Consider the following 72,089-nt stretch of genomic DNA (forward strand, 5'->3'; position numbering starts at 1 on the left):
TCCCTCTGAAAACCTATATCTTTGACAGTGTCTCAAGCCAAATTCCCACCCAAGACACAATTACAGCCATCTCAGTCTCTGTTCTGTCCCAGACTGTTTTGGAGGAATACAATAGGGCCTATCATTGTTCTGATCCACAGCATAATGTACTTCTCTCATGAGTATGTACAGACATGCCACAGTGATGCATGATGCCCATAGACATACAGCAGCAGAGCCTAGTCCTTTCCATTCTGCCAGGAAGTCCTACATCTCTAGGATTGGTGTTCCTGTCTTCAGATCACATTGGTAGCCTCTACTTCTTCCTGGCATGCAGAATGCCATGGTAGACCAGTTCAGCAGAGAGTACTGAAATCATTCTTTCATGGCATCATTCACAGATGTGTTTCCACAAGTGAGCCTGTTCATGAGATGTCACTGCAGCCGCCAGAGCTTTTGTTCCAATGAAAACATAAACCCAAGTTTTAAAAGATGCCTTTTTCATTCTTGTGCACTCCAGCTCTTTCCTCTGATACGTGTGGAACCATGCTGAGGAAACGGAAGCAACACCTTGACAACATCATCTTTAGGACAGACATTAGCTACAAAGCTTTTGACCAGACTCGCATACAAGGCCAAATGAAAAGAAGATTGTGTCTGGCCAGTCCAACAACTATTCTCATCATTCACAGCTCCAATTTTTGCCATATTGGACAATTATACTTTTTCCTGAAGCAATCAGGATTGTCCCTAAGATCAATGAGCTTCTGGCAGTAATCTGTTAGTCATTCTTCCACCCAAGACCAGTCTGCTCATGTCTCAGGGTACAGGATAGAGTTGTCATAAGACCTCAAACAAAGTTTCTGCCTGAGGGTATTGCCAGCGTTCACAATCACACCACAGTCCTGGTTTTCCTTCCTAATCCCCATTTTATCTTGACCGGAATAAAATTTCACATTCAACAAATCAAGAGAGCATTATCTCTCTTAATTAACTAGCCATTCTGTGCAACCTAGCTCTATTATGGTGTTTGCTGAAAGAATTAAGGGACAACTCATATTAGTCCTGGAGGTTATGCAAGTGGGTATCAGGCAGTACTGAGACTTGCTGAAGTTTGACTAAGATCCTTCTAGACACATTAGGGTTGATTTAATTAGGGTTCAAGTGGTCTGTTCAGTCTGAGTAGCTTTTCCACATCAGAGAGTTGCAGAGCAGCAACAGGAAGCTCAATCCTACTTGTACTGTTCTTCATAGCTACACAACTTCTTCAACCCATCCTTCGCCCCTGCTAGTTGGATCCCCATTTTACAGGATGCTTGTGGGTGAAAGAATGTCTTTCCTGTCGATACCTAGTGTGCCATGGAAATGCACCAGTGTGGATTGCAACTACTCAGTCTCCATGGCCTCATCTATGGGGAAGTGATAGGATAGCCAGGGGGCAGTATCACCACAGCTCACTCTGCAACTCAAAAGAATCCAGTCTGACACATGATAAGGTGCATGCACTGCAGGAGAGGAATCTGTGTGGACAACACATCCTGAAGAATCCCATTGACTGTAGGGATAGTAACCATTGTTTCTTAGCTCTGCAACTGGTTTCCTGAGACACCTTGGACAAGACTTTTAATCTCTATAGCCTCCATTCCTCATATGTAATATGACACTACTACTACTTTTCTCTCATCCTTTGTCACTCTTCTCTATGGGAATGCAAGCTATTAAGGGAAGGGTGGGCAAGAAGCAGCCTCCAGGCTGAAGGCAGTTCATAGGTTCACTGGCAGGCCATTGCATGCTTTGTTTACCTGAATGTCCACAGGTATGGCTGCCCTCCACTTCCTTCAGCTACAGTTTGTGGCCTGGGCTCGCCCCTTCCTGCTGCGTCTATTGGCCAGGAACAGCAAACCGCAGGTGCCAGGAGCTGAGAGTGGCTGTAACTGAGGATGCTCAGGTAAATAATGCATCTGGTAGATCACCATGGGCTAACTCTGGTGAACCATGTCTGGCCAGGGCCACTTAACGTCCATCCCTGTGTTAACGGAAGGAAGTGTCACTGTGTATTTACTATATCTCATACAAAGGGACTCAAATCTCTGTTGGGGCATCATGAGCCATATACTCATGAGAATTTCCTAGAAGAAATAATCAACTATCTCTTTCTAATTGCATGCATGAGATTTTAAATGTCTGATTTGCAAAACAGTAAAAAGGAAGATAGTGTTTTTGTAAGGCGCTGGGTTGACAATACTGAAATACTCTACAAACAGCACTGACATGGTACAAATATTGACAGCACAAGCTTCTAAAAATTGGTTCAACCTTGTTGTGGAGGGCTCATGTCAACCACCAAAACAGAAACTCATTCTCCATATCCCATTCAAGCCTGTCCTGACTACTGAGAATGCTAACAGGGGACCAGTTAGTGGAAGTGGTTTTTGTGATGTATTTACTTGCTTTTTAGGAAATGTAAATAGTATATTCTCTATCATTAGTAGCCTTTAAAGTGAAGTTTGATACTTTTGTAAAACATAGGCTGTAGATCAATTGTAAATTGGTCTAAATGCAGGAATTATAGGGTGGAATGATATGGACCATTTTGTAGAAACATAGAAATGTAGGACTGTAAGTGATCTAGAGATGTCATCTAATCCAGTCCTCTGTACTCAAGGCAGGACAATGTAATAACTAGACTATTCTTGACAAGGATGTCTTTAACCTGTTTTTATAAAAACCTCTGTGATGGAGATTCCACAAACCCCATGAGCAACTTTTATTCTAGTGCTTAACTAATCTGAGACGAAGTTTTTCCTAATTTCCAACCTAAATGTCCCATTAAGCCCATTGCTTCGTGTCCTTTCCTGAGAGGTTAATGAGCAATTTTTCTTCCTTTTCCTTGTATGTACTTGAAAACTATTTTGTTGCCCCTTCAGTATTCTCTTCTCTAGACTAACACACTCAATTTTTTCAATCTTCTCTGAGATCATATTTTCACAATCTTTAATTTTTGTTCCTCTCCTCTGGACTTCCTCCAATTTGTCCACATCTTTCCAGTTGAGGCCTTATCAGTGTGGAGTAAAGTGAAAGAATTGATTCTCATATTTTGTTTACAACACTCCTGTATTATATCTCAGAATAATCCCTTTTTGTTATTTCACAACAGTGTCACACTGTTGGCTCATTTGCTTACAATCCACTACGACATCCAGATCCCTTTCCGCAGTACTCCTTCCTAGGAAGTCATTTTCCATTTTGCAGGAGGAAAACTGACTGTTCCTTCTGAAGTGGAGTACTTTGCATTGAATTTCATCTTATTTACCTCAGACCATTTCTCCAGTTGTCCAGATCATTTTAAATTTTGATCCTGTCCTTGCAATGCTTCCCACTTGCAATACTTCCCAGCTTAGTATCATCTTCAACCTTAATAAGTATACTTTCTATGCCATTATCCAAATCATCAATGAAGAAATTGAACAGAACTGGACCTAAAATTGATCCCTGTGGGACCCCACTCAATATGCTGGAGATCAGATTAAATTATCATAATGAATTGGATTAAAACCAACAATGCAATTCATATTAACCTTCAAAATGCCATTAAAAGGTAATGACTTCCAATCAGTGCATAATATCAGTTACTTGCAGGTGAGAGTCTCTGAGCAATCAACTCCCAATGTCTTAATTTCACAAAACTAGAGATATGAGTAAGCCTTCATGTTTAGCTCTAGATTACAATGTGCAATTTGTCTTCTAACCCTTGACTTATATGAGGGTCTGTTAAGGGTAGAAATATAAAGTGACTTCCTTTTAATTCAAATTACTCAAGTATCATCAATGGTTTAATAGCAGAATGCTCATTTTTAATCCTATAAATACTACTGATTCAGATGGCCCAAGTGAGATGGGGGTGGGGGGAGGGTCTCATTCTGCTAGCCCACATAGAATTCATTTTTAAGAGCATGTCCCTGCTCAAAGGAACTTTAAAAATCACTCTAAATCATTCTGTGCATCACTCGTCGCGGCACAGATTGCGAGGGAGATTGCCACACTTGAGCCATTCTTTTAGGTGACAAGTTTGAGCAACTACTCTGAGGTGTCAATAGAGGATGTTTTGGAACAAATTGATAATTTAAACCATAGAATGTCACCAGGAGCAGATGATATTTACTCAAGAGCTATGAAGGAACTCAAAATGGATATTGCAATGTAACATCACTTAAAGTAGCTTCTGTAGCAGATGACTAATGTAACACTTATTAAAAAAATCTGGAGGCAATCTGGCAATTAGAGGCCTATAAACCTATCCTCAGTACCAGACAAATTGGTTGAAACCATAGTAAAGAACAGAATGAACAGATATGTAGATGAACATGATTTGTGGGGAGTCAGCACAGTTTTTATTAGGGAAATCATGCAAAATAGACCCCACAGAGTCACCAAGAGCTCTCAGAAAACTTGGTAAATGAGCAACAAAATGGCAGATTAAATTCATCGTTGATAAATGTGATGTACATTGGAAAACATAATCCTAACTATACATACAAAATGTTGGGTTCTAAATGATCTATTAGTTCTAAATAGAGTGATCTTGAAGTCATAGCTAGTTCTCTGAAAACATCTATTCAGTATGCAACAGCAGTCAAAAAAGCTAGCAAGGTTAGGAATGATTACAAAAGGGATACATAATACAGTAAATATCACTATACCACTATAAAAATTCATGTTACCTCCACAGTTAGAATTCTATGTATAGTTCTGGTTGTGCCATCAAAAGTACATATTTTAGTATCGGGGGGGAGGGGGGAACAGGAGAGAGGCAACAAAAACAGGTATGGAACAGCTTCCATATGAGGAAAGATTAGACGGGGACTGCTCAGACTGGAAGGTTATGATAGATAACAACCTACCAAATTCATGGCCATGAAAAACACATCACAGACTACAAATCTTGTCTCTTCACTTGAAATCTGGTCTGTTGTGTGCCTGTATTATACCCTATACTCACAGGGAAGACCAGTGTTTATCAAATTGGGGTCCTTACCCAAAGGGAATTGCAGAAGGATCCCAAGCCTATTTTAGGGATGTTACAGTATTGCCACTGTTACAGGCAGTCCCCGGGTTACGTACAAGATAGGGTCTGTGGGTTTGTTCTTAAGTTGAATTTGTATGTAAGTCGGAACTGGTACATATTTGGGGGGGGGGGGAGAGCTGGAGTTAGGTGGAAAAGACCCTGATTCTCATACAACTTCCTTATTCTAAGAAAAACACATACTGTTTTGATATGAAGGTTTTTTTGGTTGATATTTTAATTAAAAATTGATCATAAGTTTCAGTGTTTCATGCTATATCCAAATCTTCCTTTTGGGGTACCTGAAAGATCCCAGTTATTCATTTAATAGTCAGAATCTTTTTTTTTATAACTAAAAAAAGTTTATTCAATGCATATTACTGTTCCAAATAGAATTTGCTACAGATAGTTCAGTGAAATGGGTATTAAGTGTAATCAATAGTCATTGGAGCGCACAGTGAAATATTGATACAATCAAAGCTGCTGTTGTATTCTGCTGAGCAGAAAATGGAAATCCCTTCCTGTGAAGTGTGTGTGTGTGAATTTATCCACAGGGTTAATTTTAAAGAAAAATTCTGTGTTGGGAACAGGAGTTTAGCCACAGGTGGGTCCTCATTGTCCACTCACCCACTTTGCAACCAGACCCATCCCCTCGGGGTTTACCCTGCTCCGCTCCAGCCAGGGTGTGGGGTTGGGGTTTATCCCCTTTTCCCTTCTGTCCTGCTCCTCCCCATTCTTGCTCACCCACACCACTGGGTAATTTTTCAGCTTCATCTCTGCCAGGCTGGAAGGGACTGGTTAATTTCACATGCTGCTAACAAGATACTTGCAGCTCTAGTGCTGAAGAGGGAAAGAGCAGTTGCTCCTAAGGTGGGGACTGTAACACAATGGGTCTCACTGCCTGCTGCTCCTCCTGGTGTCTTGTTCCCCCCAGCAGACTCGTGTCCTCCACGGTGAGAAAAGCCGCTCCACGTCTCCCTGCTCGCTGGGGGGGGGGCGCTAGCTCCGTATCTCCCTGGTCTGCTGGGGAGAAGCGCCCCCCGCGCCGTCGGAGGTGGCGACAGTGGGGGAGGCACCCCGCACTAGCTGTACCCCCCCTCCCCATTTGTAACTAGGGATCCGATGTAAGTTGGATTGATGTAACCCGGGGACTGCCTGTACTACTTTGCTGACTTCAGAGCTGGGTGGCAGAAAAGCAGCAGCTGTTGGATGCAATATCAGCTTGCCACTCCAGGGCTTTCACTATTCACTATGTTGCAACAGGCCATAAACACTTAAATATGGGTCCCAAGTCCAAAAAGGTTGAGAACCAGTGCTCTAGAGCAGCGGGGTACCCCACCCAGCGCCTCCCTTCCTGCTGCAGCTGTAGGGAGAGGCATATCCTACCTCACCTCTCAGCCAATCATCACCGGTCGGGGCAGGGTCTCCTCCCAGATGTAGAAGAGTGGTTTGCTGCACAGTGGGAGGGCCACACAGAGCTGGCACAGCAGCTTTAGAGCAGCCACGACCCAGGCAGCAGCGTTGAGCTGGTGGCTGGGAGGCAGTGCAGGGTTAGCTGAGGGGCAGGGCAGGCACTGGGGACTTTGGAGTTGGGGCTAATTCTGGAGGTAGAGCTAATGTTGGGGGCTGGCACTGGGGGAATCTGGGTGGGGGTTGGGTGCAGTTGGGTCTCTAGAAACAGGAGGCTTGCACTGGGTGGTCTGGTGGTAGGTGGCTTTAAGGGACAGGGGACTGGCACTGAGGCGTTTGGGATGGAGGGGCTGGCACTGGGGAGCTGTAAAGGCAGAAGGCTGGGACGGGGGGTTGAGTGCGGGGGACTTGGGTCAGTGGCTGGCACTGGGGGTAGTGGAGGGGTGCAGGGCTCTATGGGTTAGAACTGGTACTGGAGAGATCGGGGGCTGGGTTGTACCATGTAGCTGCCACATGGTCACTACCGGAGCTGAAGCCAGCTGCTTGCACCAGCTCTGGCAGCTGGGGCTTTGGCAGACCAGTAACATTTTATTAGCATATTTATTATTTGTATAATGAATATGCAAATAAATTGTTACTGGTCTGCCAAAAGTTTGTGAATGAGTTTAGTTTGCCAGTCAGTGGTATAAAAAAGGTTGGGAACCACTGCGCTAGAGGACATAAGTACAAAACTGGGAGAAGGATTTCTGGATCACAATCCTGTCTCTGCAAATGGCTGTATGTTTGCAGTGCTACCAGCTTCACCTTATCTGATCAATTATCCCTTGCAAAATTCTTTTAAATGTTGGTAAGTTTCTACAGTCCCTGCTTAAGCACACTGCTGATACAGTCTGCTGCAGGGATGTAAAGAGATGATGGGCATTAGCTGCATGGGTGGGGGGTATAAGAGGCAAAGGAAGGCACTGCCTTCCCTGGGTCTTAATGCCCACCTGCTGGACTCTATCCCTGTTCTGACCCTTCCTGCATGCCAAGGCACCTGGTTGCTGCCTGGTGAGTTTTCAGTCTAGTACTTAAGTGAAAAAGCTTTCCAGTTTGCAAGATCTATTAGCAGAACATTAATACTGTTAAAGAGCCATTCAAGTGGTAAATAAGACATTTAACAAGCATTTGCCAAACCCCACATGTTATATACTGTCAGTTTCTGAATTTGCATTACTGTAAAATTTACTCAGAACATGTTAGTCTACAGGACCTTAATTTAAAATTTGCTTTAAAATATTTCATTTGTGTTTTGTTAAAGATTATGAAAATTACATCTTTAAATTCCCTGAATAGATATTTAGATGCACAATCTGCATATTCACCTTTAGCTTTAAATACTTGGATCATTAGACATACCGTTTTTAAATAAATCCTTCAGAAAACCACCTTATCAAAAATACAGCCTCCATGTTTGTTTTAATTACTGCAGTACACAAGCTTGCTACCAAAGTCTCTTGTCTTTTCTGTCCAACCCTCTGAATGTAATCTTTCTCCCTTCACCTTCTACCCACACACTCACTTTGAGAGCCATTCAAGAGACAACATCCCTTTTATTCCAGATAGGTTTCCCTTCTTCTGACTATTTGATTAATTAGTTTTAAGAGTCTCATCCAACAAAACCAATATGTCAGTAAGATATAAAATCCTTTATTATACCTAAAAATATTGGGAAACATTTTTAAAGTTGGTGAAAGTGTGATAAATACATCTATTTTATGGAGATTACACAAAGTAAATTAGTGTTCCGTTTTTCTAAAAGCCCCAAACATTGTTATGAATACACTAAACTTCTGTGACTGATTATTTTAAATTAAATGTCTTTGTTTCAGTGTGCTAAATATGCAGTAATCTGGAATGATTACTTTATGAAGACTTAAGAGTACATGTAAAATATAAAATCACCTTAGAAATACTGATTAAGAAAAATGTAAAACAGAGAAGACCTGCATCATGTACTCCATAACATTTAATGTAATATTCTGCGGGACAGCTGACTTGCCCCAGTACAAAGTTGTGAATAAATCCCTAACAGATTTCAGTATCTATCAAAAAAATCTGTGATTGACATGTTTTATTCCCAAGTTTAATGCTTTAAATAGGTGCTTTCTGCATGTCCACTCTTCACAATGAAATATGCAGTGGAAAACATGAGCCATTTTCTTCAGAAGGAAAATGCAGAAGACAGCTTATTTCAAATGTAATTTGCTTCATATGGGTTCAGGGATTTGGCTGGGGGAGGGTGAGCAGAGAATGGAAGAAAAGAGGAAGACAGTGGGGAGGGGGTGAGACCTGGGCAAAGTGGGGTGGAGCAGAGGGAGTATGGGCAGAGCTACAAGCAGAAGAAGTTGACTGGAGAGCTTGCCTTCCCAAGCAGCAGCTTCACCCCCTCCCAGGTATTTTCTCTGAGTGTCCTTTTGGGTTAGGGGGCAGCCATTATCCTTGACTCTCACACTTCCTGCTGTTCATGGGGTCTTGGCTCAGTCCTCCAACCGAATCTCATACAGATTTAAATCCCTTCTGGGATACACAGAAGTCCAACTGAAAGTTCATAAAACATCCCAATTCCCATGATCCTTCAGTTCCCCCAGCTTGCATTACTCCTAAGCCTGTTCTTTGGCTCAGTCTCACCATGGGTTGAATATTTCTTACATTGGACTTGCATGCCCCTTCCTCAGGGACGGCAGGGGAACCCAGGCTCACCTCATACCCTGAATTCGAACCCAGGAAATCTGCATTAAGCTGCTCAAGCTGCTCCTTCAGATATGCTGAGGTTTCCCTGGGCCGTTTCCTACTTCTAAGTCCCCTTGTGTTGCTTCCCCACAGCTTGTGCTAAACACAGTCTCCTAGGTTCTCTGAGTTTTCTTTGAGGTCCTCTCAATTTCATCTTTCTCTGAAGGACTCATAACTCCTCTGCCCCTCTTGAGCTCTAAAACAGTGTGTTTACTGACCCTACTTCAAGGCCTACCCCTGAGGAATCTAACTTGCTCTTGCAGATGACTACTTCTATTGCTTTTTGTCTTTGCAGATGTCCCCTCATTCCTTCCTGTAGTAAGTTGAGGGTCAGTAACATGGAGTCAGCAGGCCTGAATAAAAGCCTGTAACATGAAAACAGCAACAGGCCTGGAATCTAGTGAGCAAGACTTTGGTTCAGTAACACAGGAGCCAAGAAAGAGGTCCTATTGATAATTGTGTGATTGTGTAAGTTAGGTCGAGCATGGAAGGACATAGGGAGGCACCGGGTACAGATTGTAAGCCAGAGGGGAGTAGCGGAACATCTCAATAAGAAATGTCTTGGTACCAAAGACTCCCCAAAAACTAATGTACATACTGACCTACGTTCAGGACCAGGTCGAAGATGACAGCATGAAGGATAGTAAGTCCCACTTCTGCAAGATGGGTGGTAACTAGGCAACAGAGGGTGGCAACCTGGTATGTAAAGAAGTGACTGACAACACTCCAGGGACACTGGCAACTTGCTCTAGTGATCTTCCTGAATCATGTTGGCCCTAGATCAGGGCTTCCCCTCCAGAAGTCAGTGCAGTATTCCGTGGTGCCTCCTACTTTACTTCCTGCCAGTGTAAGCCCTATCTCAGGGGTCCCAGGCATAAGAGCATGTGTTTTTCTTTATGCAAGAGATTCCTCCCTTCTCCTGGCTCTTCTCATGGAGAGGGACCATCCCTTCCTCTTTGATTTCGACTCTTAGCTGAGCTCTCTTCACAACTTACGAGTATAACTAATCTGCATCTGGGAGTACATCTCTGGGCCAAGATTGACAGAATGTTGTACTAGTGTGCTACAACTAACTATAGATGTTGCAGCTTGGGCTGGAGATAGGTCTCTCAAAGCTGGGGGTGAGGATGGAGGTGCGTTTTGGGTTTTTTCCCCCTCTCATGCTCAGAATGGAGCCATGTGGAGTAGCGAGCAGCCTGCAGCAGACAATCTGCCTTAGGTTTCTGCTGGTAAGCACCTCCCAACCAGAGCCTGCCTCTGGTCCCTCGGTCTCTCCCTTCCCCAACCCTCTTCCACCCCTCCACATACCCAAACCCTCTGTCCCTCCTTCACCCACACCCACTCCCAGATCTGGCACCCCAATCTTCTGCCCCAGATCACAATCCCCTCCTATCGTTGCTCACATCCCCAAATCCTGCATCCCAGTCCCCTGCCCTAAGTCACAGCTGCCTCCTTCACCCAGACTCCCTCCCAGATCCCATTCTCCCTAATGCACCCCAAGCTCCCTTCTGCACCCAACCTCCTTCCCAGACCCCAGAATTCCCCCATTAATATCCTGGAAGAGTGCAACCCTCAACCACTTTCCAAAATCTTGGAGTGGCCCTTCCAAAATTATTGCCCACCCCTGCTTTAAAATGACATTGTGATACTCAGTAGTCATCAACATCTATGGCTGTAAAATCTATACATGATCAGCTACCAAAAATAAAATGTGCTCTGACAAAAATTTCTAAAGACTGTTTAGCTCCCAAAAGAATTTTTCCAGTTGCGAGTTTTGTCAAACATATAGATTATAAATGTATTTGTAATTTTTGTGTGTGGAATAAATTCCATGTGCTGAAGAATCTTATTAATTTAGCTCCTCAAGAGAAAGATATGATTGTTTGTCAAGCTGTTAAATTAATTGCTGTTTTAAAAAACACAATTCAAGAAGGCAGAAATTGTACAATTAAAGATATTAGAAACAGAAGCACCCGAACCAGCCAATAAATTACAAAATTTACCTGAGTTACCGCCAAAAAGTAGAAGAGTTAAGATTAGATCCCAGCAAGTCCAGATGATGAAAATACTAATTTGACCTCAAATCAAGGTTATATAATGCAGATAAACCAAATATTTTTAATGCCCTGATTTCCCACTTAAATTGGAGATACAGTGATTAAACAAAATCATTGATGATTTTTCATTTTTAAAATTTATCCAAGAAATTGATGTTTTTGAATTGAAAGAAAACCATGCTATTTACTTGGCAATGAAATATGAAAATGATTTTAATAGTGACACACTCTCTATATTGAAAGTGGAAAATTTCAAACAAATCGCACCCTCAATTTCAAACAACCCATCAGCCTCTCCTCTTAATATACTACAATTATTATATGACTACTCACTTATGGAGTCATATCCAAATTTATCAGTTACTCTTAGGATATTCCTCATTTTGCCAGGAACTATAGCTAGCACTGAATGAAGGTTCAGTAAGATAAAGCTCATAAAAAATTACTGCTGCCCAATACTAGAATATATCAGGACCATCCGTTCTCTCCATCGAGCATGAAATATCCCAAATAATACATTTCAATGATATAATTGAGTTTGCTGCACTAACGGCACATAAAGTAACTTTATAATAAGTATTAGAATTATTTTGTCATTTATTATATGTTCCTTTTGTTGATATTATTAAGAATAACATTTTATTGAGTATTTTAAAATTATCTATGTAGAATATGTTCGTAATATTACTGAAGAAATATTTTTGTTATATTACTATGGTAATTAATTTTTGTTGATTTTTCTTTAAGTAAAGATAAAATTAGTAAACTAGAGACTTTTTTAATTTGGAGAAGAGGGGGCACATAAATAATATTTTGCCCCAGGCACAAAAATACCTTGTTATAGCACTGCACAGTGAATGGAAGCTGTAGCTATAGTACACAATAAGGTTATTGGCTTTAGTAAATTTCCTTAAAATTCTGTGAATTTAATGTTCATAAAAAGGGCTGAATTCATAGCCTGAGAGACAGAAGTTGCTTTGTTGTCTGAGCTAACAAGTGTAAGCAGCCTGGAATGCAATCTTCCTTCTTTGCTGATGTTCCTAAGCCGTAACGTCACCTAATCATGTCTCGTGGGAAGGGTACTCTGTCTCATGTTCTGGCACTTCCAGGCCCCTAACCTGTAGCTGTTCTCTTATCTGTCTCTAATTTATTAGTATCTGTCTGACAATGTGAGACCCACTGTGAACTGTGTACATAGCACAGTTTAGAGAGTAATTGCTACGTCACTGTTCTGTGACATGGTATCTTTATCATATGCAGGCAGCTCAAAACGAAGTATTAGCTGTTTTCACTGCCTTACTCCATGGTGAATTCATACCTAATTTGCTGTGCTTCATCTTGCTTGGGTCTCTTTCTTCATTAAACACTGTACATATCTCCCACATTATTTCATATGTTGAGATCTGCTGTTGGGCTAAAACCAGAACCCGGTTAAAGAAATTAAAAGTTGCAAATACCGTGTTTTTAATTAGACGAGACAAAATTATGTGGGCGAGTTCTTGCCTTTATCTCTTCCTCCTACTCTGCCAATGATTCTGGCAAGAATTTAGGTATTTAACACTGGCTAAAATTTATAGTTTGCCCCTTCCAAAGGAAACAGTAAATATATTTACAGTAGGAAACAAGGCAGGTGGCCTGTAGAATTAAATCTGGCTTTAAAAACAAAGCAGCATTAATATGCAATGACATAAAAGAGAGTTGCCTCAGTTCACAAGGTCATTTTTATGGTCTAGCTTTGTTTTACTGGGCTGTTCTGCTATGGATACTGTATCATTCTTTGATATGTCAAGAAAAAAGATTTTGACGTTAAATGCATTTTGTGCCATTAATCAGCTCATTGGCAGTTTGAATGGTGTGAGTAATTCTATGCCAGCAAGTGTCTTTGAATCTTGTGTTATTCCCTTTAGAGCAAATGTTAGATTTCCTAAGGTAGAGTCAGATATATAGAACAATGTAGTTTTTCAAACTAATGGATCAATGTGGCCACATTCAGTTAAACTTGTTTTTCTAGCCTTTGCAATCCTCTAAATATTTTCATGTGTGCTTTTTGTTTTTCATGTGGATTAAGTTATGCTAATTAGATTCAGCATTGCATTGGGACTCTGTATGTATGATGTAATAAAACCAGGCAACAAGTTGAATGACAGGGAAGTCTTAAAAACAAGATAGAGAATCATGAGGCAAATTGTGTTAGTGTGCGTATGAATTAATTTGTGTGTTTCAGTGTTCGTTGTGGGGAAGTATAGATAAAATACCAGCGTCTGCTATAACTCCCTATTTTCACACCCTCATAACTCATTCAAAAATTCTCACGAATGACATTATTTATGGTTGGTCTCATCCAGAGGTAAATATCTGTGAGGTTTGAGCAAAATCTGTTCAGCAATTTTAATATATTGGATGTGGGAAAAAAATATACACTTCTCCACAGCCCAGTGGAATGGTGCATGAAGGTCTCATCCTAATCACTTAGGCCTGGTCTACACTACAGCAGAAGTTTGAAGTAAGATACACAACTCCAGCTATGTTAATTACAAAGCTGGAGTCAGTGTATCTTAAATCATGTTTCCGTGCTATCCACACAGCAGGAGACTAATGGGAACACACCCGGTGGCTTCCCCTTATTCCTTGCAAATTGCAAGGAGTACAGATGCCAGCTGAAGCTGTCCTGAACATTCAATTTACAGGTCTACACTAGATCGGCTAAATAGAATGCTAGAAGATTGACCTCTGCAGCATCGATCCGCCGGTAAGTATAGACATAGCTTTAGAGAGAGAGAGGCTCGAACCCTCAACAATCTTATAACTCTTCCGAAACTTCGTGTTTATATTGTTTTCTCTCTAGATGTTCTTGTAATTAAGATAAATATTCAGTCCACCTTTGACTATTGCTAAGTAGCACTCGAGTGTGTTGGAGCTGTATATGTTGATAAAAACATAAATAAAAGAAAATCACTGAATGAAGATTAGCTGAGTTATCTATATAGTGAGGTCACCATGGTTTCATTTTCAAGTGTGCTGGCACAGAGCATAAATATTGTGACATGCAGCAGGTTTATACTCTGCTTTTATATATTTTTAAACAATGAATGCATCCATAACTGGTACACAGACATCAAAATAATTTACATGGAATTCCTGTTAGCTAACCAAAATTAAATTTAAAAAAACCCCAACTCCTTGAATCCTAACAAATTTTTGTAATCTACTTAATCCTGCGAGATCATCTTTCCTCCACCTTCTGTTTTTCTGTCTAAGGGTACGTCTAGACTACATGCCTCTGTCATCAGAGGCATGTATATTAGGCTACCAGACATAGGAAAATGAAGCGGCAATTTAAATAATCGCCGCTTCATTTAAATTTACATGGCTGCCATGCTGAGCCGACAAACAGCTGATCAGCTGTTTGTCGGCTCAGCGCGATAGTCTGGACGCGCGGGTGGCGACATCAAAGGTATTTGTCGACCACCCAGGTATGCCTCCTGGGATGAGGTATACCTGGGTGGTCAACAAATACCTTTGATGTCGCCACCCGCGCGTCCAGACTATCGCGCTGAGCCGACAAACAGCTGATCAGATTAGGCTATGTCTGGTAGCCTAATCTACATGCCTCTGGCGACAGAGGCATGTAGTCTAGACGTACCCTTAATGACCTTGATTATGCCTCCTCAAATTAGATACATTTTTTTATTCTCTATGAAAAAACAATAAAGAGGGAAGTTTTTGCTGAAAAGTTGTATTTTGAAAGGACATTTTCATTGGAAAGATAAATCTTGAAAAAATTTAGACATGCTCTACGGTTGTTTGTAAAACTTGAACATTTTAAACAAATTCCCAACAACTTTGTCCCCTATTGGAAATCAAATATTTGACAAAGAATTATTGACAAATTTGATGCTTAGAAAATACAACAAGCTCTACAAACACTTGGGTTGCGTCTACACTGGCATGATTTTGCGCAAATACCTTTAACGGAAAAGTTTTTCTGTTAAAAGTATTTGCGCAAGAGAGCGTCTATACTAGCATGTGCCTTTGCGCAAAAGCATCCGTGCCAGTGTAGACGCTCTCTTGCGCAAGAAAGCTTTGATGGCCATTTTAGCCATCGGGCTTTCTTCTGCAAGAAATTAACGTTGCTGTCTATACTGGCCCTCTTGCGTAAGAATACTTGTACAAGAGGGCTTATCCTTGAGTGGAAGCGTCAGAGTATTTGCGCAAGAACCACTGATTTTGTACATTACAAAGTCAGTGTTCTTGCGCAAATACTCACGGCCAGTGTAGACAGGAGGCAAGATTTTGTGCAAAAGCGGCTGATTTTGAGCAAAATCTTGCCCATGTAGACACAGCCTTGCATTTTCAATTTAGTTCCAGTATATCCAGTGGTGCAAGTTATTTGTTTCTTCTTTGTCTACACCAGTGGTTCTCAAAGTGTGGTCCATGGACTACTAGTGTCTCTACCCCCCTGTAATGGGAAGTCTGCACTGGTGATACAACCCCCCAGTTCCTCCCCCTGCCCCAGCATGGTTGGAGTGTTTCCCCCGCTGCAGGAGAGGGTGAGCCCCAAGCCTGAGGGGCCGGATCTGACTCGGGCAGGAAGTGGCTCCATGTGCTGCTGTTCTCCCTTCCCCAACTAGGGGAATGGCATTGAAGGAAACAGCTTTCCTGGAGGCTTTCCCTGCTGCTCGCATTGGCCATAATGGTGGCCAACAGGAGCAGTGGAGGGTTGTGCAGAGCCAGGTAAGCATCCCCCTTATGTCTAGACCCCCAACCCTTACCTCCTCACATGCACCCTCCCATCAAGACTGCACCCCCAGCCCAGTCCTGCGCCCCATCTCCTGCCCAGACCTTCTATCCCCGGACCATTCCTACACCCTACCTCCAGTCTAACCCCCTACCCTTGGCCCGCTCCTATACCTAGCACCCACCCAGACCTCATGCCCTCACCCCCTCCTGCACCCTCATTCCTAGCCTGCTCTGTGGCAGCCTCCTCCTGCACCCTGAACCCCTCATCATTGGCCCCACTAAAGAGCCTAGGGGCCTCACAATATCTATTCCTCCCATCACTCTGTTTGGGGACTCACCAGTGAGAGTTGGGGATTTTTTCCTTACTTTTGTGTGGCCCCTGACTAATTTTTCTGTGGATCAATGGCCCCCAATCCTAAAAAGATACCTTTTGTATTGCACATAAATTAATATTTTACTGTATTTAAAATGAAGTTTGTTAAACTAACATGATAAAGTTAAAGTGCTTAATTTGTTTAATGATTTTGATTAATATTTCCTTTTTTGCTGGTGTTATATGCCCCCTTAGGTTATAGCTGCATATTTACTTTTTTATGCCTAATTATGACTAATGTAGTGTTTAAGATATTTAGAAAAAAACAACAAATGGTCTGGTAGCACTTTATAGATGAATGAAACTTATAGATGGTATCACGAGCTTTCGTGGGCACAGCCCACTTCTTCAGATGACCGGAGTTATGAGTTGGGGATATGAAAACTCAAAATAAATAGGAGAAGGGAAGGGGAGGGGAAGAGAATAAAAAGAGAGAAGGGTGGGAGACGACATCATTAAGTATCTGGAGAATGGATACTTAAACCTAAGCAGATAAAAATCAAAGTCATTAGATAGATTCCTAAAACAGGAAGGATACCACTTGGGGAGCTGTTAGCACCTTCAGTGGTTATTAAGTAGGTAGAGTCCCCACCAATCCATATCACAAATGAATCCATTAGTATGTGAATTGAATTTGTGGATGAACTGAGGTTCCAGGGCTTCTCTGTGTATTTAGCTTGTAGAGCTGGTTTGTGATATTTAGAGGAAAGATATTTAGACGTAAGCAAATGTATTTTGTCATATTGGGTGGTTGGCTGGTGGTCTGCAGAAAGGTTTGCATTGAGGAAGGTGAGCCACTGACCAAAAAGTTGGAGAACCACTGCTCTCCACAGACACAAATTATAACACATAACAGCATAAGAATGGCCATCCTGCGTCAGACCCAAGGTTGACCTAGTCCAGTATTTGGTCCCTGATAATGGCCAATGTCAGATTCCTCAGAGGGAATTAGCACAACAGGTAATCATTGAGTGATCCATCCCCTGTCACCCATTCCTAGTGTCTGACAGAGGCTATGTAACCATCCCTGCCTGTCCTGGCTAATAGCCATCAATGGACCTATCCTCTATGATTTTGTCTAGCTCTTTTTTTGAACGCTTTTAAAGTCTTAGCCTCAATCTGGGAAAATTCCTCAGATTTGATACCTAAAAAGAATGGCCCAGATTTGGGAATCTCCCTCACATCCTCAACCAATGTGAAGAATTCGTTTGGTTTCTCTGCAATGACCTTAGCCCTGAATGCTCTTTAAGCACCTGATTGTCCAGTGGCCCTCACTGATTGTTTAGCAGGCTCATTGAAATCGGACTCCATTTTATGCCAGTCATGATAAGCAGATGTATCTCTTTCTTTTCTATTTTGAAACATGCACTTTTCTGCTTACGGTGGGATTCTTGCTCCTTTGTGAGGGAGCAAGGATTGCAGCCTCAGCAAGTTTGCAGAAGACTCTAAGCTAGGGGGAGAGGTAGATACGGGTGAGTGCAGAGATAGGGTCCAGAGTGACTTAGACAAATTGGAGGATTGGGCCACAAGAAATCTGATGAGGTTCAACAAGGACAAGTGCAGAGTACTAAACTTGGGACGGAAGAATCCCAAGCATTGTTACAGGCTGGGGACCATCATTGTTACAATCCCAAGCATTGTTACAATAGGACCATCATTTACAGAGAGAGAGAGAGAGATTTCTCTTGTATTTTACAGAAATGACTCTACAAGCTGCAGTAGAACGTCCAATTTTAATAAAGAGCACATTCCATGTGTTGTATCTGCAATGCAAACAACAATTCATAATGCAAAATTGATCCTAAAGTGTAGGCCTGAAGGCAAGTTTAATAAATAACAGACCGTTATTATGGTATTAATTAAAGTCTTTAGATAGAATTATTTGCCTTTATTAAGGAATTCTACTTCTTCCTCTACTGCACACTTATTAAGCTGTTTTCTAGCTGGAATGTTGTGACTATAAAGACAGACAAAGTTCTTTCATGTATTAAAATCATTCTAATAATTCTTTCTTCCTACAGGTGGTAGCTCTACTGATCGATGTTCCCTCTAATCATATTTTCCATCCATATGTGGAATAAATATTGTTCTGTGCATTGAGACATGTGCAGCTAGGCATCACCAATAGAAATACTTACTGCTGGCTGAGGGAGTCATATAGAAAATGGTATAGTATCTTCTAATAAAAATGACTGACCCTTTTCATCCTTGTTTGTGCTTATTACAGTTTTTAGAAGATAGAAATGGCTGGTAAAAGGAGTACAGAAAATATGGATCTATCTTAAAATTGCATCAATTTATAGACACATCCCCATACTTCTTTCTTATAAAGATTGTAGCCATGTGAAGAAATGACTGGTAATACATTATTATAGAAGAAAAAGTGGTGGGAGCAAAAGATATTTCTAAGAAGTCCAAGATTGATCATCATTAAACATTCTATAATTTAATGGTTTGAGATTCTCTTGAATTGTGGAAATATCCCTACCATTTATGTGCAGTATTTATGGGATGTAAGCCATCCCAACTTTCCTAAGCCTTTCTGTGCTTTGGTACGCCTCTTGTACGGGGATAATAGCATTCCCCTGACTCACAAGTTTGTTGTGAGGATGAAAAAGTATGGAACTACTAACTGTGGTTTGTAACTTATTATTTAAATTATTTTCTGTACCAAATGACTAAAAGATAGCTAATGTGATGCCAATATTTAAAAAAGTCTCTAGACGTGATTCTGGCAATTACAGACTGGTACGTCTAACTTCATTACCAGGCAAATTGGTTGAAACTATAGTAAAGAAGAGGTCAAAACATAGATGAACATAATTTGTTAGGGGAAACTCAATGTGGTTTGTATAAAGGGAAATCATGCCTCACTAATCTACTAGAATTCTTTGAGGGGATTGACAAGCATGTGGACCATGGGGAATCCAGTGGATATAGTGTACTTAGATTTCCAGAAAGGTTTCGACAAGATTCTTTACCAAAAATTCTAAAGCAAAGTAAGCTGTCATGGGATAAGAGGGAAGGTTCTCTCATGGACTGATAACTGGTTAAAAGATAGGAAACAAAGAGTAGGAATAGATGGTCTGTTTTCAGAATGGAGAGAGTAACTAGTGCTGTCCCTCGGGAGTCTGTCCTGGGACCAATCCTATTCAACATACTCATAAATGATCTAGAGAATGGGATAAAGAGTGAGTGGCAAAATTGAGGATGATACTAAATTGCTCAAGATGATTAAATCCAAAGCAAACTGTGAAGAGCTTCAAACAGATCTCACAAAACTAAATGACTGGGCAACAAAATGTTAGATGAATTTCACTGTGGATAAATGCAACGTAATGCATTTTGAAAAATAGAATCCCAATGATACGTACAAAATGATCAGGACTAAATTAGCTATTGCCACTCGATAGAGATCTTGGAGTCATTGTGGATAGTTCTCTGAAAACATCTACTCAATGTGCAGCAGCAATCAAAAAAGCAAACAGAATATTAGGAATAATTAAAGACGAGACAGAGAATATCTTATTGCCTCTATATAAATCCATGGAATGCCAACATCTTGAATGCTACATGCAGATGTGGTTGCCACATCTCAAAAAAGATACCTTGATATTGGAAAAAGTTCAGAGAAGGGCAACAAAAATTATTAGGGGTTTGGAATGGCTGCCATATGAGGAGAGATTAATAAAACTGGGGCTTTTCAGCTTAGAAAAGAGGAGACTCGGGGACTATATGTTAGAGGTTTATAAAATCATTACTACTATGGAGAAAGTAAAGATGGGGGTTACAAAATGAAATTAATAGGTAGCAGGTTTAAAACAAAAGGAAATATTTCTTCACACAACCCACAGTCAACTTATGGAAGTCCTTGCTAGAGGATGTTGTGAAGACCAGGATTTTAACAGGGTTCAAGAATGAACTAAATAAATTCATGGAGGATAGGTCATCAGTGGCCATTAGCCAGGATGGGTAGGAATGGTGTCCCAAGCCTCTGCTTGTCAGAAGCTGGGAATGGACAACAGGGGATGGATCACTTGATTACCTATTCTGTTCATTCCCTCAGGGGCACCTGGCATTGGCCGCTGTCGGAAGACAGAATACTGGGCTAGATGGATCTTAGGTCTCACCCAGTATGGCTGCTGTTCTGTTCTTATGTGGTGTCCAGTTTCTATGTTAATGTGGAGACATAAAAGTGCCATATATAGACAAATACATTGGAATGGCCTTGTGAGACATGGTACTATCTTCACAAGCATAACTAAATGGAAAACCATAAGAACAGAAGAAAGGCCATACTGAGTAAGACCAAAGGTCCATCCAGCCCAGCATCCTGTCTGCCAAGAGTGGCCAATGCCGGGTGTCCCAGAGGGCGTGAACCGAACAGGTAATGTTCAAGCCAAATCTCTCTTGCCATCCATCTCCACCCTCTATCAAATAGAGGGTAGGGACACCATTCCTTACCCATCCTGGCTATGAATTTATCTAGCTCTTTTTTTAAACCCTGTTATCGTCCTAGCCTTCACAACCTCCTCAGGTAAGGAGTTCCACAGGTTGACTATGCACTGTGTGAAGAACTTCCTTTTATTTGTTTTAGACCTACTTCCTGTTAATTTCATTTGGTGGCCCCTAGTTCTTATATTATGGGCAGTGGCGGCCCATCCATAGACACAAACTAGGCGGTTGCCTAAGGCGCCAAATTAAATGGCCATTGAGGGGTTTGGAGGCGGGAACGCCAATCGCGCATTTCGCCTAGGGCACCAGTTGCTGGCAGCTCGTCTAGGGCCACTCTTGATTATGGCAACAAGTAAATAACTTTTTCTTATTCACTTTCTCCACACCACTCATGATTTTATATAACTATATCATTTCCCCCCCCCCGCTTAGTCTCCTTTTTTCTAAGCTGAAAAGTCCTAGTCTCTTTAATTTCTCTTCATATGGGACCCATTCCAAACCCCTAATCAATTTAGTTGCCCTTTTCTGAACTTTTTCCAATGCCGATTTATCTTTTTGGAGATGAGGAGACCACATCTGTATGCAGTATTCAAGATGTGGGTGTACCATGGATTTATATAGAGGCAATAAGATATTTTCTGTCTTATTCTCTCTCCCTTTTTTAATGATTCCTAACATTCTATTTGCTTTTTTGACTGCCCTTGCACACTGAGTGGACGTCTTCAGAGAACTATCCACAATGACTCCAAGATCTCTTTCCTGATTAGTTGTAGCTAAATTAGCCCCCATCATATTGTATGTATAGTTGGGGTTATTTTTTCCAATGTGCATTACTTTATCAACGTTAAATTTTATTTGCCATTTTGTTGCTCAGTCACTTAGTTTCGTGAGATCTTTTTGAAGTTCTTTACAGTCTGCTTTGGTCTTAATTATCTTGAGCTGTTTAGTATCGTCTGCAGACTTTGCCACCTCACTGTTTACCCCTTTCTCCAGATCATTTATGAATAAGTTGAATAGGATTGGTCCCTTGGGGAATACCACTAGTTACCCCTCTCCATTCTGAAAATTTACCATTTATTCCTACCCTTTGTTTCCTGTCTTTTAACCAGTTCTCAATCCATGAAAGGATCTTCCCTCTTATCCCATGACAACTTAATTTACGTAAGAGCCTTTGGTGAGAGACCTTGTCAAAGGCTTTTTGGAAATCTAAGTACACTACATCTACTGGAAACTCCTTTTCCACATGTTTATTGACCCCTTCAAAGAGCTCTAATAGATTAGAAAGACATGATTTCCCTTTACAGAAACCATGTTGACTTTTCCCCGACAGATTATGTTCTTCTATGTGTCTGACAATTTTATTCTTTACTATTGTTTCAACCAATTTGTCCAGTACTGATGTTAGACTTACTGGTCTGTAATTGCCGGGATCACCTCTAGAGCCCTTTCTAAATATTGGTGTTACATTACCTATCTTCCAGTCACTGGGTACAGAAGCTGATTTAAAGGATAGGTTACAAACCACAGTTAATTGTTCTTTCAGAACTCTTGGGTGAATGTCATCTGGCCCCAGTGACTTGTTACCGCTAAGTTTATGAATTAATTCCAAAACCTCCTCTAATGACACTTCAATCTGTGACAAGTCCTCAGATTTGTCACCTACAAAGTATGGCTCAGGTTTGGGAATCTCCCTAACATCCTCAGCTATGGATGTTACCAAGAAAACCATTTCATAGCAAAAAAGACACCTCCCATGTGCAGATGTAGCTAATATTTCATAGAACATCCACCATGATATCTCTAGATAGACAATAATTGTAACTTGCTTCCATGAACAATTTTTTTAAGTCTGACTTTTAAATACTAAATAATATATAGTAATATATGGTAACTCTTTAAATGGATTTATTTTAGTGTAGTGTAACATTTATCTTCTGTAATAAAAACAAAAATGTTTTTATTTGGAGGCTATGTGAGGAATTTCAAAGAATACACAATGCTGTTAAACTAAAAACAACTGAGCTAATTATTATATGAGTTGAATTATTCATGCTCATTATTTGCTGTATTATTGAATCACAAGTATTAAAGATATCATGTTGATATTTCTTTGTACATTTTTAAAGCAACCCCTAATTAATGCATATTGATATAAATGTTGTGTGTATGTGTAATATATACATGTATGACTGCCTGCTAATATAAAGGAAGCTTTATGTATGACTGATATATTTTAAATGACACATTTGAACATGATAGTTTCTTCTAGATTTATTGTCCGTAAGAGGCATCTTCTCTGCACTGTCAGTTGAGCGGCATCCTTCTAAGGTTTTTGAGTGTTTAAAAAAAAAATAAGAAAAAAAAAAAACAAAGAAGAAATCTGCAGCCTACTCTTACTGGATTAACTTAAGCCATCTTCTGCTGTCTGCACAGGCAATGAAACAGAGCCTTTCACAGCCTGGGATACCAGCAGGACATCCTGTTTCAGTTTAGAAATCACCCCCATTCCCTCCCACCCACCACCAATAAAACAAAGAAACCCAAGAAATAATCTGACACAGAAGAGACTGCTCAGGCGTTGATTGTCACACTGGCAACAGGCCAAGCCCAGTGTGTCACAAAAATGGACCCAGAATGGGAGCTAGAGAAAACAGTCAAAGAGCACCGAAAAAGGAAGTCATTAAACTACCGACAACAACAAAACTCCCATTTGTTCAGTTTTTCTTTCTTTCTTTTTCTTTTTTTTTCTATTTTTAAGGATAAATTAAAGGCCATATGAAGCTGTCCCCCAGGCTGGTAATAAAACTTTAGACCTGTGTGTTTTATAGATCACCAATGCTGCTTGATGCTGTTGTGTTTGTGCTGTATTTTTTATGAAGTTGTGCATCACTGGACTTCCCTGTTTTTATTTTAAATATTATATACAATTCTAGGTGACTTGTTTTCTGAAGGCTGAAAGGAAAGATTTTGCACAGTAGCGTGAAACTTACAAATGCTTTTGGGATGGTATATTTATGCTAGACAATGGTTTATTCTTTCTCATTTAGAAAACCATTTAAGCAATGGGAAGAGTGTTTTAAAGTATTAGGGGTCTCAGTTGGTATTAATTGGCATAACCCACCTAACATCAATAGTACTATACTGATGTTACACCAGCTGAGATTCTGGCTTTTTTTTTTTTTTAAATGCAGAAGAATGTTTTTGCAGGAAACTAATGGTAAGCAATAAATAAGTGAAAAGTTTGTATGCTGGAAAGTCTGAGGGATGTTCTTATCAAAATTTCAGAGTTCAGTCTTCCTAGCCTGTAAGTGAAAAGCTGCCTCTGAAAAAGTACTTTATGCAGTGTAGCTGAAAATATGTAAAACTTACACATGTAAATATATGTCTTATAGTAATTGGTCTAGCTGACAGCAGTGGTTCAACAGTGGGGCCTAATTAGCAAAATTAAGGGAGCAAGTTGTAAGTGTTTTGGCAGATGATAGAGAGCTACATTAGATACTGTTTACTTTTCCTTTTTCTAAATACTGCTTTTAATTAGCACCGGATATATCCTTCTCAGCCATTTGGAATGATGCTCTTGGACAATTCCTTTGATAGAACACAGCACTTCTGGTGGCTGTTCACTTGCTGGGATTTGGCACCGTGGAGCAAAGATGCAGCTTGAGACATTTCCTAACATATGGCCAAGAAGGAGAGCAAGAGAGAAGAGATACTACGTAATTGCAAGATCTGAAAATATCCTAGGAGAGCAGGATTTTTCATAGAGAGCATAATCCCATTTGTTTGTGACAGTCTGGTAAATTTCTGCACAGATGCAGAGTGCTCACTCTGCACTACAACAAACGTTAGGCTTCAGATCACTCTAATTTTTACATATGGAAAATAAATGAAGGTCAGGCACTGTGAAATGGAGAAACACCACAGCCACGAAGTTCAGAACCCACTCCGCATCCCAGGTGCTGAAACTGGGCTATTTCACTATAAATCTATTTTATATAGAGGACCCGGAGCAGTGCAATCTGAATCTGAACTTTTCTTCAAAGAGGAAATCCCTTTAAAATATAGTTTTATTTGCCCAACTTGTTCTCTTTTTTATAGAAGAGATTGATTTTTTTTAAAGGATCTATGGTGATCTAATTCTATAGGCAAATGTGTATTCCATTCGTAGCAGCATAGCAACACTGTAAAATGAGATACTGTATTTATACATAAAACATTCAAATAACTACATTTGAGGGTTTTCTTCTGATTAGGGTGAGCAACAAGTCTGTACAATTTTTGGAGCCAAACCTAGTATGATGGGACAATAGTTATAAGGAGTATTTCTTACTATTTAAAGCCGTTCCCAATCTATAGATTAACTCCCCATGATGTTCATGGTCCTTCGGAATGCTTCTTGCAATGATTTAGGAATAAATGCTCATCTAATTAAACTCACCGTTCAGGTGAAACAAATTCATTAGTTAAATGAATAACAGCTTCCCCAAAACACAAATTATTATGGAAACACAACTGTCATCCTACCTTCATCCCAGTCACATTTTCCCACCTGCTCACATAGTGTATCCCTGTAGATTGTAGGCTGTGAGCATAGTTGTAATGTGAAAGACTTAGATTAGGGCTCTTTACTTTTGTTACATTTATTGGAGCCTTTAAATTATCTTCCTACTTTCCACATTCATTTTATATATCCTAATATTTCTGACCATTATAATGTATCTCTAACCTTTCTAATTGAAGTAAATATTAAGGTCTGAGAATTTTAAAATGGGAACTTGACTGCATGAATGCAAGTACCTGCATTTGTACAAACACATCCAAACTAACCTCTTAACTAGGTTAAATTTGCCCATGCAGCTGTGTTCATAAAGGTTGAAATTCTTCACATAAAGAATTTGTTTGTTGAAATTTGATCATGTTTCTAAAATGGAATTTTTCATACATTTAAATCGTCTAAAAATTTTCCATAAAATATTTTCCTGGGCTTGGTTGTGCTAGGCACAGCATAAATATGCTAACAGCAGCGTAATCTAGCTAGCAAGCAATGAGAGATGAGAGAGCCACGCACACAGGGCGTGGGCATGGAAGATGTGGCTAATAAAACCAAAAAGGATATAAGTGATACAAATGTGCGCATTATTGCACCTAGCTATATCTACAGTATAGTACACAGTTTCTGTGGGTTTTATTAATGGATCTGTACTGCTAGGGAATTCACCCAGCCAAAAAAAAAAAAAAACTCTGGTATTCCCCTAATGCTGGAATGAACATTGGGATCCATTGTAATTAGGTGTAACTTAGATCAGCCTTCCGAGCTGGAGCCCTGGAAAGGTGGGTAGAGATAGAAAAAAGTGAGAAAAATAGATACATGCCCAAAATATTACCAGTGAAAAAGCATTGTTCAGCTGTAATCATGGGTACCAGGTATAAGAGACCGGGGAAGGCTTCTCCAAATAGGATGTATGGGACCATTCTCTGGAGATGTCAGCCTGCCACCTTTGAAGCACTAAGACCAACAAAGCATCCAAGCCATACTCCTGCCTATGTTCCACCACAAGGCCCACCTCCTGTTCGTTTTCTCCCATGGCCTTGCCATGCTGAATTCTTCTCATCCCTGCTCTGCCTCTTTCCCTCACTCCTTTTCAGGATAGCGTCTCCATTCCACTTGGGATGAAGAGGTGCTAGTGGTGGGCAGTGGAACCATACGGGAGGGAGCAAACAGCCACAAGTGGTGGATGGCACCTCAGGGGAGAGGGCCAGGCCTGTGGCTAAATGAGGGTGGGGCTGGCCTTGAGGCACAGCAGGGGCCAGGGACATGGTTCAAATACTCATGGTCCTTCCACTGACCCTCCATTCTAGGGAGTTTGAGGGATTCATGTGCTGCCTCCAATATGAACTCATACCTGAAGTGTTTTATCATTATCAAATAGATATGAGGCTAATAGATTAGTCATCTCCACACAAAAGAAAGGTGGACCCAAACTTGAATATTACATATACATTCCCAAGGGCAGAGACATCCTGTCAAAAGCCAATTGTGAATGCTCATCCTTGAGCTAGCCTCTTTAGCCATAAATGAAGAACATGAGATTGTCACTCACAATACAAAGGGCAATTTATTTTTAAAAAACCTAATTACTATAGTGAGGCCCAAACAACTCCAAAATTTAGATCTGTGTTCCAGTTTGCCCAAACATTTATGCTGCGGTTCATCTGTACCTATATTAATTAAAACAATTTTTATTGGATATATTCCAGATAGTGCTAAATAATAATGCAGTTGTCACATTTTTTCATTAGGTATGAAATAATGTGTTTTATTTATTCACAAGCTATAGCAATTATAAAACTACACACTTAAAACTAGAGTTTTAAGGAAGTTCATTTTCATAAAGACCCAAGTGTAGAACCCGACTGGAAGTAGAGCCTCCTACAATATCAGTCTCTGGGCAATCTAATAAGTGCAGCTGACCTATAGTAGGTTGCCTGAATGGCTACAGTTCCTGGCTAATGAAAGGCATCAGCAGACTGGCTCTTAAGCACAACAGCAGCAGCAGTAGCAGTTCCAGCCGCTGCTCAAAGCACTTGCCCACACTTGTGCCAGTTTATTCCCAGCCTTGCTCCTGGCTTTCTTCACAATAGGTACTTTCATGGGGGGTGGGATAGCTTGGTGTTTTGAGTATTGGCCTGCTAAACCCAGGGGTTATAAATTCAATCCTTGAGGGGGCCATTTAGGAATATGCGGTAAATCTGTCAGGGATGATACTTGGTCCTGTTGTGAGAGTAGGGGACCGGACTAAATGACCTCTCAAAGTCCCTTCCAGCTCTATGAGACAGGTATATCTCTATATTATATGCCCTTAGAGTAATTCTAGAACATTTCTCCATATGAAATTGACTCCTTTATTTCTGCAAAGTCAGTGAGATATTGCTATGAATGGCAGTCATAGCAGTTAGGTAAAAGAATGGAACAATTACTGTATGCTTAACACTATTCCTTGGAACAGTTCCTTCCCTTTTTGTGCTTATATGCAGCTTATTTTCCTTCTGTGCATTCAGTAATCTTGTCTGTGGCTATTTAAGCTCTCACTTCTTAATAAAATGTACTGACATGTTGTTATCCAAAAGGTTCAGTTCTCTTTTAATCAGCAAACCGTGCTTTCTGCTCCATTGCCTTTATTCCATTATCAATCATTTCCCATGTAGCCTTTTTCCTTGTTTGATATGTGGTTGACTTGCTAGCAGTAATTCTGGCTTGAGATCTATATATGGATACTTCATGGTCTACCACGCTGGGAGGGGACCTGCTTTATCAATTCTTTCCTCCAGGCACAGTCTGTCAGGTCTGCTCTAGATTTTTACTTTTTTTGTTTCTCAAAGGAAATAATTGCTTGTGCCTAAACTTCTCTGTTATACTTCTGTCAATCTTGTCCACCCTTACATTTTCACATTTTTCTGAGTTTTCAAAACAATAGAGTAGCTGGAAAATCCTACTCAACACTGCTAAATGGTTGAGAATAATTTGTATCTATACTATTATAAAAGGAGAGGTGACAGTCACGCCGTCTGTCACAGAGAACATTGGAGAATACAGAGGAATACACTAGAAGACTTCCAGAATACACTAGAAGTCTTCCTCCTCCCCCCTCCATGCACCAAAGTGGGATGTGAAAAATAGCGCGTGCACACACACCTGTGCCTGCACCAAAGCGGGACAGGAGGCTTGAAAAGCAGCACAATGGGGCATGCAGGATAAAAATGCAAGTGGCTGCTAGTGAGTTAGAGGGTAAGCCATGTGGTGGCAGGGGAGGGGAGAGGGAAGGATAAGTAGGGTAGGCTGCCATTTCCTCAGCTGCCCCAGTTCCTCCCCAAAACAGGACATGAGGCTTGAAAAGCAGCACAATGGGGCATGCAGGAGGAAAATGCCGGGGGGGGGCTTAGTGCCTCCCCATCAAATGGCCTGTCCAGCAGGTGGGGGCGGTGGGGGCAGCAGAGTGCAGTGGAGGGCAGCACCTTATGGTCCATCAAGCAGCTGCTTCCACGGCATGATGACTTCACTGAGCAGCACTTCAGGCATGGGGACAAAGAGAAGCAGCAGATGCTGCGAGCGCTGGGGCTGGTGGTAAGTCCCTTCCCATTGTGCTCCACCTGTCCCTTCCTCTGCCCCCGAGCTAGTACCCCCTGGGTCTTCCCGCACCTTGCCCTCCCCCATATCCACCCCCCGTGCCACCTGCTTGTTTGCCTCACCTTGCTGCTGCATCCTCTGTCTCTGCCACCCCTCAGCTCAATGCACTGCAGCCGTGAGGCTGGGCTTGGCTAGTAATAATAAATGTTCACTTAGCTCTTAAGGAGACCTTATTAATTGTGATGTAAACAGTTGGGTTCAGGCTGTATCCTAAGCTCTAGGTCCCTCCCACCTTGTAGGCCTTGCCCACAGTCACCAAGCTGGCAACTGGCAGAATTCAGATCCAGACCCGGGTCTCCTTAATCCTAGAATCAATTTCTTTGTCAATTAGGCCTCAAACTTTAATTCAGACTATAATTTTAAAGACCCATCAGAAACATTTCTTCATTGATATTAAGCTGGAGATAAAAGAGTTCTTACCACCCCCTAAAATTCATGAAGGTAAAGGAACATTTATATATGGTATTAAGAAATAGTGATTAGGGCCCAACTTTGTAAAGGTATTTTTATGCATAAATTACAGATATGCATTTAACAGTATTTTCAAAAAATGCCTTGGTGTCTAAAGTTCTTTCATATAATTAGTAAGATTAGCCTTATCACTGACTTACTTATTACCCTTTTAGTTACATTAACTTTGATAATCCAGGTATGTTAATTATATTTTTTTACACCCTAATTGCTCTAAATCCTTATGGTTATATCACTTAGTAGCAACTAAAAGAGGAAGCAGAACTCTATTGTAACTATACTGTCATTTAAATGTGTAATTACAATCATTGCATTATAAGAATGTTCAACATATCTTTCCTGAGTGAGCCATCAAATAAATTATGCAACCAAGTTAAAATAGGGCTATTATTGTTAGTTATTTTATAACTGCTAATATGGAAAGATGAGTGTTTGTTGCACCCTGGGAACTCCAGTCCACTGGCTAGCCGAAGAAGAGGGACAGCATGGAGAATGGCAGCCAGAGCCCTGCCACACCAATCTGCACACACTGTGGAGCTGGAGGAGTGCAGGCCGTTCCATCTGCTGAATGTTGGGCCTTTAAACTGAGGCCACTGAGAGGAGAGCCAATTACTGGATTGTGTGATAGGGTTATTTTGTGAGCGGGTGCATGCACATTAGAATTAATCTCAATCTAGCCGATGCATAATATTTTAATTTCCAATGCACATGTAAATAGAAAGAAAGAAACCCCATTGAACTCATTGGCATAAAAATATGTGCAATCTCCATCTCTGGAGATATTTAAGAGCAGGTTAAACGGACACCTGTCAAGGATGATGTAGATAGTGCTTGGTCCTGACATGAGGGCAAGGGACTGGACTCGATGACCTCTCGATGTCCCTTCCAGTTCTAGTACTCTGATTTCCCAGTGAGAGAGGTTGCTCTCTCAAAGATCATGTTTTCTAGACCTTTAATCATTTTGGTTGCTCTTCTTTGGACCTTCTCCAATTTCTTCACATCTTTCTTGAAATGTGGTGCCCAGAACTGGACACAATACTCCAACTGAGGGGACTAATCAGCACAGAGTAGAGCAGAAGAATGACTTCTCATGTCTTGCTCACAACACTCCAATTAATGCATCCCAGAATCATGTTTGCTTTTTTTGCTACAGTCACACTGTTGACTCATGTTTAACTTTGTCGTTCGCTATTATTCCTAAATCTTTCAGCAGTACTCCATATGTTAGGCATCCTATCACCATCCATCTTCTTGATGATAACCGAAACAAAGTCATTAAGCACCTCTGCCGTTTCCAAGTTTCCTGTTATTGTTTCTCCATCTTCAGTGAGCAATGGGTCTACCCTGTCCTTGGTCTTCCTCTTGCTCCTAATATGCCTGTATAACATCACACCTTGCAATATCATTTGTGCCCACATGGATGAATAGCACAGGCTACTCATGAAGACTGGATAATCCTCGACAGTGCCTCCTTAATGTCTCAGATACAGGCCCCTGGCAGGCAGCATACTTCCCAAGAATTGATTTGCCCCAAGATGCCCTGACATGCGTTACCCACCACTACACAATTTCATAAAAATTGTTTTGTTTATGAAAGGGAAGAAGTGGGGGGGGGGGGGGGGGGAGGAGGCATTTGTTTAATGGCAGTATAGGGTAGTCTGCACTAGGGTAGTCTACCAGCACCATGGTGGGAGGGTTGTGAGTAGGGGTGGCGCTCTCACTTGGAAGAGAGGTTTATCAGCTCAGAACCACTCTCAAGAGTAAAATATACTGAAGAAATTCATTAGGTGATTCTTAAGCCTCTGATTATTATGAGCTACACAGCAAGAGCTGGGTTTGTAGTAGGAACAAGGAAAGCTGGCTCCACTTCTGAGACAGGAAGGTTAAGGTAGGATCTTTGCCCGTGTACCTGAAAGGACACTAGATTGTTCTATTCTACCTGTTATTCAAAGATTCAAATGCTGGGCCAGTGAAGTTGTATAGTGGGGATATGTGCAGGAATGTATTAGCAAAAATGTAGAAGCCTAAAGCTAAATTTTCATCTAGCCTTGACTTTGCCTCTCATGTTGCACGTGCAAATATGCCCACGTCTGTTAATAAGACCTAAAGATTCCTTCCCCCCTCACTGAGCTGCTCAAGACACATACAATTACTGCTCTTGTACACACCAATGGGCATCTGCATGATTAATAGATTGCAAATACAATAATAACTTGTACAAAATTGAGGCTGCCTTTTGAAATTTTGGCTTAGGAAATCCTCGAGGTTCAAACGAACAAGCCAAGGATGAGAAACAAGGCACCATGATCAGTTCTGATGACTGAAAATGAAGTTTCCTGGGAAGCAGCGATCTCTAAGGCTATGTTTATATTGCACTCTGAACTCGCAATAAGATACACAATTTGAGCTACTTACTTCGAGTTTATTTTGAAATAGGCTTTTTCAAAATTTGGTATTGTCTACACAGCACCAAATTTTGAAATAGTGCTATTTCGAGACATCCCTTAACCCTCATGGAATGAGGGTTACCAGGATGCCAAAATAGCGTGCTCGTTATTTCAAAAAAAAATTGAAATAATGGGTGGCTTGTGAAGATGTGGGGTAGCTATTTTGGGATACCTCTGGTATCCCGAAATAGCTTTGATGTGTAAACCTACCCTAACCGAACTAAATAGCTAAGGCCACATCTACACTACAGGATAAGGTCAAATCTATACAACAAGATAAGGTCAAAGGCTTGATAGTATGGAAACATCATTTAGAAAATCAATCTTATGTGGCTAAATTTGACAAAAGGCATGTCAGGTCTTCCTAGCAAGACCTGGTCCCAGATTGTATGCAGTGCTATATACCTTTTGATAGCATATGTAAATAACATGAACCAGCATGCAAAACAGCTAAGTGATACCCACTAATTATTAAAGCTTGTCAATAATGGAAAATGGTCCAGCAATTACTCCTTCAAATGTTTAAAGTAGTTCTTTTCAACTTTGTCCACACCCCTTTTGTGTTTGCTTTCCTCAGGTGTTCTAGTGAATTAGCTGGCTGGCAGATATTGTCATTGCCATTTTAACATGTATATCGCAGTGCAGGGGGGAAGTGATTTTTAAATATGTAATTGAGTTTTCAGATTCTACGCCAATATAATCATGTAGGGGCTGAAGAGAGCACCCTAAAAACGTTGTTGTTGTTGGGGATGGAGTGAGGAGGAGGAGATTAGAATGAAAGATGTGTTTGAAATGTGGGGGAAAAATGAAATGAGATATTTCAGGGAGAATTCAGTCCACATCTTAGATCTTACGAAAGCAAAAACCTGCTGATTTCAGAAAAATAATATAAATTCCCCTCCTCCCATTTCACTAACACTGATTCAGCTCTCCATTGTAGATGGGGTGCTGGCATTTTTAACACCTGGGTAAGTAAGTTAAGTTCACTGAGAGAGGAAATTATACGGTGACTATAGTCATTCCTGGTGTTAAAAATGCCAGTGGAACCAAGTGACCCATCTTCACAAGGGCTTCTAATGCTGCTAATAGTAATGGATCTGGACTGAGGGTCTGAGTGGTGGGAAGGCTTTAGAAGACTTTCCTGGTGAAGGCAAGGCCTGTGATAGAATCCTTAAATGGCACAAATATTCAATAGGGCTTTACAATCCATTAGCATAGCCTGAGCCTTACATTCAAAATTCACATTTTTCTTTCAGTCTGAGCAGGTTCTGGCCCTGGCAGTAAGCAAGTAAGTAAATAAATGCATAAAACTATCTACCTGTTTATTTTCTTTATTTTGTGGATTGTTAATTTATTAAACTTTTGCTCTTGTTCTTCATTTCAAGAGGGAAAAGTATCTTACACCAGATATTTATCTAAAAGGTGTTGATATCTGATTTCCAAGATGTACAGGGCAGTGGTTCTGTTGTTCAGGTCGGCTAATCAAGACCGGAAGAGTGGTTGGGACCCCATGCCCTTTAAGGCTTTCCATTGTGTGACTTGGTCAATTGAATTAATTGCAGCCTAAAGATCAATATATGCCATGAGAAGGGGCTTCTTGAGCTCACAGTGTATCTCTAACAATAAGCAGAGGGCCAAAATGGTGTCTAATTTGGACCTGTTCCTCCTAAGTCTTGACTGTTGGGGGTAATGCTTCCAGTGCCCCAGGAGCTCCGAATGTGATAGCAGGACACACAGAGACATCTCCCATGATACAGACAACAAAGTGATCGGCTTGTAGTTCTTCCATTTGCTGTGCAGACTCTTTCCCTTAAAAACTGAGAGCACAATACCATCCTTGCAGGCAGTTGGAAAGGTCCCCAGGTTCTCCACGTTAAGCAAAATACAGCCAGAAGTGATTCCGCTACAAGCTCAGTAGCACATTTTAGACTCTCTTGAGGGAAGGGAAGCTCTGTTTTCTGCATGTTCCAGCAGAGCTATTGATGGGAGATCATTATCAGGCAGGGTGAGATGTGCTTACAGATAAACTGAGCCAATCTCATACAGGCTACTGGGTTCAGAGCCAATTAGAGCTTGAAAGTCATCAATTAATAACTAGTTCTGGAGTACTGCCATAACTAGTCCTGGAAGTTACTAATGTGTGGATCCAGCATGTACAGGTGCAGTGCTCTTAACACCAGTACATGGTAAAGGGCATTCTTTGTGGCTCTTTGGGTAGCTAAAAACAGTGAATGGCCTCGGTGGACCATTCAGATAGTGAATGGACTATCTGAAGCATCCGAGGGTGGATACCTTCAGTGAAGAGTCATGTTGTTGAGCAGAGGAGTTCTTCACTATGCTCCTCTCTGTTATCAGCATAACCTCAGCCTTTCTATCATACAGCTTTCTGTGATTAATAATGCTCAATGCCCTTTCTTTAAGTATAAATTTGACTGTTTTATGTGAATCTATACTAAACTCCACACAGATTTCTTTAGTATGAATTTCTTTACAACATTTTATACCTTTTTGACAAAACTACATATGGAACTCTTGACAGATTTACATTAACAATTGCCATTATTTCTTCCACTTTCTCCATTATTCTTTCTGTGCTAGTTTTGAATACATATTGGTTATAAAACAAGCCAATGCATCTCTGGGCAAGTCAATGAAATTCCGCTGGTGTTGTGCAAACGTGACGGCTGATGGAATTCCAGCTTATGTTTAATTTTCTTCTCCAAATCCAGTGCTACTGTGTAATCTTACGTGTGTTTTTGGTTTGGTTTGCTTTTGCTATGTTTTATCCAAGTCTCTTGAAAATATAACTAGATATACTTAGCATAAATTCTCCAATATGAAAATTACCAAATGCTTAGCAATAAAAGGGATTTTTAGCTGCTGATTTTATTCCTGAGTTGTTTTCACACTTGTGGTATCCAGTCGTCCAGCAGTTTACTCTCATTAACCATATGCAATTCCCTTTCACTATTGTATGGAATAACCTGGCAAAGCTAGCTACTCAGGAGTTTGAGTTTTTCATTATGCGTTTCTCTGCCCTCTTTCCCCACCCCAGCCCCCACCACACAAGCACATCAAATCCTCCTCTATCCCTACAGCAAATTCATTCTGCCTGCTGGTAAACTCCCATGCAGAGTTCTGGGTGGCAGGCTTTGACCAGGACTGCATACAAATTAGCTTGTGAAAAATGGCATCAAGTTAGGTAAAGAACAAAAGCAAACTGACTTCAAAGAGAACGCACCAAGTGTAATCTACAGTTACTATACACTTGGGTTTTAAGAAAGGCAGTGTGTAATAACACACACACACACACACACACACACACACACACACACACACACACACACACACACAGAAAAAACATCCTGCAGTAGCTCTACAAAACAAGCAGTTTTCTTTTTCTTTCTTTTTCACATAGGAGTAGCTTTTAGAGCAAATCATGATTTAAAAAAAAGTAGTTCTTTGATATTTGTTTGGGCTACAGCTGCTGCTCCCAGCACTTTGTTCTTCCTGATATTTCTCAGCAATTCACTGAGACAACAGTGCTCCCTGCCTACCATGTCTGAACCAGCTTAGACAAATACAGAGAGAGAGAGAGAGAGAGAGAGTCTCAGCCAGTGAATCTGAATTGGTCAGCTACAAACGAATTCTGGCTGGTTTCCCAAAGATTAGAGGCCAGGCCATGTTTCCTCATCCATTTTTTTTTTTACCCTTTCTAGTCAGTCACTGATGTGTGGCTTTCCAGCAATGAAACAGTGAACTTTCAACCTGTTCAGCATATTCTTCATGCTTGTTCTACTTGTCACTTTTTTGGGGGGCAAAAAAGATTGAAAGGAGAGGATGTTAACAAGATTTTTTAAAATAGATTTCTCTTCACTCACTCACTCGCCCATCTGCCCAGCATATTCTAAACATATTAGAATAAGAAAGAGCATATTAAAACCACATCTCCTCTGCTTTAGGAAAAGACCCAATATTAAAATCCCATTGCAGTTGAATTGGGTTTTCTCCTGATCTCTCTTGGGCTAAAGGTTACTTTCTAGGGAAGGATGTTCACTCAGCAGTAGTCTGAATTGTCTTGCTAGTCATGGCTCAGAGGCTGGCTTTAGCTGAACAGACCATCTGCAACAAGCTTTTCACCTATTTACCTCTCCAGCAAACAGGGGAAACATCCCTTCCTTTGTACTGAATTGGACTGGGGACAGCACATAAAGTCAGAACCATGGAGTAGGCTAGGAATAAAAGGAGCATGAGTCTGTAATGATTACATCTGCTTTGAAAACAGAAACCATCCAGCAAGAATGGACTGAACAGCTGAGATGCATCATAGTCACTTCATCTTATTTTACTTAGAGGGCTTCCCAAATGCAGGGTCTGAAGAAAAAGAAAGTGCCGAATTACTAATCTCCTACCAAGATTTTTTTATAGGTTCATTTTAGGGCATTTTCTTTTTCTACTCCATCTTTCCCTTTTCCTCAAGCCATTAAAATAGTGAACTGTCCCTGATTTGTCAGGTGCGAGGAGATTGCCTGGCTCTGTGAGATGAAAGCTGCCTGACTGATGTCAGATTGCATATGTGACACCTTACTGCCTGCATGAAGTGCAAATAGAAAAATAGTGATGCCAAGTCATGTCTAACAGCCACTGTTGTCCTGGGCATTCACTAGCAGCTTTTAGTCTCTTGCTTATAGAATGGCTGGGAAAAAAGAGCACATGTTCTATAAAAGTCCTCTCATGTGTTCAGCCACAAGGATATTAAATAATTCCTTCTTTGTATATAGGTTGCCTTTCTCAGCTGTCAGGATGAGTCTGCTGGACCAGGCTCTGGGATCCTTGTTAAACTGTGTGGAGTAAGCAGGGGAAAAGATTAAAGGAAGAATACAATCTGTGTGAAGTAGTGGCCCTGACTCTAAAGAAGCAGATGATCTGAGGGAAGGAAGAGCTTCCCTTTAAACTAGAGACTCTGTATGCAATGCAAATGATCCCATATGCAGCTGCCACTGGCAGCCAGCCACCCGCCTACAGAAGAATAAAGTCAAAGCAACAATTCCCTGAACCCTGAAGCTTAGTGACTTCAAACAAGAAGAAAGAAAAAGTGATATGATTTTTTCCAGTGAACTCCTTCCATCTCTAAATTGTGCAGATGACCTCATCAACTACAGCTGTCTATTTCAAGCTTAGCCTCCCTCTGTCCAGTGGACTGCATCTGGTAGTGTCTGTGTATTCATACCTGGGATGGGAAACAGCTGGGCCTACCATGTCCAACATACATAATTAGGCCTTTTAAAACTATGTTTAACTCCTTCTATCAGTAAGTGCATGAAAATGTGATGACTTTTTGTGATGTATGGAAAGTGAGAGAGACATCCAGCTGGGAAGAAATAACAGAGCAACTATAGGCTCCTCAGAGGCAATATTTTTCCCTTGAGGACCTTTCTCACACACCAAGTCCAGCCACAGGGCTGAAGAGTTTCCTTACTAATAATGTTTGTGTAGCCAATCTCTGAGTTGTCCAGTGTGTGGTAGATTTAATTAAGGAATTAACCTGGGAATGAACAACATGGAATGGATCAGTTCATTCCTTCTGGGGCTCCTGACATCGGCCACTATCAGAAGACAGGATACTGGGCTAGATGGATCTTTGTTCTGACTCTGTGGCTGTTATGAATGCTGGATGTTTGTGGATAGTGTGTCTGGATATTTTTATAGCAATGCTGTTGCTGAAGACCACAGCATTCCATTCCATTGTTTAAAAATGTGCTGCTTTTGAGGACAGTGGTTTCAAAGATAATATCGCAGCCTATGAGAATCTGAAATCTGCTGGTGGCGTGTCCTTATTCCTAAACCCAAGAGGTGTAACTTAGAGGCCGTGTCTACAGAACATCCCTCTTTCGACAGAGGAATGTAAATTAGGCACTTTGAAATTGCAAATGAAGCAGAGATTTCAATATCCTGCGCTTCATTTGCATAATTGCATAATGGCGCTCATTCGAACAAGCGCCATTTTGAAAGTAAAACCACGGTCTAGATGCAGTTCTATCGAAAACGACAGGCTTCATTTTTTGAGGAGTACAGGATCTTTCAAAAAAGCCTGCTGTTTTCGACAGAACTGCGCCTAGATGTGGTTTTACTTTAGAAATGGCACTTGCTTGAAAGAGCGCCATTACGTGATTATGCACATGAAGCGTGGGACATTTAAATCCCCACTTCATTTGCAATTAAGAAGTGTCTAATTTACATCCCTCTATCGAAAGAGGGATGTAGTCTAGACACAGCCAGGATGAGTACCCTCACCAGCTTGGAACATGAAAGGTTGCAGGCTGGCTTATCTCTAACAATTATTATGTGCAATCCCGGGCCATGTACCATTGACTCTTCCCTTAACTGCACTACTTGCTCCCCAAAGAATTCCTTTCCAAAAGGATCATTCTCTCAAGAGGTTGAAACAATTGACGTTTCGTTCTGTAATACAAGCCTGCCAAGTTTCCTACAATTTCTGCTGGGCACTGTGATTTCAATTCCCATGACCTCTGCTCATACCAATGCCTAACACCATTTGTGTGGTGGCACAGGCTGCTTGCCTGAGGATGTACCCAGAAGTCATGTGGGATTGTACCCAAGTAGCTAGCCTGAGCAGCCACACATGACATCACGGAGACACTGCTTCTAGGCTGTAGCAACTCATGTCAGAACATTCTATTTGAACTGGGAACCACACTTGAAATACAAATGTACCTTATTTTTACCATGCAGATTTGATGAGAAGTAGTGCAAGTATGTCTCCTCAAGCTGGCAATCACCTCAAGTGCCATGTGTAGATATTTGTTGTGTAGCTGTTGTTACTATTTTTTGCTACTTACATTTGAGTAGTACTCTAATCAGGGTCAGAGGCCTGTTGTGCTTGCCACCATGCAAACATGTGGAAAGAGACAGTCATTGCCCAGAAAAGCAGTGTAGGGCCTTGGTCTGTCACTTAGCGCATGGTTAAATAGGAGACAGAATTTACTTCAATAGTACCTTACACATTATTAAAGTGAACCACATGCTTTTGTTTTTTGCTGAATCAGGGCCTGCCCTGAAGAACAAACACTGGGATAGTTGTATTCTACTGTTAGTTCTGAGTCCAAAGGCTTTTTTACTCTCTGCCTTCGCCCTCCCTCACACACACAGAATATAGGCTATAAATGAATGAAGTACAGCACACACACACACAGAATATAGGCTATAAATGAATGAAGTACATAGCTGCTCTGCCACTGCCTGGATCTCTAGCCCATGTCAGCTGCTTTTTTCCCCCTGTTAGGTATTATGGGCTCAATGGATCTTTAGGCACCATTGGAAGGAGGACCAGATAGAGGTGTCACAGACAAGGTTGGGGAGGGCATTTCTTGAAAAAGGAGCTTGGTGATACCAATGGAAGCAGCTGGCAAATACAAAGCCAACACAAAGCAAATGATAGTGCAGAGAATGCAAAAGATGAGAAAATGTAAGAATGGATAAAATAGGCAGGTTCCTTTGGAATGCATCAATTTAAAATATGCAAATTTTTCAGTCTCTGCAACATTCTTCCCTTTGAAGAATTTTTAAATGTAATTATTTACTTGGTATGTTACTTGTGAGCATCTCTTGAATTCCCTGATCTTATTTTTCCCTGTGTGACTAGCTCTCATTTCCCCTCCTTTACCTTTAATGTATTTTCAGATAGACAACAAACCAGGTTTAGGACTGAAAACAAATGGAGGAAACACTACTGTGCTGTGGCAGGAGGCAGATTGAAATCTTTGTGATTTATTAGTCTCCTAGACTCTCAGAAGTTTGATAGAAAAGGGTGGTTTCGATTTGAGAGTAGGAACTTGACAAGAAGCTGCTTTTATTCCAGTTTCTTTTCTCTCAAAAGACTGTTATATCGGTGCATACATGAAATGTTCCAAGGGAATTGCTGAACATGGCAATATTAGTTCAGAGGAGAGTTCCTCTCCATCAACTATATTGTGTTCACTTGTTGGAACAATCACTAGATATTTCTCTGTACAAAACCCCCAAAGCAAAATGTGCCTGAACACTGGGGGAGTTTGGAATCATAATCCTATTCTTCATTTGAATTGTGCTCTATTTCTATAGCACGTAGCCTAAAACTTTGGTAGTGAGCACTTCTTAACTTTGGGAGTTTTAGAAATCAGTCCAATTTTTGCAGCTAAGCCTGACCTCCATAGTTAACAGGTTTCACTGTATATATAGCCAAAATGCTTTTTGTTGTATATTAGACCATTTAAATAGCTACGGGTCAGTTAGGAATCAGTTTGGAGTGGGGACATCTACAGTGGGGTTTGTTGTAATCCAAGTGGACAAGATAATCAACACCATTCTGCTACAGAGGGTAATGATTCTGGGCAACGTGGAGGACATAATGGAGGGCTTTGCTGCACTGCTGTTGCCTAATTGTAGTGGGGCAATAGATGAAACACACACCCCTACCTTGGTACCCAACCACCTTGCCAATGTGTACATAAACCATGAGGGGTACTCCTTGTTGGTGTTGATGAATCACAAGGGCCATTTCACCATCATCAGTGTAGGATGGTCAGGAAAGGTGTATGACGTGCATTTTTAGGAGCTCCTGCCTTTTTGGCAAGCTGAAAGCTGGAACTTTTTTCCCAGACCAGAAAATTAGACATCAGAGATGTTGAAATGCCAATAGTGATGCTTGGTGACCCAGCCTGCTCCTTGCTCTCATGGCTCATGAAGCCATATATGGGCAGTCTGGACTTCAGTAAGAAGCAGTTCAACTGTAGGCTGAGGAACTTTACGTAACCGCTGTTATTTCGAGATGTAATAGAGATGTAGTCATGTTAGTCTTGCTGAAACAAAAGACAGGACTATGTAGCACTTTAAAGACTAACAAGATGGTTTATTAGGTGATGAGCTTTTGTGGGCCTGATCTGAGGAAGTGGGTTTGGACCACGAAACTCATCACCTAATAAAGCATCTTGTTAGTCTTTAAAGTGCTGCATAGTCCTGTCTTTTGAGATGTGATGCTCATGTCCATTCTACAACCTGTCCTCCTTCCCCATTGTTAGAGTTTCTGCAAGAAACAGTGTGTGTGGGGAGAGCATGCAGTGTCCCTTATACCACACCGTGAAGGTGCTACTCCAGGGTTGCTAGAGTCGCTCTCCTATGATTACTGGTGAAGGAAAAACTTCTAGCACCAGTGCATGTGGTGAGCACACACACCTAATGTGGAATGGACATATGCAACACATGTGGAAGAACACCAGTTACCTATCTTGTATCATTCACTATAATGCCTGTGGTGTTTAACTACAAGGCAAATTGAGGATTTCTTAATTTGTAATGCTGGAGAGATATTAATGAATTCCTAGTTAGGTACTGTGCTAAGTAACAAATTGGAAGATGGCATTCTTTAATCATTTTGTCTATGCAATTGGGACAAATCGGTTCCCTAAATCATTTATTCCATAAATGTCTCCATGGATGGTCTCTGAAAGCATCACCAAGAACATTGCTGTTGAATCTAGGGCAACAAGGACGATGTCAGGAAGTTTTTACCTACACTTGTCATATTGATTTATGACTTAAAACTTGCTTCAAATGAGATTAGGGTCGGATTCTGATGCTATCCTGTTGTAAATCAGGAGCAACTGGGGTGAAGTCAGTGGAGTTCAAGCAGTGTCTTCGGTGTAAATGAGACCAGAGCCAGGCTCATAGTGATGACTGATGACACAGTAAGTACATTTCTTTCCCTACATGAGATCTTGTGTTGACTATTTTGTGGTTTCATGCAGCTGAAAATTATCAGAAGATCTCATGGGAAATCATGTAGCTATGAAATGAATTAACCTGTATCACTGTTGCACAGCAGGGTCTATAATTAAGCTGTAATTCCTCCCAGATAGTTTTATAGTTCTCCTTTTATAACCGACTCCACTTCTAAACTGTAGCTCTTCTGACCTTAACTTGCTCAAGACCCATAGAGCCTTTGTTGTTGCAGGGCTGCCCTTTATGATATTATTTTAAAGAACCCAACTTTTTCTATTTGTGCCCCGGCAACTGGACAGGAACAATAGAGGAAAACTTAATTTAGGAGTCCAGAATTCTTCAGTGTGATCTAAAGCTGAATACTACGGAGGATTTCTGTGGGCAGATAAAAAAAAAAAAAGCTTTAGCCTTGGGTACTAAGGAAACTATGCAGCATTCAGACTTTTGAGGAGAGTAGTCAAGCTCATTGTTAGCTCTCCAAAGGAAGTATCATGCTATGCTTAATGTAAAGCCTCTAAAAGCTCTCCTTTTGATGAGATCTTTCAAAATGGATAGCTTAAATGATCCATACGAATCATAATGTCAAATGAATTTCATGGTAGAACTAGATCTAACATTGCTTTTAAGGTGTCCCTATAAACCAACATTAATGAAAAAAAATTTAAGTTCTAATGAGAGGTCACTGATGTATTGCAGTGAGGTTTTTTGTTGGTAGTGTTGTTTGTTTTGGGGTTTTTTTGCCCTGTAGTGCGGTGACTCACTAGCCGTCTGCCAAGATTCTGAAGCCTGTGGCTGCTGATTTACTCTACAACAACAGATGACAATGACATCTTTATTGTTGCTATAGAAGTTGTGGCATTCATAGAATACTCAGGGTCTGAAAAAATAAAGATTCCATTGAAAATTAAGCTTTTGTACCAAACAGTTTGGTGACGGGAAGGAAATAGGCAGCTTTGAAATTCAGAACGAGCATACTCCTGATTTCATTTTTACAGTGTAAAAGCCGAAAAGAGAGTATCAGCTGACCGTTTTTTCCAGTTTTATTCTCCTGCCTTGACTGTTCTTGAAGTTTCAAAGGTAGAAGGATCTATGGTACCATTTTTTTAAACTATATACTTCAATTCTTACCTTTTTTAGGTCTTCACCCTCATTATTTTAGGTGGGTTAGTGCCTACATTTTCAGCTGAGGCAAGGGAAACTAGTATGTGACACAAATGAAAATATTTTGTTTTCTTATTTAATGTATTTTCTCACACTGAAATCATTAACCATTTGAGAATGATGGCTTTACAGTAGAGTTTTCCCCTATAAATCACATGCTTTTCAAATAATTTCCAACTGTCTAAAGTTGTATTAGATAAAGTCTCTGCTCCAATGCTGGTTATTTGGTAGAAATGTTTTAAAAATGGCAAAAAGAAGTGAAAACATCAAAATTCCTATTGGTGAAAATGTAGCTTTCCTAAATGCTGGGTGACAATGCTGTGTCTGTTCATAATTCTGGAAAGAGACATATGTTACTCATATGTTGTCCTCAGTTTCCAGCTGTGGGGTAGAGACTTTTTTATTGCACTTTTTTATTGAAATTGGTTCAGATTTGAGGATCCCTAATTAAGGAAAGTTCTAACTCTCAGCATAATGGCAAGAATCCAATATAATACTAAGAAAGCTTTAGGCTCAGGCTTGGGCATCTGAAATCAATTGAGTATTCAAAGGTTTGTTTTATATTTGATATTGCCTTTCAAAACTATTGAGATGAGAACAATGAAGAGCATGAGGCCGATATGAAACTGTGGTTTCAATAATGTTAGTCTTCATGGTCCTGATTCTGTGCTCTGTGAATGCCAGTCGCTTCATGTACAATTCTGGAGGAAGTGTCCCATGTCATTGATGCAGTCAATGTCTCTTACTTTCAACAGCAAATTTTTGTCTTAGTTCATTATTACCCTTTCTTCACCAGGACGTCAGATGCTTCTATGGACCAGCTCGTTCATTGTTATTCAATGACCAAGTGGGATCCCTCTTGACAGTCCATTTGGTGAGTGCCCACTTTTAAACAGGATTATTTTACACTGTCTTAGTGAACTAAGGCCTAGATTCAGCAAAAAATCTTACATGTGTACTTTCGTTCACATTTTGCTGAACTGGGCCCTGAGAGTGGAGTCAAGTTCCTGTATCTTTTTGTGTCAGATTTTCAATTTGATGTGCAGCCTTGCCTCTGTCACTCCTGTTTTATGGCAGGAATGCCAGAATTGTGACATGTTCTGGTAGCCATGTTATTCCTCACTGAAATAATCCTTATATAAATCTGTGGCACAGCAAAAAAGTGTATTTATTACATAAGTTCCTGAGTCTTATAAGTGTAAATCTGTTGTCAGTGGAGTTGTATCTCACTGATTAAAAGACTTTTAAGTTTGTCTTGAGATAGTGAGTTAAACGTTATGTATGTACAATAGAGGTCAGTATCATAGTAATGGTGAGAGCTCCTCCTCTGGTATCATAAGGCATCCAGTCTTCACTGTGCTGTGGCCAATCCAGCTCTCGCTACAGGCACTGGCCCACAAAAGGAAATACAATGTCACCTTACACAGGTGAGCCACACAGATGTGTGTAAAAGGGGTTCATTATTAAAAGGCTGCTGCTGGCACACAACTAACATTTGTCTCATTAAATCCTGTCACTGCACAGGGAACAGAATGCTCCTTGGAACATATTAGATGTTCGTTGCCTCAGAAAATGCTGACACAAAGAAGATGGTAACAATGGTCTCCTTCAAGTGCTGTGGAAATCAGCTGGTACTAATTGAAATGAAGTACTTCCCAGCTGCCCAGCAGACCCTTGACTTACAATCTATCACCCCAGGATCTGGGGGATGATGGGATCATAATGACGGCTGTCTGTAAAGAATCAGAATTGTATAAACAAGTAATGATCAACTGAGGTAAATTTTTTTTCTTTGGTAAAATATTGCATATGCCTCTCCTCACTGTTGCTCGCTTTTTACCCAGCCGTGCCCTCGGGAGCTAACTGAAATACATGTTGAAATTTTTTTTTCAAAAATGGCTTTTAAACTATATGAACATTTTTCACAGCATTTTTTATTGTATAGATATGGTTTGTACATGTAATCTCCCAACACAGACACTTTTAAAACGGAAAAGGCGTTAAAGAAATACTAGATAAATACTTTCTGACAGAAAGAAGGTGAGACTGGTTGTCTCCTTCACCTTGTGAGCCACATATATCTTTATGATTAAACTGATCATCTGAATACATTTGAAGCAGATTATAGTCTCTGGCTAATCAAACTACTTTGCCACTGCCCATCTCCGAATAGCAGCAGCCAATGAATACTTATAGTTACATAAAACGTTGAATGTCATCTCTAAGGTGACCATATTTTCCTATTTTCCAAACTTACCTGTATTTAAGCAGGTTCAATGGCAATCTATCAAAACTATGCAGTACAAATGTTCAAATTAACATCAAGTTGACTGAGTCCCTGTTAAAATGAAATACTGTATAGCTGGATTCTTTTTATCTACCTTCTTGTCCTTAGGCTTTAAGGTTCACATGGGGAGGACATGCCTCCATGCTCTCATTGGAGAGAGTGACAGCCCCCCCCCCTTTCCCCACACACACAATTCCATACAGCTCCGTCACCCAGGTTGGGGAGGGTGAATAACTGACTCATCCCTTCCCCTTCCTCTCCTCCTTCCATCTCTAGCTGGGCTGCTGGGACAGATGCACATCTCCTGGAACCTGGCTCCCTATATTCCTGAGGCAATATGGGGGATGGAGTGGTGAAAGACACACACAGGATCACACACCCTCCCCAGAGGAGTCAAATTCACACAGAATGTGGCCAGCAGTAACATTCTGCATTGGGGCAGGACACAGGGGATGAGGGTGGGAAGAGATGACCTGGTGTGGTCTGTGTCTTGGCAGAGCTCATCTTTTCTCCCCACCCTCCCCTGTGGCCGGAGAGCCTGACTGCAGGGACTACAGCCAACTTGGCCAGTGAGGTGGTTCAGCAGGAGACCAGGCATAGGGGATACAGAAGCCCCTTGCTCCCTAGGCAGGACCCAGGGTGGGGTGAGTTGTCTGTGGGGCTGCTGTGGAACATGCAGGTTTGGGGTGCAAGCAGGTTGTAAATTGCTTCCTCCACCTACCATTCAGGTGCCAGCACTGTGTGGAGCTTTGGCACTTATGGGATTTGGCTCCTTTTGGCCAGTGCCCCAGACCAGAGGTGCCAGCCCAGCAAGAGGCAGTCGTGGGAGACAGGAACCTGCCAGCCAGGCTGTTGGTGAGCTGTGTGCTCCGGCCAGGCTCTGGTTCTCTGTACTGTGCTGGGAGCAGGTTGCTCCCCCCACCATAGGGATAGGAGCAGCAGGACTGGAGCTGGGTGAAGGGTCATAGCAGGGAGAGGACAGCAAAAAGGGAAAGCATGTAAAAGGCTGATGGGTTGGCAGTAGAGGTGACACATTATCTGCCACTGCCTGGGGCTTGTTCATGCACACTAGATTCCACAGCACTCAGCCAGTGCAGGCCAGAAATGGGCCAGGGGGCAGGACCCTTCTTACCAAGAGCTGGCACAGAGGGCTGCACTGACAGCCCAGCAGGAGGAGGAGCTCGCCACGTGTGCTGTACCTTTGCCCCACCATCAGCCTTAGCATTGACCACTGGACCTCGCACTCTCCGCTGGTGGTCAGTCAGCTGGTGAGCAGAGGGATCCAACTGGCAGCTGATGGGATGGGAGCAGAAAATATGTGACTATGTGACAATTTGTCCGTTTTTAAGAAAAAGTTGGAATACCTTCAGGAGGGCTAAAATACAAGACTGTCCCTTTAAAAATTGGACATTTGGTCACCTTTGTCCTCTCAGACCTGGTACTGTCACAATGTGGAAATTCTCCCCATCCCTCACAAATGTAAATATTGCCACCTCCTTAGTGGTGGTTCTTTGAGTTAAGATAATAGAATATTTCATTTGTAGTTGGTCAGCCGAATACTTCGCTCTGGACACTTTTCCTTTCTTCTCATTCTAAAACATATGTTTTTCCTGAAGGATGAATGCAAACAGTGATTCAGTATTTTCTTCTGGGACAGCACAGTCTCCAATATCAATGCCTCAGCACACGCTCCTCTGTTTAAAAGCCACCTAGTCATTGCTTCTACTATCACTAACTGCTCGGGGAGAATCCAGGTCCCATTGAAGCTGATGGGCATATCCGCCATTGACTTTAGTGGTGTCTAGGATTTTACTCCAAATCTCTGTCTTTGGATGTTACTGAGCTTTAAAAAGAAACAAGCAAAACCAAAACAGCTTTAGCCATACTTGCAGGACAAATGAAAAATAGCTATGTTGTAATTACTTTTATTTTTACATATGTAATTACTTTTACAAACTATATTTCACTAGGAGGGTGGTGGAGCACTGGAATGGGTTACCGAGAGAGGTGGTGGAATCTCCATCCCCAGAGGTTTTTAAATCTCGGCTTGACAAAGCCTTGGCTGGATTGATTTAGTTGGGGTTGGTCCTGCTTTGGGCAGGACGTTGAACTCGATGACCTTTTGAGCTTTCTTCCAACTCAATGATTCTATGATAATTAGGCATTAATCTTCCATAAACCTGACATTTCTAACTTGTATGTGTGGTCTATTTAGGACTGTTTTAAGAATATGCATGGAAAAGGAGGCAGGAGAGGTTTTTTGGTCCTGTTTTCAAGTTAAAGGGCTCTTTAGTGTAAAAAAAAAATGCAAGGGAGAGATGTTGGGAAAGAAGCTTAAAAAAAGATAGGATGGATTGTGTCTCATTGCCTTAGGGAGTCCCATATTTTGTCTGTCAAAAACCTGCTTGTCTACTCTGCTTTGATTCAGATTGTAGGAACATATTTTCATTATACATAACATTTACATATTCTCTATAAATAGACTTCACAACGATATTCAGGACCCATCAGACACTAGCTTTTATTTTATGATCTCACATGATAGTCTTTATGGATAAATACTGTGAAATGCTGTGCTAAGCACAGGGAATTTTTCGGGCCTATTAGGAATAGCAGTTACAGAATGGTGAACCCTTTGCCAGCTGGCACCATTGGACATGTGTCTCACTCTCTAGTAGAAAACTGAGAGCAGACAATGGGCCTAGTGCTCCCATGAACATTCTGTGTGCGAGATTTGTTTATTTAACTTCACAAATATGATGCCATAGAACACAATATTTATGCCCTTTGTCTTGTATAAAATGCTTCACAATGAGCACACTATCTAGGCCAATATACATATGTAACTTAAAGTATATTGTAATTGTTGCATCTCCCATCCCACATAGACATGCCATGTAGCATGCGCTGTGCAAAACAAGTGCAGAGGCAAGCATGCAGGCCCGACCTACCAGCTGTAATACCTGGTGTGTTCCAATAAGCACTCCAGGACACCTGCACTCCAAAAACCAGGGCAGTACGTCTCAAAGCCCATCTCTCCCGCACACATGCTTGCCAGGCCTCAGACCTCAGGCTCCAGCCCAAATGGTGGTCTTCTACACTATTTTTAGCCCTGTAGCATGAGCCCTGTGGTACTGAGGCATCCTGTCCATAGAATGGACCAGGGCCCATGCTTTGGGAAGCCCCACAATTTGGGAGGGATGCAGGGTCCAAGGTGATCAAGGGGAGTATCAGGGGGCCTTGTGTCAACAGCAACAAGTGACCCAGACCCAGCATCTGCCAATTCCTTCTGTCACTTGTGGGAGGGGGTGGAAGCCAGAAGGATGTGTGGCAGGGGTGAGGAGAGCTTTGGGGAAGGACTAGAGTTTGGCGGCAGGGCCTGGGGCAGAGGGGGGCATTTGTCCTGGGCCCCTCACGCTCCAAGGGACACCTCTGCCTGCAAACTCAAGTCAGTTGACCAGCTCTGAGACTCTGCAGCAGGTGTGAGAGTGTGGGGGGCAGGGGGCGCCGGGGTTGTTTTTCTATTTGTTTATTTGCAATGTAGATGCACCTTCTGTCAACTACTTCTCTCTGTCATTCTCCTCCTGGCCCCTTATACAGCTTGCCTCCTTGACCACTTTTCATTAAGTCTCCTCCCAGAGCATTTCTCTCCTGGGTGATTTATTACTAATTCTGGCTGAAATTTTTCAATTGAAAAGATTGATTGTTGAGTAAATGTCCTTTCTTCGAAACACAAAACTTCATGAAGTCCAGTGGTCAAATTTCAGAGCAGGCAGAAAAAGGCACCAAGCAAAGACTTCAGGTAATAGGTCTCTTTCTAAAAGATATATCCTAGCTCAATCTAAAGTTAAAAGCTCGAGGCAGGAATTATTGGGTCAGGTTTTGTCTACTGAATTGTGCAGTAGGTGGTTCCTTTTGGCCTTAAAATCTATGGTTACATAAAGGAAGAAGGGCAAGTTTGTGAAGTTGGATACAAGCATTTTGTCAGATTTTTTTATTGGTTAGAATGCTCAGACCAGAGAGAAGACAAGGTTCTTATTAAGAAGAAATTTTAAGAGACTTAGCTACAGACTGTTTTTCAGATACTGGAGGAGGCCTAGGAGAGAGGCATTCAGATACCACAGTGATGAACAAAGTATGTAAACATGCAGAGACTACTGGCTACAGAAAGGCAAATAGAAAGGGGTTTGTTATTGAGGAAATATGGAAAACAGGTGAGAAAGATGGGATCGGAGATGTGGATAGAAGGTAGTGGAATAGAAATTAAAGCACTTGAATACTGAAGTAGTTAAAGAATTTTAATTAACTTCTGAAACTGATATAAAACTCCATAAATATTTCTGAGGTTAGTTAGTTATTTAGAATGTGCATAGAACTATCTAGCCAAGCCATGACATGTTTAATGGCAAGATGCAGTTTCTCTAGACCCAGGGTCACCAACCCATTGATCGCGATCTACTGGTCGATTGCTAGGCATTCGGGCCTCCCCAGCCCCAAGAAGCCCCGCTATCTACCTCCAGTGACAATGGAGGTAGTGCTGGCTTCCTGCAGGGTGGACAGAAGTCCTGCAGCTGTGCACCACTTCTGGGGGTTCCAGAAGTGCGCTGGCTGCTTCCCTCCCCAGGTCTTTGGCATGCCGGGAACTTCTGTGGGGGGGGAGGGAAGGAGGAGTCCCCAGAGGAGGTGTGTGCTAGGGCTTCCCTGCTCTGGGGGAAGTCATACTTGCAGGAGGCACGCGCCGGAGCTTCCCTGCTCTGGGGGGAGTTGTCCCTGGAGGAGGTGCGCACTGGGGCTTCCCTCCTCTGTGGGGGGGAAGGAGGAGGAGTCCTGGGAGGAGGCAGGTGCAGGGGACTCCTGTCCCCTGCTCCCAGCAACACCCTGTCCCCTGCTGCAGAACCCTGTCCCTCGCCCCCAGTACTCTGCCCCCACCCCAGCAACCTGTCCCCTGCCCCCACTGGCACCCTGATCCCTGCCCCAGCACTCACTAGCACCCTTCCCCAGTACCATGTCTCCTGCTCCCACCAGCACAGTTGGAGCCACATTAGTGAGGCTTGGGGTTTTTTTGGAGGATTTTTTTTTTAATTTCACTTGTGTGGCCCCCAGCTGACTTTTCTGTGGGTTAGTGACCCCTGACTCAAAACAGGTTCCCTGCCCTTCTCATAAATAAACACAATGCAGAAACTTTTTGTGTTTGACATAATATTTTATTTAAAAATGAAGCCTGGCCAGCAAACCCCCAATTGGGTTCAAGCCCCCATCTGGTTGCAGCATCATAACACTCCTGCACTCCCCCCACACACCCTAGATCTGAGCCTATCATACACTGGACCCCCCTGCCCTGAGCCCCTCACATAACCCAACTCAAATTCCTGCATCCTCACATCCACTAGCCTGTGGCTTACTTAGTACCCCAACCCTCCATCTGATCCCAACACTCACCAGCCTGGAGCCCCATCCCTGAGATACGGTCTCCTTCTCCACCTCCTCATGCATCTAAATTTTCTCCCAGAGCTTACACCTCTTACCCCTTCCCACACTCAAATCCCTCATTCCCACCCCAGAGCCCACACATCCTGTTTCAACCAGTGATGGTACGGTTAGACTGCAGGAGTTTTTCCAGGATTCCAGAGATATCCTGGAAAAAACTCTTCTGCATCCGGGGACATGTTCTTCTGCTTTTTTTAGTGGTAGAGCAAACAAGCTCTTTTAATAACCCCAGTATTCCTCATTACACGAGGAATAAGGGGGCTTCCAAAAGAAGGGTTTTTTTCTGACATTTGGTCCAGTCTAGACAGGCCAAATGTTGGAAAAACCTCTTCCTACAGAAGAATCAAAACAAAAGCAGCAGTGTAGAGTGTATAAGGGCTGAGGATAGCAAGTGATGGAGTGGAGGAGACTAGAGAGGGCAGGGATTCAAGGAAGGAGTAGGGTCTTGGAGGAAGGATGGGGCTTGTTCTGACATTTAAAAAGTAATCTTGGGCGTAAAAAGGTTGGAGACCAGTGCTCTAGACCACTGCTAACCCTAGTCAGGAGGCATTCATCAACAGTGTGTATCATCATCTGTGTGGTGACACAAACACCAGAAATACTTGCTCACAGAGCCCTTGCCAGTCCCAAATCTGTTCAACAGGGAACATTGGCAATGGGATAGGGCAAATTGTAGGGTTGGTGGCGAGGAGCTGGTTGGAGATAATAGCTTGTCTGGGACAGCTAGAACGCCGACCTCCCCCCGCCTACTCCCATTTAATCAGTTAACCAGTTAAACTTAATGTTTAACCCAGTGGTATCCAACCTTTTTACACCCAAGAACTAGACACGCAGAACTAGACACAATACTCCAACCGAGGCCTTTTATTTGCAGTCTGTGTGGTTTGTGGGTGTGGTGGATGGTCTGGTTGTTTTTTTTTGGTTGGTTGTGTGTGTGGGTTTTTTTTTTTTTTTTTTTTTGTGCCTTCAGGGTCTGGAGCTTTAAGGAAATCAATAATTATCATGAGCTAAGTTATCCCTAACTGGACAGCCATGCAGCTGCTCCTGTAGCACTGTGCGAGCTCTCAGGGCTGTGGAGATGACTCTCCCCGAGCTTTGGATCTGCTGCAGTGCCCTTCCCCCAGCTTTGACCTGGATCTGCCACCGCTATGGAGAGGTGCCTGTCTCCTGGCCCAGCCCCACTGGAGCTGCTGCAGCCGGAAAAAGGTACCCCTGCCCTGACCCAGCCCAGCCCTGTCAGAGTTGTTGCAGCCAGGGAGAGGTGTTTTTCACTTGGTCCCGAGCCTTTGCAGGAACAGAGTATTGCGGGGAGTTCTCTCACACCACCTCTGTCCCAGGAGAACCTGCACTCCAAAACCCTCAGTGCCACCGCAGTGAGAGGCCTCACCCTCTTGATCCCAATTCTCAGCAGCCCTGTGGCTTCTTCCTCACTCCAAACCCCTCAGCCACACACTATCCATGTGTGGAAAGAAGGTTGTTATGTGCACCAATGTGGAGGTGTTATGTTACACTTATCACCATTGTGGTGCACGTAGCAAAATTCATTCCACACATGAACATAAAAATTAATACAAACATTGACCATGGCCGTGTCCACACTCAGGGCTTCTTTCGAAAAAAGTACCCTTTTTTCGAAAGAACTTCCCCTGCGTCCAGACTCAAGCCGCGTTCTTTCGAAAGTAAATCGAAAGAATGCGGCTTTTCTTTCGACGGCGGTAAACCTCGTTTCACGAGGAAGAACGCCTTTTTCGAGGGAGATCCGTCGAAAGAACGTAAGTGTGGACGGGGGGAGCCCTTTCTTTCGAAATTATTGGCCTCCAGGAAGAAGCCCTGGTGGACAATCTGGGCCATGGGTTGCACGTCTGTGGTTCCTGGCTGCAGCCATTCCTTAAAGGACGGGCGCACCCTCACAGCCACTTGTTGCAAACAAGGAGCCAGAGCACACGGCGACCTTGCTGCAGCATGTCCCAGCCCCAAGAGCGTCCTGGCCCTTCCACCGAGCCTTCTGGGGACCCAGCCAAGGGCTCCAAGCGCCGGGCACCATCCTGGTCCGGCGCAGAGATCAAGAGCCTGCTGGAGCTGTGGGGAGAGGAGGAGGCCTTACAGGCCCTCAAAAGCCGGCGGCGAAATGCCGAAATTTATGGCCGCATGGCTGAAGCCCTGGCCCAGAAGGGCCACTACCCCCGCACCCAGGACCAGGTGCGCTCCAAGGTAAAGGAGCTGCGGCAGGGCTACGCCAAAGCCAGGGAGGAGAGCTCCCGGTCTGGGGCAGCCCCCCACTACTGCCCCTACTACCCAGAGCTGGACCAGGTCCTGGGTGGCAGTGCAGAAGCACGCACACCACGGAGGTTCGTGCAGTCCGGACTGGCAGACCCGGTGGTGGACGCTCCAGAGCGGGAGCTACAGCAGTCTGGAGACGGGGACATGGTCCCAGAGGAGGAGGACGACAGCGAGGAGACGGCGACCCTCACCCTGGAGCCAGTCACCCAGACCTCTGAGGCCTCCCAGGCATCATCTGGCGCGGGAGAGGAAGCATCAGGTGAGTACAGTGAGTTTGTGTCACACCCGGGGTGGGAGGAGGTAGGTGGGTGCACAGTGGGTGATGCACAAGGGAAACCTGTCATGCTCAGGCTGATGCCCAGGTCACTCACACACACACACACACACACACACACACACACACACACACACACACACACAGTGTGACCTTTAGAATGTCTGCTTCCCCTGTCTCAAGGGAGAGGGCATGCCCTTTTGGACAGCTGTTGCACACATGACTGATTGTGATAGAAATGTAGCCGTGTTACTCTGATCTGAGGAAGTGGGTCTGGCCCTGGAAAGCTCATCCCCTAATAAACCATCCTGTTAGTATTGTAAGTGCTACAGAGTCCAGTTTATAACTGGAAGAGGGCCTCAGCACCCCAGCCCCACCTCCATCTCCATCTCGGAGACATGGGAGCCGCAGACACAGGCGTGTCTACGCCGACATCCTCCGGCAGCACGTCGAGGCTGTGCAGGAGCAGAACACCATCCTGCTACAGAGGGCGGAGGCAGAGGAGCGGTGGCGTGATCGGCTCATGAATGAGCTGGTCCTGCAGCGCACGGTGCTGTACAGCACCCTGAGGGAGGTCAGCGGCTTGCCTGCTGCTGTGCCTGGTCCTGCTCCTCCAGCACCCCATGACCCCACCCCACCAAACCCCCCTTCCACAACAGCATCCCTTTCCCCCCTTGGACCTCCCTCTCCCCCAGCCCCCACAGCTCCCCAGCCCCTCCCTCCCCCTGGTCCTCCTCTCCCCCAGGCTTCCACGTCCCAAGAGCCCCCCAGCAGCCAGCCAACCGACAGGTGCATCACCCGATCCCGTAGCCGGGGAGCACCCCAAACACGAGGCCCAGGCAGGAAAGGGAAATCTGCCAAGCCCCGTTCAACCTGATCCCCTTCCCCCCCTCCAGGTTTCCAGTCCCCTTCCCCCCTCCAGGTTTCAATCACCCCCATCACCCCAGTTAAAGCACAAACAAAGGGTTAAACGAACTGTTTCTTTATTGTATATAGTTTGGCAACAACAAAAATGAAAATTTTTTTTGTTATGTTTGCAACATTGTTTGATAATATGTACAAAATTATAAATAAGTAAAGAGAACATTTTATTTTGAAACACACCCTGGTGTAAGTGATGTGTCCAAACTGGGTCAGGAGATGGGTTGTGGAGGGAAGCTTCTATTGGGGGCCAGGGCCCAGTCCCCAGGCAGAAGCCCCTCAGTGCACTCAGTGGCCTCCACTGGAGAATTGCTCCCGGAGGGCCTCCCGGATGCCAACTGCAGACCGGTGAGCCTGGCGGATGGCAGCTGTCCGGGGCTGGGCAAAGAGCCTCTCCTGGGCATCAGCAGCTCTCCCCCACCCTGGTAGGAAGGCCTCCCCTTTCCTCTCCACGAGGTTATGGAGGACGCAACACGCGGCCACCACCTCGGGGATGTTGGTCTCCCCCATGTCGAGGCGTGTGAGCAAGCACCGGAATCTGCCCTTTAAACGGCCAAACGCACATTCGACCTGGTTGCGAGCCCGGTTAAGGCGAGCATTAAACTGCTCCTTGCTCGCATGCAGCTGGCCGGTGTAGGGCTTCATCAGCCACGGCATCAGGGGATAGGCGGCATCAGCCACTATGCACACCGGCATGTGCACATCCCCAACCGCAAACTGGCGATGGGGGAAAAATGTTCCTGCCTGAAGCCTCCGGTACAGGTACGAGTTCCTGAAGATGCGGGCATCGTGTGCCCGCCCTGACCACCCAACACAAATGTCCGAAAACTGTCCACGATGGTCGACCAGGGCCTGGAGGACCATAGAAAAGTAGCCCTTTCGATTGATGAATTGGGCTGCTCGATGGGGCGGTGCACGGATGGCAATGTGTGTCCCATCGAGCGCTCCTCCGCAATTGGGGAAGCCGAGGGCAGCAAAGCCGGCCATGACGCTGTCCAGATCCAGTAGACAGATGAGCCTGTTGAGCAGCTCCGAATTGATGGCCCTCACCACCTGCAGAACGAGACAGACAACAAAGTGTTAGAAGGGGTGCCTTATCTCTTAGGAGGAGAACCCACCGCCCACCTTCCCTCTCAACCACCCCGGGAATCCCCTCCTCAGAACCCCCCCCCCACAATTCAGGGTGAGTGGAGGAGCTCCCTCCCACTCCCACTCCCACTCCACTTGGCCCTTCCTGACAGTCTCCCTTCCCCCCACCCCAAACTGTGACTGTCCCCAGACAATGACTTACCTCCATCAAGACGGCCCCGACAGTAGATCTCCCCACGCCAAATTGGTGTCCCACGGAGCGGTAGCTGTCGGGGGTTGCCAGCTTCCAGAGGGCAATGGCGACCCTCTTTTCCAGGGGGATGGCGGGCCGCAGGTGGGTGTCTTGCCGTTGCAGAGCAGGGGCGAGCCAGGTACACAGCTCCTGGAAAGTGGTCTTTCTCATGCGGAAGTTCCGTAGCCAGTCTTGGTCATCCCAGATCTCCATCACGAGCCGGTCCCACCAGTCAGAGCTGGTGTCAAACCTCCAAACACGCCTGTCCACGAAAAAGTTCGGTGGCAAGGGCAGTGTGGCTGCCGGACGGAGGAACCCCTCGTCCCTCTGGTCTGGGTCCAGCTCGGGAAGGAGCCTCATGACAGTGTCATGAAGATGCAGCAACAGCTGCAGTATGGTGGTGTGGGGCCATCGCCTGCCCAGGGGCAGCTCTGGCTCCATGCCAAAAATAAGGGTCTGCAAGCAGAAAAACCTCACAAGAAAAAAGCTGCTGGGGTGTCCCAGGAAGCTGAGCACTCCAAAGCAGCACTGCAATGCCTTGCAAAATTCCTCAAGGGACAGCAAAGGCAGCTGCAGGAGCAGAGCAACGGGTGTTCAGGAGTGTCCCTCTCACCACGCGTCTCTGCAAAGGGCAGGCAGGCAGCACCCGGAAGGAAATGCTGCCCCCATGCCCTGGCAGAAGCAGTTCCGGGTGGCTTTGATTTTCGAAATAGCGGATCGATCTTTCGATCCGCGCAATGTAGTCTAGACGCGCTCTTTCGAAAGAGCCTCTTTCGAAAGATGCTTTCGAAAGAGGCTCTTTCGAAAGAAGCCTGCAGTCTAGACACAGCCCATGAGACTCAGGGCAAAGTCAGGAAAGTTGGCAACATGGCAAGACTCTCTGACCTCTGGCAGCTTTCCCTCATTTCTTCTCTGATCTTTGAGGGCAACTATTGTAAAATAGGTCTGCCTTACTTGGAAGAGAGTGGACTATTTTCCTCTTATAATGGCCAGGTGCACCTGAAACACACCCATATAAAGTGGAATTTTCAAAAGAGCCCAAGAAATTTGGTGCCCAGATGCTATTGGCTCCTTTGAAAATCCTAGCTGTAATGTTTTTGAAGTGACAGAATGATGTTTCTTCATCTTGGCTCATTCTGCATACAATAGACCATGGACGTTCCAGCGGAAACCTAGGGTTGTCATTTTAAAGGTCAAAATACTTTACAGACATATGTATTTTCCATTTATCTGTTGTTGTGAGCAGGGTTGGCTGCTCACTGACCCTGAGAAGGAAGAACCCCTCTCTGAGCCCTGGTGGGTTGAGACGGAGCCCGCTCCTTTAAGTCCACAAAGGCCTAGGGGAGGGGCAAGAAGTATAAAAGCTGAGCCCAGAAGCTCAGTAGGGGTCCAGCCACCAGAGTGAGAAGAGGTCTACCCTGAACTCTCATGCCAGGAGGACACTGAGGATCTGGCCTGGGCCACTAGGCCCAGGCATTGAGGAAGAGACCCTTTTTGCCCTAACCTCAAATGTGGACTACGCAGACCCTGTGAACCCGCCGCTGCCTGGGAGCCAGTAATGGATAGAGCAGAGAGGAGTGAAACATGACAGCAGTGTTGGAAGTGCAGATCCAAGAATAAATAAAAGAGGGGTGGGGGGAAGAAGGAAAAAATGGAGGGGAGAAAGAAGAAAAGAGACAATGAGTAGATAAGCTTCAGAGGAGTAGTTGAGTTAGTCTGCCACAGGAAAAACTTTAAAAAAAGGAAATAGTCTAGTACAGTGGTCACCAACCAGTAGATGAGGATCGACTGGTAGATCTTGGAGCCTCTGACAGGTGATCCCAACTGATTTGGCCAAGAGGCTATGAAGTGCCAGCATTTCAGCTGCCCCTCCCACCTACTACTGCGCATCTCCTGCCCTTTGCCTTGGAGCTGCCTCCTGCCACCCTGGGAGCCTCCTGCTTGCTGAGCAGGGCAGGGGAGGGAGAGGAGGGGCCTTGATGTCAAGGTGCCCCTCCCCTCCATCCTATGTCCACACGGTGGTGCAGGAGGCACAACAGTACTTGGGATGGAGTTTGTTGGCTGCTTTCGTGAGTGGTGCAGGGCCATGGCAGGGGTGAGCCTGCCTTAGCCCCACTGCACCACCACCCAGGAGCCACCTGAGGTCAGCAGTGCCCAGTCAGAGCCAACATCCTGAAACCCTACCCCAGTCATAAACCCCCTCCTGTACCCCAAACCCCTGCCCGAACCCCAAGCATCCCTGCATCTAAACACCCTCCCAGAACCTGCGCTTAGAACTGCTTCTGGTACCCCAACTGCCTGCCCCAAGGTAAACTCAGAGTCCCTCTCGCTCTCCAAATCCCTTAATCCAAGACCAGAGCCTGCACCCCAACCCGCTGCCCCTGCCTGGTAAAAGTGAGGGAGAATGGAGGAGGGAGGGACAATGGAGTGAGCAGGGACAGGGCTTCGGAGAAAGGGCACGAAGGAGGAGGGGCAAGGGTATTTCGGCTTGAGGTACATCTTGGATTGCACTTAAATTAAAAAAGTGATCTCCTGTTTAAAAAAGGTTGAAGACCTCTGGTCTAGTAGCATCTTAAAGACTAAATAGTTACAAGAGGCTGTATGGGGGTATTGAAATGGAAATTTCGGTGAGATCTTCGTTAATAGTTCTGCATTCCCAACTAAGTACTGTATTTGGCCCCTATTCCGTTGTTTGTTCAGTTAACAATAAGGTTGGGGGACAGCCCTAACAGTATCAGTTGTGGTGAGGGGGAAAAAAAGCCGGTCAACCTGTTGAATTGATATTGAATTTTGTATACAGCATACATTCAAAATGCAGAAGTATTTTGATCATAATGATTTATGTTTACATAACATGTTATTTAGCAGAATCACTTTACAAATACCCCATACTGAGGCTCTTCTGCTCGTTAAACTTTAACATGGTAGTGTAGGGACAGCAAGAGCCCAGAACGCTGGTGGAGCTCTAAATAAACCACCTTCACAGGCTATGAAGGGCACAGTCCACACTGACACATTACAGTGCTGTAACTTGCTGTTGTGATGGTGTGTTTTCACACTCCTGAGTGAAAAAGCTATAGTGCAGTAACTTGCTAGTGTTGACACATGGTAACTGAATTGACCTGAAGATCTTTGTGTATTAAGATACGACTCGGCATGAATGAGGATAGCAGAATAGACCCTAGTAGGAGTGTTTGTACAGTAATTCCACTGCTTAGCATGAAGAAGGGGAGGTGGGGAATCTGACCCTAAATTTGTGAGGTGCACAGTTTAAATACCCAAAGGTACATTTACAACCCTAGTCAATTTACTTTGTGTGGTAAAAAATGCAGAAGGTATGCTAGCCCTTAGGCTGTAATTGTTCAAAGTGCATTTTTTCAGGTATAAGTTGCATATCACATCAGGTTCACAGGCTCTCTTATGTCACTCTATTGAAGTTGAAGATGCCAAAATATGATGCTATTCTTTGCTTTGGCCTTACTTTTCATACCATTCCAGCCAGGCTGTGACCATGATTGAGAAATTCAAGTTATAAAGATCACCAATTTACTGAAATTTTTCTGAAATAGTTGGGATAAAAACTCTAGCTCTTTTGCTTGGAGAGCTTAAAAAAGCAAAGAAAAACATAAAAATTGACACCAAGAGAGGACTTAGTAAACAGAACAAATAAATAGTGGCAGAAAAGATGTGCTTTCAGGCCAGGCAGTCATGCTTAGTAAGATAACATTCATAGAGAAGAAGGCTGTGTTTGTTTTTCCTGTCCCTGTTCAGGCAAATTTATTGCATTATCTGTCTTATTTCAGCACTTCAGTGTTTAGGGTTTCTGTTCTAGATGGTTAAAGACATAAAAAATATTGTAAGTTTTACATTCCTGGTGGTAGATTTTGACATGTTCTAAAAGTATTCTATCTACAAAGGAATTTAGAAGAGGGAGCTTTGCCAGTGTTCAGTCTCTGATCAAAGTTTTATTTTTTTTTAAAACCAACATACTAAATCATAGAAGAAAATAAAAGCATTTACTTTCTCATTTCAGGCCTTGATCCTGTAAAGAGAAACACTAACACAGCTGTCAGATTGCAGGTGCAGTCCCACCCCCATTGATGGAACTCTCCTAAAGCACATATGTAGTGAAGGATGGCCGCTGCTTGTAAAGAGTATCTTTTATTGGATCAACTTCTCTTGGGGACAGAGACAAGCTATCGAGCCACACAAAGTTGCTCTTTTGCTATCATGACAGCAAAATGCAAGGTGGGAAAGATTGTATAGCTATATTCCATACAGGTACAAAACCCGTCAGCCTGCTCTGCTCTACTCTGCCCCACCCCCTCTCCCAACCCGTTGCACGCTGCTTTCCCTTGGCGGCCACAGAGAAGCCAAATCCAACAAGCTGGGAGAGAGCAGTGAGGTGAAGCATAGCAGGCTGCAGGGTCACTCTGGGTCCCACTGCCACAGGGAGTGTGTAGGGGAGGCACCCCCTGCTGCTGCCCTGTGCCAGGCCTGTATCTCACATTGCTTGGGGGAGAAGGAGGTTTCAGCAAGGGGGCAGGACAGGGGCAGGGCGTAGGGGTGGAGCAAGGCTGGCGTGGAGCTCTGTAGGTTGTGGGTTACAGGTTCCCCGCTGTGCCGCTCACCAATGGGTTACACAAACATCAAAGGAAACATGTTTAAAGTATTTTCCCAATGCTATTTAATATCTTTTAACATTTTTATGCACTGATGTGTGTTCTTCTGACTACTTGCTACATCACCTCTTCTCCCCAATCCCATCTCTAGCAGCGGAAGCATGGGATTTAGCTACCAAATCTCATCCTCCATAAAAGAGGCCCTTACTCTGAATATTCAAGAATATTTCCTAGGAGAGTAGAAGACTCAAATATTGACTTTTTGCAGCTTTGTGGCATAATCTTATCTTCCCAAGGCAGCACAATACCTTTTGAACTATCCATATTGAAGGCACAGGAACAAGCCATCCCGATGTGCAATAAGAAAAACAATATGGTAGGCGACCAGATTGGCTTACCAGGGAAATCCTTGATGAGCTTAAACACAAAAAGGAAGCTTATAAGAAGTGGAAACTTGGACAGATGACTAGGGAGGATTATAAATATATTGCTCGAGAATGCAGGGGAGTAATCAGGAAGGCAATAGCACATTTAGCAAGGGATATAAAGGGTAACAAGAAACGTTTCTATAGGCATGTTAGCAATAAGAGGGTGATCAGAGAGGGCATGGGGCCCTTACTGGATGAGGGAGGGAACCTAGAGACAGATGATGTAGGAAAAGCTGACAACGCTTTTTTTGCCTCTGTCTTCATAGACAAGGTCATCTCCCAGACTACTGCAGTAGGCAATGCAGTATGGGAAGGAAGTGGACAACCCTCTGTGGAGAAAGAACAGGTAAAGAACTATTTAGAAAAGCTAGACATACACAAATCCATGGGTCCAGATTTAATGCATCCGGGGGTGCTGAGGGAGTTGGCAAATGTCATTGCGGAGCCTTTGGCCATTATCTTTGAAAAATCGTGGAGATCGGGAAAGGTCCCAGATGACTGGGAAAAGGCAAATGTAGTGCTTATCTTTAAAAAAAAAAAAAAAAAAAAAAAAGAAGGAAGAAGGACAATCCAGGGAACTACAGACCCGTCAGCCTTACCTCACTCCCCGGAAAAATCATGGAGGGGATCCTCAAGGAATCCATTTTGAAGCATTTGGAAGAGGGGAAAGTGATCAGGAATAGTCAACATGGATTCACCAAGGGCAAGTCATGCCTGACCAATCTGATTAGCTTCTGTGATGAGGTAATTGGCTCTGTGAACATGAGGAAGTCAGTGGATGTGATATACCTTGACTTTAGCAAAGCTTTGGATATGATCTCCCACAATATACTTGCCAGCAAGTTCAGGAAGTATGTATTGTAAGATGGATAGAAAGCTGGCTAGATTGTCATGCCCAATGGGTAGTGATCAACGGCTCGATGTCTGATTGGAGGTCAGCTTCAAGCGGAGTGTCCCAAGGATCAGTTTTAGGGCTGGTTTTGATCAACATCTTTATTAATGACCTGGAAGAGGGAATGGATTGCACCCTCCACAAGTTTGCGGCTGACACTAAGCTAGGGGGAGTGGTAGATATGTTGGAGGGAAGGGATAGGGTCTAGAGTGACCTAGATAAATTAGAGGATTTGGACAAAAAAAAAAATCTGATGAGGTTCAACAAGGACAAGTGCAGAGTTCTGCACTTGGGACAGAAGAATCCCAAGCATTGTTACAGGCTGGGGACAATTGGATAAATAGCAGTTCAGCAGAAAAGAACCTGAGGATTATAGTGGATGAGAAGCTAGATATGAGTCAACAGTATGCCCTTGTAGCCAAGCAGGCGAATGGAATATTAGGTTGCATTAGGAGGAACATTGCCAGCAGATCTAGAGAAGGTATTAGTCTCCTTTATTTGGCGCTAGCAAAGCAACATCTGGAGTATTGCATCCAGTTCTGGGCCCCCTACTATAGAAAGGATGTGGATGCATTGGAGAGGGTCCAGTGGAGAGCAACCAAAATTATAAGGGGGCTGGAGTGCATGACCTATGAGGAAAGGCTGAGGGATATGGGCTTATTTAGTCTGCAGAAGAGAAGAGGGGATTTGATAGCAGCCTTTAACTTCCTGAAGGGAGGTTTCAAAGAGGATGGAGAACGGCTGTTCGCAGTAGTGATGGATGGCAGAACAAGGAGTAATGTTCTCAAGTTATATTGGGAAAGGTCTAGGTTGGACATTAGGAAAAACGATTTCACTAGGAGGGTGGTGAAGCACTGGAATAGGTTACCTAGGGAGGTGATAGAATCTCCATCCCTAGAGGATTTTAAGTCCTGGGTTGACAAAGCCCTGGCTGGGATGATTTAGTTGGGATTGGTCCTGCTTTGGGCAGGGGGCTGGACTCTGACCTCCCGAGATATCTTCCAGTCCTATGATTCTATGATATTATACACAGTGGCTCCCTCTCATCCCCTCTTTCTCCTACTCAGCATTTGAGCCGCGGACTCAGTATTATTACTACTCAAGTGTAGTACTGTATCCCTAGCTGCCATTTCAGAGCTCCAACTCTCTGTTGAAGCAAATACCATTTTGTTCACAAACCAAACATCTGGATTATTTTACCTTAAGGCTGTGTCTAAACTACATGGCTCCATCGATGGAGCCATGTAGATGAGGGTTGTAAGCAAAGGGAAATGAAGCCATGATTTAAATAATCGCGGCTTCATTTAAATTTACATGGCTGCCGCGCTGAGCCGACAAACAGCTAATCAGCTGTTTGTCGGCTCAGCGCGCTAGTCTGGACGCTCCCGTGCTGACCTGAAAGCTCTTTATCGACCTCCCCGTTATGCCTTGTAGGATGAGGTTTACCAGGGAGGTTGATAAAAGGCTTTCATGTTGACAGGGGAGCGTCTAGACTTGCGCGCTGAGCCGACAAACAGCTGATCAGCTGTTTGTCGGCTCAGCGCGCGGCAGCCATGTAAATTTAAATGAAGCCACGATTATTTAAATCGCGGCTGAATTTCCCTTTGCCAAACAAACAAATCTACATGGCTGCGTTGATGGAGCCATGTAGTTTAGACGTACCCTCTGAGACGATAAGCTACTGACATTCTCAAATCGATCATATGGCATCCACCAGCCCAGTGAGTAATTTCAACTGCTTAGTTAAAAAATTGCAGTTGGCTGGTAACTTGTTCTTTCATGTTTTAATTTTTGTATTCCTTTACCAACTGTGATAAGGAGCGTGTAATTAAAAAAACAGGTTACCATTGTCACAAAGAACTTTGCATCCGTGGCTAGAGAAAGTGTGTACTTGTCATTAAACTGTAACTGATTGTCTTTTAAATACTAAATATCTTCAGCCCCAGTTGTTAGCCACGTTAGACTTTTTTACAACAGGTCCTTACAACAACCTGTAGAAGAGCTCTGTATAAACTTGAAAGTTTTTCTCTTTCACCAACTGAAGGTGGTCCAATAAAAAACATTACCTTAGTCATGTTGTGTCTCTATTGTCTTTGATGTTACCATATGTACTTTTGAGTTTAATGGCTTGCGAGAGTCCAAAATCACTTTTGATCCATTTATTATCAATATTCCACTGTGAATGGCTTTGCTAGGAAAGCTACTGAAAGATAGGCTGAATTTTCTTGAATTGAATGCGTATACTATTATGTCTTCTTTAAAAAGCAAAAATGAGATACAGTTTCTGTGTAATTGATTATGACCTTTTGCCTTTATTTTATTATACACACTCTAAACATTACTTTCTATAGTGTACATCAGCTGAAATGAGTTCACTGTCTTTTAGCTCTTGATTAAATACCATTTCATGTTGCAATCTTATTTATGTACTGCCTTTTAACCAGTTTCCAGAAACTTTCTTTTTATCAGCTCACTGGAGTATATCTATAGAGTCTGTTCCCATTCAAGCCAATGAAAGTTTTTCCATTGACTTTGGCATGTGTAGGGTTGGATTTTGAGGCAAATTCTACCGTCAGATGTACCTAGTTTTCACTGGCTTCTTTAGAATTCAGCACATTCATTTTAGGAGAGAATTTGACTACAGTTTCTTAGATTGTATTCTGTATAATCCTGCCATATTTGTTGCATTTAATATTTATTCTCGGGTATTTTTGACAGATCGTGCAATAGTGAGTGGGCTGGTTGCTCATTTTCAAGTGATAACTCGTTAATATATATAAAATGCTTTCAGTTTGTTGGAATTTGTAGGTTTTATTCTGGGAAATCGGAAGGGATTAGTATTAAGGGAAGGAAAAATGTAATTGAAGGGATTAGCATTAAAGGAAGGATTTCCCTTCCCCTCCTCCCCGCCCTTCTGTGGCAGTAGAAGGCCAAGGCAGCCTTCCATTCACATAACTGAAAGACACTGCAATGGGTGGGAAGGGGAAAGGAGGAGGTAGCAAGGACATAAAATGAAAGTATTGAAAAAAATCTGAAGGCTCTAATTTATGTCAGTCGGCAATTAACTACTATGAAAGCTATTTTGGAAATGGATAGCCCTTCTTTAACTCAAGTAACTGGAATCAGTCCAGCACACTTTTCCTTATCCTAGGTCTTACAAATACAATATATGCTGTGAGCAGAGCCACCATCAAGAAAAGATTGTTTTTCTCCTGAGCTAAGGCCAAGTATAGTTTGAAGAATTCTAGTCCCCCAAATGAAATATATCTGCTTAATTGTCCTGCCAAATTAAGAAACGAAAAAAAAAAACCCCTCTGAGATTGACTTGCAGAAGTAGTTTTAAAGAGTCAAAAAGTGTTCTGTCATTGACTTCAACAACATAATCTTGAGCCCAAATGATTACACTAGTGTGATAACCCTTCTTCTAAAGTAAGAGAATAATGTGCATGATACGTAAAGGCCACAGCCAAAAGTGGGTATTCTCACCTGTCAGATACTACTGAGAATTTTCACTAGTGGAACATGAAGACATATTGAATGTGATCCAGAGTCAAGTTAACTTTATTAACAAATCCCTTGTGCCAAACCCTTAATACTTTGTTCTGGTGTAATTATTCAAAACATCACAATATTGCTATTACAGGCAGTCCCCGGGTTACATCAATTCGACTTATGTCGGATCCCTAGTTACAAATGGGGGGGCGCAGCTAGTGCGGGGTGCCTCCCCCACTGTCGCCGCCTCCGGCGGCGCGGGGGGTGCTTCACCCCAGCAGACCAGGGAGACACGGAGCGGCTTTTCTCGCCGCGGAGGACACGGGTCTGCTGGGGGGAACAAGACACCAGCCAAAAGGGGGCACCCCAGAGCGGAAAAATTAATTTCCTAGGGAACAGCAGGAGCAGCAGGCAGTGAGACCCATTGTGTTACAGTCCTCACCTTGGGAGCAACAGCTCTTTCCCTCTTCAGCACTAGAGCTGCAAGTATCTTGTTAGCGGCATGTGAAATTAACCAGTCCCTTCCAGCCTGGCAGAGGTGAAGCTGAAAAATTACCCAGTGGTGTGGGTGGGCAAGAATGGGGAGGAGCAGGGTAAGCCCCGAGGGGATGGGTCTGGTTGCAAAGTGGGTGAGTGGACAATGAGGACCCACCTGTGGCTAAACTCCTGTTCCCAACACAGAATTTTTCTTTAAAATTAATTCTGTGGATAAATTCACACACACACTTCACAGGAAGGGATTTCCATTTTCTGCTCAGCAGTATACAACAACAGCTTTTATTGTATCAATATTTCACTGTGCTCTCCAATGACTATTGATTACACTTAATACCCATTTCACTGAACCATCTGTAGCAAATTCTATTTGGAACAGTAATATGCATTGAATAAACTTTTTTTAGTTATAAAAAAACAAAGATTCTGACTACTAAATGAATAACTGGGATCTTTCAGGTACCCCAAAAGGAAGATCTGGATATAACATGAAACACTGAAACTTATGATCAATTTTTTATTAAAATATCAACCAAAAAAACCTTCATATCAAAACAGTATGTGTTTTTCTTAGAATAAGGAAGTTGTATGAGTATCAGGGTCTTTTCCACCTAACTCCAGCTCCCCCCCCCCCTAAAAATATGTACCAGTTCCGACTTACATACAAATTCAACTTAAGAACAAACCTACAGTCCCTATCTTGTACGTAACCCGGGGACTGCCTGTACTAGATGTAAGTGCTAGGGAACATTGCTATATAGAACACAATAGCATTATTTTAAATATAAGCAATGAATGGATTGCTGCTCCATTGTCTTACACAATGTGTGGTCATCTTCACATTTTTACCACAGGTACCAAATGTTACTCTTGTGTTGCACCCTCTTAGCATTCACGCTGCACGGGTATAAATGACCACTCAGGTTACAACACCTTAGAGAATCAGGCTAGAAATCTGTGTTGAAATAAATATTGAATGTTAAATAATTCCATCAAGGAGCTCTCTATTATTGTCTGGGTCACATTTATCATAGAAAGAGAGCTTACACTCTCTGTATCGATGTTGGCTCTATAGAAAGTGAGATCCCGATCCTACATATTGACTCAAGGCTGTGTATAGAAACAAAGTTCTGTCAGCAAGAACCAAGATGTAGCATCTGGCCCTGAATGTCATCTTCAGAAAACTGTTATGGAACACATCTGGTAGGAAAGGAACAGACTGTCCAAACTCTGGTCAGTATAATGGGACTAGAATCAGCCTCCAATAGCTCCACCCATATCATTTTTATTTCCTTCCATGCTTCTTTTTTTTCAGACATTACAGTACTTTATTTTTTTATACAACACGAACACAGCAGTGAAATCTTGGCCCCTATTGAAAACAATGTCAAGAAACTTATTGATTTTAATCAAGGCCAGGATTTCCCCTGTAGAAGCAGAGAGCCTGCTTCGCATTGCTGACAAATGGGTGTGATAACACCAATGAAAAACAAAGTCTAAAATTCTGCCCAAATTGTCTTTTTTAAAACTCTAAACTTGTTTGTGTTACTAAAAAATAGTAAATCCTCCATCAGCATGGATGCTTCCAGAGCTTTTTCCCCCCTAAATCATTGTCAGTGACCATCTCATTCTGAAACATTCTTACCCAAAATGCAATTTCCTTTTATCTGAATCTTAGTATATAAGGACAACAAGGAGTCCGGTGGCACTTCAATGACTAACAAGCTTTCCTGAGACACAACTCACTTCTTCAGATGCTTGAACAGGAAAGAAAATAAAAAGGAAGTATACATTTCTGCCTCTGTGCCACTGAACTGGTTGTTGCTGAAACAGATTAACATGGATACCCCTCTGAAACCTGAGTAAATAAGGTTTCCAGGGTGAATTCATTCTGGCGAAATAAGAAGCAATTTAACACCGCTGGACCAACACCAGAGATTAATTTGACTATTCTACATATTAAAATATGGCTCTGGGTCTACAATGAAAATAGCACTTTTTTGCTCTACAGATTTACTCTGTGTGTGCTAAATAGGCTAACTTAAGGGACTAAGATATCTTTTGCTCCTTTTAGCACAGCAGAGGAAAACAGCTCAGAGACAGGAATATAGAATCTGTTCCTTCTGCATCAATGATCAACAGAATTATTTACAAAGTTACAATTAGACAGCCAATCAATCAGACCAGTGCTAGGATAATTGCAGAGCTAGTATGAGAGCCCAATGTTGACCTCTTTTTCCTCACAGATATTCATGCAAATTGTTCTACTGAAATCAATGGGATTGGTCACTTGTGAGAGTTAAAGACTCACAATCTGGCCCTTGGAAGCACAACTGGAAGATCCTATTTTGAGTTTGCCAGTGTGGCAGTCACAGAGAAAAAATCCTCCATGTGAACTGAGTACGGTTGATCGGGAATTCATGGAAACACAATAAACCTATAATTCTGGAACCCCACAATGGCATTTTTTATAGTCATTTTCCAGAATAAAGCCCCTTAAGGTCTGTAGGAAGGAAATCAAACTCTTTCTTACCCTTTTCCTTTTGCAGATGACCATAGTTGTTGGAGGCGGAAGTGGTCCCTTCTGGCATTAAAAATCTATTAATCTATAAAGGTAAGATTCTGGTGTTTATGTCAGTGACAGAGAAGCAGCAACAAAATTCAAGGTTAGTTCTTTAAATTGCTGGACATTGGAATGAAAATGTAATTAATAGCTTTCCAGTGTGCTTTCATGATGACGGAAGACCTTTTGATTCTGTCAAACTCGAATAGGCTATATTAGTTCTCACTGCTGTCCGTTAGTGCCCATCCTATATCATGCAATTGAAATACTTCAGATTCTCTGTACTGTTAACTCATATTCAGCTTGTGATCCACAGACGCCCCCGCTTCCAGATCCCTTTCCACAATGCTCCTTCTGAGGCTGTCATTTCCCATTTTCTATGTGTGTAACTGATCCTTGATAAGTTATTTATTTGCATTTGTCCTTACTGAATTTCTCCAGTTTGCTCAGGACATTTCAGATTTTAATTCCTATCCTCCAGAACACTTATAATTGCATCCACCTTGAAATCATCAACAAACTTTATAAGTGTAGTCTGTGTGCCACTGTCTAAATCAGGGATTTTCAAACTCGGGGTTGCGGCCTGTAAGGGTAAGCTGCTAGCTGGCCATGAGATGCTTTGTTTACCTGATCTGCAGGCATGGCCGCTCACAGCTCTCGGTAGTCTTGGTATACCATTCCCAGCCAATGGGAGCTTCAGGAAATGTGCATACTGAGCCACCACTTCCTGTAACTCCCATTGGCTAGGAAACCACAGCCACCATGTTTGAGGACGCTCAGGTAAACCAAGTGTCTCTTGGCCAGCTAGCAGCTTACCCTTACAAGCTGTGACCCAAAGTTTAAAATGCCCTGGGTATAAATCATTGATGAAAATGTTTGCTAGGACAGGATCCAGAACTGATCCTTGAGGAACCTTGCTTGATATGGCCTTCCAGCTTGACAGTGAACCACTTGTAGCTACTGTGATGGGCTTAGGCCACAGAGACCCTGTTGTGCAGAAATCCCACAGAGCATACTTTCCTGCCCCTCTGGGTGCCCCCTTAACTCTGTCTTGCTGAGGCAAAGCATCCAGTCTTCTCCAGCACTGACAAGGAAATGGGGTCACAGTTCTATGCAGTGTAATACAGATCCACTCAGCATGGGGAAGGCCCAGGTGCACAGCCCCAATGGGATCTGAACCCCAGATAAACCTGTCTTTCCTTGTATAGTCTTATACAGAGCAAGCTCATATTGATATCAGGGTAAAGAAAAGGATGTCCCACAACTACTTGCTCTCCTCCCCCCCCCCCCACAGGTAACAATTATTTATAGTAAGTTAATTAAGAAATTAAGAAATAGCAAACAGAAGAAAGTAGCTTACTAAACAAAATAAAACAAAAACAAAAAAACCAAGCAAGTTAAGCTTAATACAAAGAATAATTTTTCACACTGGTTCTTATTTCAGGTAAAGTTCTTCTCAGGCCAGAGATGTCCTTTCTGATCAGGCTCCAGTAGTTCTCTTCCCCCACCTGCCGTTGCAGTCTTTTGGTTTCCAGGCCTTTTCAAGTATCTGCTTGAGCTGGGGAGGCAGTCTGTAAAGCCAGTGGACGACAAGCATTGTTTGTTTCTGCCGCCTTATATAGCATTTCCCTAAGGAAGTAAACCTTTGTTTGATACCCCCGCCCCTTTTGGAAAAGTACAACATTAAAGAAGGATTCCAGTATCAGGTGATGTAGAAACGTGTCTTCCCATCACCCAGAATCCATGATTCAGTAGCAGTACAGCAGGACTGCAGGAAGATGATTCTTCCACAGTCAATTATTTTATGCTAGTGGACCATTAGCTCTGTGCTGAGGGGCTAGTACAGTGGTCACCAACTGGTCAGTCATTATTGACTGATTGCTCCTGGGGAGTCTCTCAGCTGATCACAATCTGAACTCAGCAGGTTCCCTGCCTGCCCCAATGCCATGCCACTGACTCATTCCCAGGAGTGGCTAGCATGGCCTGTGTGTGGTGATTGGGGGGCAAGTAATCTTGGCGCACTGCTCTTGCCTGAAAGCACCACCCACCACAGTTCCTATTGGCCAGGAATAGGAAATTGTGGCCAATGGGAGTTTACAGGGGTGGTGCCAGCAGAGCTCAGTGTTCACCAGCTCCCACCTGCAGGGCCACAGCAGTTTGTCGGTCCCTTCTGGGAGTCATGTATAGAGCCCTGCATGGATACAAATGTCTGTGCGACCGACCCAAACAGTTGGCTGCTGCAGTCTGATAGAGGGTAGATATGCTGGCCTCTGGGTGAACAGTTTTCTGTTTCCTGAGTAACTAGGGCAGGGGCTGCTACAGCACAATCAGAAAGAGCCTGAGGCCAATTAAGAGCTTGTCAGAAGCAGCAGGCTAACCAGGAAACCTGTAGCCTGTTAAGCCCCTGCTGGGGCTAGTTTAAAAGGCTCTCCTTCAGGGAAGGCCAACAGGAAAGGACTGAGAATGAAGAGGTGCATTTTGTGTGGAAGGCCATGGGCTAGTCCCAGCAGAAAGATAGTGAGAGGAGTTGGTTAGGGAAGTGGCTCAGGAAAAGGCTATAGCTCTGGTGGTGAAGGAAACCATAGAGACCTCAGGAGGTCATCAAGTCCAGCCCTCTGCCCAAAGCAGGACCAATCCCAGCTAAAACATCCCAGCCAGGACTTTGTCAAGCCAGGACTTAAAAGCCTCTGGGGATGGAGATTCTATCACCTTCCTAGGTAACCCATTCCAGTGCTCCACCACCTTCCTAGTGAAATAGCTTATAAGATAAGGAAAAGCTTATAGGTTAATGCTATAGTGTGACGGACCGAGCCGGGTCTGGGCACTGCTGAGGGTGTTCACTCAGGGCGCATTGCTCAAACTCGGGGCTCTCTATAACCCCTGACTGGTGGCCCTTCCCAAATTGGCCACAAACCAGTCCCTCAGAGTACTTCAGCTGCCTGCCTGGCCAGCCTGAAGCCTCATGAGCAAAATCCCTCTGACACCCCAGCTCCCTCCGTGCCCCAAACAGCCGCGGGCCTGCCCACAGTGAGGGGTTTTAAAACCCAATCCCACCTACCCCGAACAGGTTCTGTCTGGTCCCAAGAAACCAGCCACAGATCCCAGGTCAATTTACCCTCTGGATCTTACCCACAAATCATGCTGAGCCAATCCTTTAGAATCTAAAATCTGAAGGTTTATTACTAAAAGAAAGAAAAGCATGAGAGTAAGATTGTTCAAGTATCATACATTACATGCATCGAATCTCCCAGTTCTCAATGCAGGCTCACAGCAGAGATGTTATAACTGCTGGCTTAAAAGTCCTTGGTGTACATCCTATGTCAGGATGGGTCCACAGTTCTTTCCGGCTCATTGATCTCTGCAATGCTGCATCTGGGATGAAGAGCTGAGCTGGGCAACTGGCTGCCAGCCCTGCCCCTGCAACTATAGAATAGTCCACTAACGATAAGAATTCATGAGGTTACTCGACTATTCAATTAACTGATATTTAACATCCCCACTCCTGGCCATGTAGCTGTACTGCACCCAACCGTGTCTCCTGTCCAGTGTTGTATGGCCCTGCTGGTGGCAGGGCTGGGAGTGGTAGCGCCTTGTGGCTGGGAGAAGCTGCAGGGGGCAGCACAGTGCTCCTCTCCTTTGTTTCCTGGGAACAGAGCCCTGCAGATCAGTGACTACTAATGACTGGTGAGTGCTAACAGGGAGTTTAGAGATGGAGTTCTCCAGGTAAAGGAGAAGTAGATACAGGATTTGTGAGGGAAGTGTGTGTTGTTACTGAGGCTTTCTTGCTGTGTGCTGAGCTTGTGTTTGTTGATATGTGGTGGTGGGTTGTTTCTTCCCCCCCCCCCTCTGTGTTTTTGAGTGAGGCTTTTTTTTCCCCCACTTCCCCTTTGCCCTCCCCCTCCCCTTCATGGAGTGTGTGCTGTGATTGGCAGGTGCTGTGATTGGCAGGTGGAAACTGTTGGCTTCTAATGAAAGTTTGAATTCTAGAATCCTCTGCTGATTGGCTGAGCCTTGGTAGGGGGAGGGACTTTCAGGCACTCCAGGGCTTTATAAGGCAGTGGGCAAGCAACCAAGGAGCTTGAGAACAGGTAAGTGCTAACAGGGAGTTTAGAGAGGGAGTTGAGAAGAGCGCGAGACT

This window comes from Pelodiscus sinensis, chromosome 6 (assembly GCF_049634645.1).
Source record: "Pelodiscus sinensis isolate JC-2024 chromosome 6, ASM4963464v1, whole genome shotgun sequence".
In the NCBI taxonomy this organism is placed as follows: domain Eukaryota; kingdom Metazoa; phylum Chordata; order Testudines; family Trionychidae; genus Pelodiscus; species Pelodiscus sinensis.